The sequence below is a fragment of the Pygocentrus nattereri genome, chromosome 27, assembly GCF_015220715.1.
Source record: "Pygocentrus nattereri isolate fPygNat1 chromosome 27, fPygNat1.pri, whole genome shotgun sequence".
Lineage (NCBI taxonomy): Eukaryota > Metazoa > Chordata > Actinopteri > Characiformes > Serrasalmidae > Pygocentrus > Pygocentrus nattereri.
This window is the reverse complement of record NC_051237.1, coordinates 5,780,054-5,847,500: the sequence shown is the minus strand read 5'-3', so window position 1 is coordinate 5,847,500 and position 67,447 is coordinate 5,780,054. Positions and strand designations below refer to the sequence as shown.

Below are 67,447 nucleotides of genomic sequence, written 5' to 3'. Positions count from 1 at the left end.
GGATGGGTTTTCCATGTACTCCACAGCAGAGCTGAGCAGCACCCCTCGCAGTGAAGTCAGGACCCTCTGGCAAGCAATACTGAAGGCACGTCCCTAGAAGAGATATACTGCAGCTGACAGGGAAACACACACACACATTTGATATCAGTTCCTTGCAACAAAAAAACAAGTGAAAATCATTTAAGCACAGTATGTTTAATGAACTGTATTTAAAATAAAATTGACACAAAAAAGTGAATAAAGTTCACTTTATTCATTAATGAAGTCTTTTTAATTCCCTAGAATGGACATTTAACCAGTTTAAATGACTTTGTTTACTTACTGACTCTTGATGATTTAATCATGCACAAATTTAAACAGAAACTCTTTCAGACTTATTATCCACTATCTACTCTACATTATTTAGTAACTACTACAAAGCTACTAAACACTACTTTTGCTGATTATTTTGACTTAAAAGTTTCTTTATTCTGGTGCCCTGTGGTGACAGAGAACCAGAGAGAGAAAGAGATAGAGAGGATACTTGCTTGCATAATGACATAATTGAGTGTCACAAATCTAGTACATGTACCTCATGAACATGTAAGCAGTTTACTTCATAGGCCATTTTAGTCTGCTACATAAACATTCTGTCGGCTTATAGCTGTGCATCTTCGTCTTTAACTGTTACCACACACAGTTGTCCCAAGCTTTGTTTATTGTAAATCATTCTTTTAAAGACTAAAATGAAAATGAAGCTTTCATTGAACTTAACATCAATTAGATACGATAGATACTTTGAAAGCACAATGACTCAAAGGGCTTTAGTGATATCTGCACATTGAAGATCAGTCCCATGTCTGGTCATGTGAAACAAATGAAGCTAGTAGACGTGACCAAAAGATGTTGAAATGTTTATTTACTGAGACTTGAATCAGCCCTTATTTTTAAATCAACCTATCCCAGCTGTCATTGGGCGAAAGGCAGGATAACATTATGTATTAATATCTGAAATTATTAGTGCACACTTAATCAATTTTTTGATGACTTATGTGCTACAGTTGCTCACTAGGCTATTTGGGATTTGTTAAAAGTGATTAATAATTATCTAATTGATACAAGTGGATTAATAAATGCTGTATTAGAATTCTTAAAGATCCACTTCATGGCATACAATTATATATGAATCAGAAAAATAAAATACCTTTGGTCATTAATAATATTTTGCTAAACTTCACTGCAAACTTGCTGCTAAAAAGTATTTGCCCCCATTCAATTTCTTCCAGTTTTGCTAATTTGTCACATTCAGAGGTGGACGAAATACACAAATCATATACTTGAGTTAAAGTAGAGATACTCAAGGTAAAATATTACTCCAGTAAAAGTAGAAGCTCCTCCCTTTAGACCTCAACTTGAGTAAAAGTACAAAAGTATTTACCTTTAAATAAACTTAAGTATCGAAAGTAAAAGTACTAAAAGAGTAATTCTGGCTCTGATGTCCTGTTATCATTTTTATAACCAGACTGTCTTCATGAACTCATTTCAGGTGAAAGTCCTCCATCGTCTCTCTTGGTAAACCAGTCTTTTAATAGAACGTCATTAATTAGTGACGCTGACGTCTATGAAAATGATCATAAGCACAAAACACTGAAGGTAAACAGTTTCCATCAGGGAGAACCGAGTGGCTCTGAAATCACTTTTACAAACAAGCAACATTTCAGTTTAAGATTACTTTGTAACTTAGTTACAAGTTTAATAAAAACTGTCTTTAAACTCAGGATCACAAATACATTCTCCTTTACTGTATTGATCTGTAGGTCTCTGTTCATAAACATAAACTAACCGAAACTAATTTACTATAAAATATGTGTTTGTATGAGCCCTGCGATGGACTGGCGGCCTGTCCAGGGTGTATCCTGCCTTCCACCCGATGACAGCTGAGATAGGTTCCAGCACCCCTCCCCACCCCGTGACTCTGAAGGAGAAGCGGCTTAGGAAATATGTGTGTGTGTGTGTGTGTGTGTGTGTGTGTGTGTGTGTGTGTGTGTGTGTGTGTGTCACGACTGCATATGTGTACATATTTCTATATTATGGTCTATTTAAACAAAGTTAGGTTAGTTCATCATTTAGGGACGTATGTGCTCCCAAATTTTTACGCTGCTGCACTGATGTTGAACCGTGTGCTGCACTGGGTCGGTAAAAAAAGCTCAGAACAAAGTGACCCTGATTGGTGTTCTTGCTTTGTGCTTCTTTTGTTTTGACATGTTACGTTTTTATATAAACAAAAACCAAAAGGAACGACAGATTTCTCAAAATGTAGTGGAGTAAAAAGTCAGATATTTGACTTTGAAATGTAGTGGAGTGAAAGTAAAAAGTCGCCCAAAATGGAAAAACTTAAATAAAGTACAGATACACAAAAAAACTATTTAAGTACAGAAACTAATTACATTTACTCAGTTACTGTCCACCACTGGTCACATTTATCATCCAACTAATATTAATATAAAGACTGCACGAGGAAACACACAATGCAACTTTTAATGAGCATTGTTTTTAATTAACATGTGAATAAATTTAATTTTAATTAACATCTGAATAAAACATCTAAACATCTAACATCTAAATTTTAATTAACATCTGAATAAATCATCCATGTGAAAAAATAATTGCCCCCCTAAACCTAAAAATAAGTTGTGCCACCCTTGGCAGTAACAGCTACAATCAAACGTTTGTAATAGATTGTGATGTGGTTGTGATGAGTCCACATCGCTGAGGAGGAATTTTGGCAGAATTGTTATTTGCAGAATTGTTTTAATTCTGCTACATTGGAGGGTTTTTGAGCACAAACTGCCTGTTTAAGGTCTTGCCATAGCATATCAATGGGATTCAAGTCAGAACTTTGACAATGAATTTTGACCATGAGCAAAATTCATGGTTCCATCAATTGTGACAAGTCGTCCAGGTCCTGCAGAAGCAAAGCAGCCTCAGACCATCACACTACCTCCACCATGTTTATATGATGTTCCTTTGGTGAAATGCGGTGTTAGCTTTAAGCCAGATGTAACTGACCATGTCTTCCAAAAAGTTCCACCATTGACTCATCAGTCCACAGAATATTATCCCAAAAGTCTTGGAAGTCATCTAGATGTTTTTGGCAAACAAGCCTTTGTGCTCTTTTTGATCAGCACTGGTTTGTGCCTTACAACTCTCCCATGGAGGCAATTTTGCCCAGTGTACTTGTTATTGTGGAAATAATATAACTGATAATCGTGTAAACTGACTATAACTGAGGCAAGTGAGGCCTGCAGTTGGTCTGGGTTCTTCTGTGACGTCTTTTGTGATTTTCTCTAAAATATCAATAATAGACATTGTCAAGGTTATATGTAAAAAATATGGTAGTTATATCTGTTTTATGATATGTATTAATCACAATATATTATTGATTTTTCTTGAATGTGTAGAGCCTCTCCACAATATTCCACTTCTTTGCTTTAAAAAAGTCTCGGCTTGCTTTCTCAGGATGCGTTGATTCATTGTGAAGCATTTTTCAATGAGTTTTGAAGCATTTGGCTGAATCTGGGCAGATAATATAGACCCAACCACTTCACAATTCATCTTTCTGCTTCTGTCAGCAGTCACGTCATCAAATAAATACTATGGAACCAGTTCCACTGGCAGTCATTCTTGCCCATACCATAACGCTACCTCCACCATGCTTGACAGACTAGGTGTTCTGCTTTAGAATGCTTTGGATTAGGGTGGTTCCTTCCCTTCTCCAACTCCTCTCTTCCCATCAGTGTGGTACAAGTTGTTCATTGTCTCATCTGTTTATAACATAATGAGCTTTTTAGATGTTGTTTTGGCTACCTCTAGTCTGCTTGTCCTGTTTTTTGCTTACCAATGCTTACCAATATGCTATGGCAAACAGAGTCAATTAATTAATATTCAAACATTTACAGACTTGGAAAAAATTCTTGATGGTGGTCTGTAACGTGTCATCGAACAAAACCTTTCAACGATTGTTCTTAACACTTAATGCCTTTCTACAGAGTGACTGTAACATAACTGTCAAAGAGTAAACTTGTACAGCAAGTACCCACACCCCTTATTCACCAATCTTTTACGCCCCCCTCTCAATACAATGAGCTTTATTGAGATGCAATTTGTTCCTTTTTCTGCTATTGTTGTCAGGGACAGCAAAAAAATTGAACAAAACAAATAAAGTATGATTCGGTTCATAGACATGCGTGTCACTTACTGAGCTTGACTGAATTTGATTCAATGTTTCTCTGTTCAGGTCACGTCCCACACAAACAAAAGTCTTCATAGAATCATACTGAAGTATGTATGGCAGGCAGTTATGATGCTTATCGTCTGCCTGAAAGGCTTCTTTATCACTGCCATCATCACTTTTCATGCATTTCATGCATCAGGTCACATTGTTTCAGAGAATGTCACAAGGTGTGGGACAACCTTTTCCAGTGCACAGACAGAAATGTTTTAGGTAATTCTGAAAAACATCAGTAAGACAGTCAGTCTTCACCATGAAACATTTACTCAGCAGACAAATTATCATCACAAAGTACCACTCAAAGGGGTTTGTTTAGGCAAGGATTTACTGATCTCCAAACATCACCAAAACAGGAGATAGAAGACAGAAAATAGATGGCATGTAAACACTCTAATATAATTATGTAATGTAAACTTGGCAGTAAACTCAGTCAAATTCAGTTTTATACTGCAGAACTTGTTTCAGGTGATTAAAGAGCCCATATCATAGATGTTTTCCTTGTTTCTTAAATGATTGAGCTGATGAACATAAAGTTTCAAAACATACCATTCACTTTTCAGTATATACAGGCCAATCAGAACACAGCTCATTTACATATTGCAGGCTTAAAGACAGAGTAACAAAAATGATGCATAAACCTAGAGAACTTAATAACCTCAATAGCTGAAAAAATATAAAACTACAATACTGCAGGTCATGAACCCTTGAATTTTAATATGAATACGTGCTAAATGAGTATTTTTCTGACACCTTATGGATTTATTTCATTAGATGCTTGTTAATGTATGTGCGATATTGATGTAAGGCCTGGACTATTTTCCTGAAAGAAAATGTTTAAAGGGGAATTCTGATGATTTTTAATGCTTAGTATAAGTCAGTCATTGAGGTGTACACAATATCATTTTAAGAGGTTTCATGTGAAACTATGTTGTAAAATTGGAAAACCAAGTCTTCTATTCTGCATTACAATGCCCTGCAATTATCTCTTTGCATTTAATAAAAACACATGATGTAGTTTTTTAGAGAGGCATTAAAGCATTAAATGCTTCAGACGTCTGGTTCCTATCACTACCACTGTTCCAACTTCCAAAGTTTCTCTAGAATGGCACATTTCACATCACACCACTCAGAGTCTGTTTACCTCTTAGCCATTGTATTATGCAGGAATTTTGCAAAATTGATGGATTTTTCCTTTAAACAAAGCAAGATCAAAACACTGCGTTCCCTAAATCTTTACCACATTACATTCAGTGCATTTGCGAAGCATAAGCTTCTCCCATACTATGCAAGAAAGTGCTTGTGGGCCACTCCGGCCTTCTGTGCTTGTACCTTGGTAACCTGTATGTTATCATGCTTTATGTGCTCATTATGTGCACTTCAGGACTTCGCTTTATATTCTCATGGGAGAAAGTAGGAGAGAATGTGTTATTACAAAAATCAAAGCATTCATTTTAACAAAAGATAATCTTGCTATGATCTGCTGTGATGAATGTGACGTTCTCATTATGAAACACATGGCTTGGATCACTGACAGTGCTGAGCTCATACTGCACTTCAAAGACGCAGGTGGCAACTTTCTCTTCACAATGCTGGAAATGTAACTTCAGACACAAATCAACTGTTGCAAGAAGAGTACATGCGGTTCTGTACATAAACTTTACAGAGTGAATTCTGCTATGATGAGCTACATCTTTCAACGGCTTAGCCACAGTGGATATTACTGTGTTAAATCAGCTACAGTGTCACTCAGCGCAGGCATATTATTATACAGTTGCAGTGGCTCTGCATTCCACAGGGCTTTTCATTACTGTGTCTGTCTCAGGGAGGGAGCAGACTCACACAGACTGATCTTAATGTAAAGAGAGAAAAACACAAAAGCTACACAGCTCCTGCTCTCATACATCTCTGCATCTGTGAATGTACTGGGTAGGAGTGAGGCAGTGAGGAGGGTCCGAGACCACCAAGAAATCTGCTATGCAAAGGAGGGGGCACGCTTTTTCAAACAAGGCTACATTCTTACTGAGAATGGAACCGTCCTTATGTCTGAATCTCCATGGAGACGGAAGGCAGAGAGGGGAGGACTGAGATTTGTGTAGTGACTTTTGGGTGGAATGTGCATAGGATACATAGAGTGATAAAGCTGTGGTGGATAAATCCAGAGAGATGTGATAGAATCAGAATATAGTTAGATATTATTATTATTATTATCACTGATATCTGTATATTAGTATTATATGCATTTATTTGTTTTTAATTATGTATTTTATTTTTTTATTATTGTATTTGCATTTTACATCATTATCAGTTGCTTTCATTACTATTATATTATATTTATTTTTTTCTCACAATTTTTCTTCTTTCTTCTTCTGATTACTATTGTTATTAATAATTTCATCATAACAGTACTGAATTAATTTTTATACTTTATTTATTTGTTTTTAAATTATTTATTTTGTCTTTTATTACTATTGTACTTGCATTTTATTTTATGAATATTTGCTTACATTATATTATTATTATTATTAGTAGTAGTGGTAGTAGCAGTAGTAGTAGCAGTAGTAGTAGTAGTAGCAGTAGCAGTAGTAGTAGTAGCAGTAGTAGTAGCAGTAGTAGCAGCAGTAGTAGTAGTAGTAGTAGCAGTAGTAGTTGTAGTAGTAGCAGTAGTAGTAGTAGCAGAAGTAGTAGTAGTAGTAGCAGTAGTGGTAGCAGTAGTAGCAGCAGTAGTAGTAGTAGCATCAGTAGTAGCAGCAGTAGTAGCAGCAGCAGTAGTAGTAGCAGCAGCAGTAGTAGTAGTAGTAGCAGTAGTAGTTATAGCAGTAGTAGCAGCAGTAGTAGTAGCAGCAGTAGTAGTAGTAGCATCAGTAGTAGCAGCAGTAGTAGCAGCAGCAGTAGTAGTAGTAGCAGCAGTAGTAGTAGTTGTAGCAGCAGTAGTAGTAGTAGCAGCAGTAGTAGTTGTAGCAGTAGTAGCAGCAGTAGTAGTAGCAGCAGTAGTAGTAGTAGCATCAGTAGTAGCAGCAGTAGTAGCAGCAACAGTAGTAGTAGCAGCAGCAGTAGTAGTAGTAGTAGCAGTAGTAGTTGTAGCAGTAGTAGCAGCAGTAGTAGTAGCAGCAGTAGTAGTAGTAGCATCAGTAGTAGCAGCAGCAGTAGTAGTTGTAGCAGCAGTAGTAGTAGTAGCAGCAGTAGTAGTTGTAGCAGTAGTAGCAGCAGTAGTAGCAGCAGCAGTAGTAGTAGTAGCAGTAGTAGTAGTAGTAGTAGTAGTAGCAGTATCAGATTTGCATATTCATAGTTTTCTGAGGCCGTGCTCAGAAAATAGAAGCTAAGCAGAACCCCCTAGTGGTCATAATGCAGAAGCACAGCTTGGAAACAAAGGAGTAAAATGAGGTTACAGGAAAGCCCCTGGAAGTGAGTGCAGTCTTTTCCATTTGCTCATGTACACCTGTTCACTGCTCTCAGGGCAGCTTTTTGCAAAGCCACAGTTGATTTGAAGTGTTTTTAAATTTGATGGAAGTGAGTTTTTTATTAAAGATTGTATCGTTTCATTCAAAGCATTTATCTGAGTTTAATAAAACCACATCGCTTCTTACTACAAGAAGTACTTTTTAAAGTATGAAGGAACTGACAAACTATTTTATGGTGCAGTTCCTAGTTGGAGTTTGGCCTCTGAGAGACTGCATCAGTATGGTTTTACTATACATGCATGTAAAGGTAACTGGGGCTGCGTTTTGATCTTAAGAATACAGTCATATGCTATAAACCATTAGAAGCAGATTTACTGCGACCTGTACTGAAAGGCTCCTGCACAAAATTGTTTCCTGATGGGATCAGAAACACACTCAAGATGTTCTACCTCTGGTCTCCTCATGTAGTACTCATGCTGCATCAATCTCCACAAGATGACAATGAGAGCTCCCTCTAGTACATCACTATGCCGTGCTGGTGTTCACGCAGTGTGATTCATTTCTCTGCTCAGCTTTGATGACGAGCAGACCAAGGAGAGTCTTTATACAATGACAAGCAGATCCTTTCCTACATAAATACTGGTGTAACCGATTTAACTGACATAACCGGCTTAACTGCCTTGGAAGTAAACTTCACTGACCAAAAAATAAAACTAATTCTGATACTGCAGTTTAATCTGGATAGCATGTCTCTTTGTGTAGTTACGCATTCAGAGCTGGCCAGAAGCTTTCTTCTTTCATATTGAATGTGCTGTTAATGTGCTCACATACTGAGCATCAGTTTGTATTGGCTGGATGCAATCTATCACGTATAAGGTAGGCCCTATCCCATTTGTTTACTGGCTGCGCCAGTAAACAAAGAAACACACAAATGTAAGTATTTCCTCAGTTAAAAATCACATTAATCATTGTATTCTCTTATTTTAATGTTTCAATGTGTTATGGTGCTTTTCTTCTTAACAAGAATAAAAAAGTGCCAGCAGCACGCTGATGCCTCGGTAGCTAGCTGGCTATATTTCCCGTTCCACCTTAAATGGTGCAGGGGTTACATTCTGGCGCCTCAGACGTCAGACCTGCTGCTCCATTTAAAGTGGAAAGGGGGAAAATAGAACAAGAAGCTGGCGAATAGCTGACTTCAGCTTCATTTTACCAAAGAATTAGGGTGGGTGATAATAAATAATTGTCGTACCCCCTCTTTGAAACATAGGGTGCCCTAAATTTAACAAAAGACCAGCAACGAGATTGCTGAACTTTACTCTGCCATCACTGCAGTCTGGCAGGGTTGCCTACAGAGCACCGCCAGTAGCCTTTTTTATTTGAGGGTTGTCCCATTTTGAAGAGGAAGATTTCAACCATTACCCTTTGTTACTCAGTTCCAAGTGACAAGATGACACTCAAAAACAAGGAGTAGGGGTAAAATAAGAAATGGGATTGGGCCATAATCAGAGAACTACAGAGCCACAACCTTCTGATCCTCAAAGTCTTTCTACAGGCCATCTAAAGTTCAATGCCTATTTACAGCATGTGTGGAAGTGAGTGTGGAGGGAATTCAACACCGCTGCTCCCGCTACAAAACATGCACTGTATGACGTTCTACTTTGTCTTCATGGCTCCTCAGGCCTTTGATTAGCTCTTTGCCTTCATTAGATTTCAGTCTCCCTTACACTTGATGATGCCCAGGCTTTCAGGCCATGGCAGAATATAGGTCAGTGTTGTTTGGAATAGTTCAGAAATGAAGTCAAAGTTGTCCAGCTTCTCTCCCTCCTTGGCTCCCATTGGCCAGAATGCAATGTCACTCTCTTTTCACTGTCCTCACTTGAATCCTATTTGGTAGTTCTGCATAGTCATGCACGTCAGACCCCTACAGTGTGCTCCCCCATTGGATATTGATCATGCTAATTTGCATAAAATATTCATTCAGGGGCCTCATTGGTCAGGTTATCACCCAGTGGGTGTCTCTGTACATGATTAGCTTAAGTTAGGGTCTATGTTTAACTGGCTCATATTTCCTCCCTCCTACTGTTTATTAATAAAGGTAAACAGATTCTGAGTTGCCCTGGTGACTCAGTGCAGTCTGCCGGAGCTGGAAGACAGAAACCAGACAGGCTCCGTCTCTCCCTCTCTTCTCACACTGCTTGGATATTGTTGTGAAATTTGAAAAGGGAAGAAACACAATGAGTTCCGTGAGTATCTGGGTTTTTTGTTTAACTTTAGTACAAAGGTATTCTAGTATGAATGCATATCACTACAGTATATAAGTATGTACAACATGTGTAGCACTGTAATACTGTGATGGTGGTTTTTCATGGTTGTTTTAAGAATCTCTGAAAAGAAAGTTCAAGCAGAAGCAAGTACGACACATTTTCTTCATACTAAAGCACCTTTTATTCAGATGCTGACGTGGTGTAGGCAAAGAGAGGAAAGACAATGGAAGTGTACATTTCAGATGCCCTGTAAAGTACAGTGTAAGCACGAGCAGCTGTTCGTGATGTGAGAGTATGCCAGTGTTGGAATGTACCCTGCCTGTGCCCATGGCTAGCAGCTGCTCTCTCTGTGGTCCCCCTGAGCCTGTTGTTATAACTACTGACCCTATTTATCAGGGACATGGAGCCTCAGACCATCTAGGGTATCAGAGCCAGTAATATCACATTTTCCCTCAAGGGTTCAAACGAAAAGAGCGCTGCACTGCTGATCTGTGTCCTGTAGCTGGGAATCAGGTTTGTCCCAATGTGCTGTGAGTGGTCATGGGGTATTGGTCCCACAGCAGGAATAATGGTAAGGGCTTTTTGTAGGCTCTTGTTGTTGTGGTAAGTAGCAGTATGCCAGCTATCCACTGCTCTTACTTTGGTCTAGCAGTACTCAAAAGTATTACATGGGCAGAATGGACCTACTAACCCCATTTTACCCCTTCTATGCCCTTCTTAGTTCAATTAGTTCATTCAGCTATTTTAAGGTACATGTGTTACTGATACAGGTGTTACAATCCGAAATGCAGACATAGAATCTACATAGAAAAGCACTGCCGGTATTGTGAGGCGCTCCAGAAGTCACCATGCCCACTGCCAAGCATCAACTACTGGGGTGTAAAGCTCCCTGGCATTGGACTCTGGAGCAGTGGAATTACATTCTGTGGAGTAATGAAGCACCAGTTTAAACCATTGGGATGGTATGAGTGCCGTTTGTAAGCCAGATCTAATCAACTAACATCGGTGCCTCACCTCAGTAATGCTCTTGTGGCTGAATTCAGTCAAATCCTCCAACATCTTGAGTGGCCTACTGAAAAGTTACATTCACCATTAGTGAAAATGCTTATACTTTGCATTCCTTTTTCATTTAATACAGTAGAATTCTTTTGACAATTTATATTATCAGCATAACAATTTAAGTGAAAAGTGGAATCTTTGAATATTTGCATGAATGGTATACCTGAGCTGTACATGGAATCCACAAGTTTTTTGTAAAAGCTTCTGATGAGTAGATCAAGTCCACCTGAGAATCATCTGAATGTGTGCTTTAGTGAGAGGGACGAGACAAAAAATCTTAACATGGTCAGTGTCAATGTGTTTGCTTAGAAATAGTGTTGAATAACAAATGTTTCTTCTTCATTTTACTGGTTCTAACATTTTTTTTGTTTAAAATTTTTCAAAATTCTAAAGCATTCTGTTGTTTATTTCTAGCATAAAATAAAAAAAATGTGTACACTATATTTAACTTATTAAAATCTTTGAAGTTGTATTTTTGAAGCATTTTAGTAACACAAAATACTGTAATGTTATGCATTTTTAAAAAGTCAATTTGAAATGTATCTCCCTTCTTAATATGTATATTTTGGTCTTTTTGACGCTTGGCCTCTACAAACATGGCACTTGCCCCTACAACAAAACCTCAGGCACCCCAGATCTAATGTAAATCATTCGCTGAAGACTGCAGGCTGATACTATAGCAAAGGGGGGCATAATTCGTATTAATATCCTTGGTTTGGGAAGAAATTGGACAGTACAACTAGAAATTCTTTTCATTTTAAAAACAAAACTTAGTAAACTCAGTGAGGTACTGTGGTTTATTCAGTATATTAGCAGTCCATCAGTCAGCTGGTCATTAGGCTTGAACAGCTGCTGCTCAATGACTTGCATGCCCCTGAGACTCTCTTGAGAGTCCCTTTACCTTCTTCATGTATTACGCACTGCCCAAGAATCTGTGTGTATGCACACACAGACAAACAGTGAGGCTGTTCAACAGGGCCTCTATCATCACTGAAGCACCAAGCAAATAGTTCAATGGCACAAAGTACCTCACTAAGTTCACTAACGTTAACTAATGATATAGAATAGAAAATTATATTCTACCCTTTTTGCAATTGATATTCACAGTACGTTGACTAACAGAAGATGGAAAACGAAGATACCAAGTTTGACCAAGCCTACGGGCCTGTCTCAGAGCCTAAGGGAAAGCTTGAACCCTTATTCATTGAGGGCGAAGATGAAGAATACTTTGAAGATTGCTTGGAGGAGCTTGAGGCTGCCTTTGCTCTTCCCGAGGAATCTTTATCCTATTCACAAAAATGTCGAGAAGCACTGCAAGTTGAATTTAATGGACTTATGAGGCAGATGTTGGCACAGCTAGATGACTTTGATGCCACCCATGAGACGAAGTCTACTCCATCAGCTTTCTTTGCAGGAAGAGAGCATATGTTAATACAAAATGGCTTTGAAGACACCAGCAAGTATGAAGACTTTGTTTCAGAGACAGAACTATCCATGGCAATAGATGAGCCTGAATACTGCAATATTGAAGCAGCTCCAAAGGTGTCTGCTTCTACCATGAATATAAAGGACCTTGGGACAACGTTTGAAAGTTGCATTGAGGAGGTCAGTCAGCTTGAGCGCAGGAAGGAAGAGCTGGTGCAGGAACTTCTGGAGCTGGAGAAGCCCATGGCGCAGGAAGTGGAAGCTTTGAGGGCTGAGCTGAGGGATGCCAAAAGCCTCCTCTCCAAGGCCAGAATGGAAAGGCAGGGTTTGCAGGAGGAGATACGGGTGGTGAAGAGGCGCTTGTTTTTTGCTGCAAGAGACTGTGCACAGAGTCAGGTGGCCTTGGCAACACAGCAGAAAGAAGTGGAGCAGTTCAACCAAGCACAGGTATTGTGAAGTATATTACCTACACTGTTCAAATAAAGGTGCAAGAGTGTTTCTTTTATTAAAAGAACCTACACATAATGTAATGGTTCTATATGAATTAAAGGATTTTCTATGAACCATATGTCCAAGCCAGGAACCACTAAGGAACCTTTTGTTGTGTAGAACAATTCCATCATTAGTGTTATTATCTACTGCCTTGCTATTAAAACATTTGTGGCACTATAGTTTTTTCAGAAATGTCTTCTTTAATGATTCTTCAACCTAGGAAGAGATGAAGGCCCATGTTGAGAAGCTGACTGAAGAGATTGCCCAGCTTCATTCTACACATCAGGACCAGCTACAAGCCCTGCAAAATCAGAAGGACAACATTACCCAGGAGTCCAGCAAAGACAAGACACGCTCATACATTTCCCAAGGCCGACGGGCTTCTGTCGACCTGCAGCAGTACCTCCAAGACGGAATCAAAGTGCTGGAAGAGTGGTATGAGCCCCGGCTTGTGGCCTTATTGAAGAGACGAGAAAGTAGTGCTGATGCTTTAAGTAAATCCAAGGAGCAGAGCCAGGAGCTAAAGGGCCAGCTTGGGCCCCTGAAAGATGACGTGCAGAGGCTGGGGCTCGAGAGGGCCCGACTGGAGGAGCGGATTCGTTTGATGGAGAGGCAGAGGAAAGAAAATGTGGAGCAATACCGGGTATGTATTTTGAAAAGTGCTTATTGGTAGGTAATGACTCAAATACAGTTGACTGCATTCGGAATAGCTTTGCATAGTAACTGTAAACTAATGCATTTGCTTCCAGGAGACCATAGATCTCCTAGAGGAGAACAGCCGAGAACTAAAGACTGAGCTGCTGATTCAGATAAACAAGCTCAAAGAGATGGAGAAATTAAAGAACAGCCTGGTCAAGCAGCTATACTTCTATAGGCAAGTGTTACTAACCTTATAAAATACATTTATATTTAAGGCATTGCATTTTTTGCATTTGTAAAATTTCATGTCATACTGGCAATTATTTCTACATTTGTTTTATAGAGAAAGGACAGAGGAACATCACCTACCAGAGATCATAATGATGGAAGAGAAACCCTGATCAGTGAATCGGAATTTGGCAGCATTTTGCACTGTTTAGTGATATAGTCACTTTATTTGAATGTCATTTTTGTAGTATATAGTATAATCACAACTGTTTCATTCTTCAATGTAAATAGTCATTAAGTGATCACAAAAAAAGCCAGCCATGCATGTGGGTGCACTCTACACACAAATATTCAAAATGAGGCAGTAGGCAGCATGAAATAAACCAGCACTCAACCTCTCCAAATATCACATCACCAAGGTATGTGTGACAGAGACTGCCCAGATTTTTATCTGCCCACTTATACCGCTCATAACGTTCTAGCTGTACCTGCAGTGCTCACAGGCAAGTGAGTCAGAGTGGATAAAATCAAGCTTTTATATACACAATAGTCTTGAGTGCTAGCGATTTGTCTTTAGACCTGAGAGGTAACATGAGAAGAGAGAAAACAAGGACATATTAGGGCATCTCTCAGAACATGTTGACAGGCTGCTGGGATGGTTTAGATAAGCAGCTATTGTAAGATGGATGAAGCACTTTCTTATAATCATGTTGAACACAAGAATTAAATCGAATATGTTTGAGAAAGTACAATCATAATGGTTGAGCCAGTTCAGTGAAAAACAGTTTATTCTGAATGTTCTGTACAATAACATGGACATAAAGGAGAGACACTGAAAAGCCACAGAAGGATATTACAATATTAAAGACGTAAAACAGATGACATCACCATTACTGAGGGGGAAAAGTACAAAATAAAGAGGACACAAGTTACCCTGTGGACCCCTAACATGTGAATGATGCATTTTGCAGACGTAAAAATAAATTTCTCCATATTCTCCACTGACAGCCACCATTATTTGACCATGGCAAGCAAGTACTCACAGTAAGCTGCTGTTGATATATTAAAATGAAAACGTACTTTTAGAAAACGCATAGAATATGGAGGGCTCTAGGGAAAAGCATTTATAGGAGGGATGGATTATAATTCTCAAATTTCAATCAAAACCATATGAACAACCAACCAATTTCTCTTAGAAAAATAAACCTTTCAGAAACTTAAAACAAAGAAATATTGTCAATTATTCCTCCTTTTCTTGGGAAAGAACGTCCTTTTGTTCTTAACTTTGAGAATGTGTAGGTGGCCGCTGATGTGACTGATGCAGTTCACAGTTTCAGATATGGAAAAGAACATGGTCATACGGAGAAAGTAAAGTGGTAGAGACAGGAAGTTCAATTGTTCTTCACCCTTGAACCTCTGTGTCTGCAGCTCCTTCAGGGTCCTCATCATTGTAAATGTTCTCTGCCTGGAAAAAAAAAGTTGTTACATTAGCTTATAGAAAATTAAGAATGATTTTCTGTTAAAATGACTACTGAAAATAAGAGGTTATGGTCCAACAATGACAGCGAGTTGTGAATATGAACACTCATCTTTACTAAACATAGACAAAACACCATCTTGAGCTTTATGGTGCATAATCCCTCATAGACTGTATAACATTCAGTTTTGTTGTCAAATTGACAATGCTTGTATTTTGATACTGAATAACCATAAGGCTTGTCACATGTGCAAAACATATTTACTCACCATCTGCCAGACTTGCATTATGTTGTCCTCAGACACAGAGCAGATCACCCATGGCTCATTGGGGTTCCAGGAGAAGTCAGAGATCTTTGCTGTGTGACCACCATGTATGAACTAACATCAAAAGAAAAACAAAAACAACAAAAAAAATGGTTTGAGAAAGTACATGTATTAACTTTCTGAATTTAAGGAGTCTCTAAAGCTGGACTTGCACTACCCAATGTTAACTATATTTTAACCCCAATTTGCCCCATGACAAATTTTCACAAGCCATTTTCCAGGCTGGGAACTTGATCGGAAGCTATTGACAGCTCGTATGATCTGGTAGCGAGACAGAGCGAACGAGTCAATTTTTAGACCTCCAATCAACCACTGAAGTGATCAGAGATCCTTCTATATTTTCAAATATGGTTGATTTTTATTACTCAAAATACTCTGAGTCTGAGTCGGTCAGTGATGTACTCAAACAGCCAATAAGAGCTAGCAGTCAAAAAACACAAGACATATGCATGTTCTATGCACAGCAAACTGCGGAGACATAGGAGCTGCTTGTTGAACACAAGCAAATAAGAGCCTTCATCATGTTTATAATACGTTTGTAGTGAAATATTGTCCAAATCTCACTGTGCACTAGCATTCCTCAACCACATACTCATCCTTCATATTATTATTCGCTAAGCATCAAAGCACAAACAGGTCCAGTTGTTTAATTTTGTCACAAAGATGAGGAAGCTGCTCCCTGTGGAAATTTGAGTTATTCATAGTCAAAAATTTTTATACCCTATTTGCCTTATTGTTCAGCACCCAAGCAAAATTCTGTGAAAGATGACCAAGTTTGTGATGCCCTCTATTTTAGAAATCTGTTGCGATTTTATAAGTTATGTAATGCATGCCCAGCTCAAATGTCCAGCAGAATTTTCAACTTCTCACCAGTAATTCAGGAGGCCCATCTTCTGCATCTTCTGGTGACTGTTCCTCACCAATTTTACTGCAAAAAAAGTAAAAGTCAAGATTAACAAATACCCTCAACAATCGTTATATATATATATATATATATATATATATATATATATATATATATATATATATAACAAACAAAGAAAATCTGGCAAATAACATATCTCCATTCCTCAGCAATGTAAGCAGTTAGAAGAAAACGAGTTTATTCACCTGAGATCCCAGACATTGAGCCGTCTGTCTGTTCCACTTGAGGCCAGGATAGTCTCATTATGAGGTGACCACTGAACCTAAAAGCACAGTGCAAACATCAAAGAGGTAAGACACTTGATCTCTGTTTAGTAATTCTAAACACTTGAATAAGTATTTGTAATGTAAAGGGAGCCATTCCCATACCTGGAAGATTTCATCTTTGTGTGACTCAAAAGAGTGAAGCTTCAACTTGAGGTTCCTCAGATCCCACAATGCTACAGTCTGAGAGTGAAAGAGACAAGTACACAATGAAAACAAGGATAAAAACTGCTACATAAAAATTATCACCCTGGAACGAAAGCTTGCTTTAACTGAAGACAACAGCAAACCTCTCTAACTGTTTCTCACCTTGTCGGCAGAGCCAGTAGCCAGGATGAACTCGCTGTAAGGATTAAATGAAAGGCAATTGACCTCTGCAGTGTGAGCATCAACTGCATGACTGGGCTTGGATGTGTTGTTGGAGCGTGTATCCCAGCTAAAACAGGACAAAGACACAGTTATTTTGGGGCTTGGATGTGTTGTTACAGCATATATCCCAGATAAAACAGGACAAATATATTCAGGTATTCCTTTACCACTCTTACTTTACTAATTCTTTTATTTACTGAACAACATCTCCATTACACTTTATATTTAAATCAGCAGATATTAAATACTTGTACAAACAAATCAACAGGGAGTAAATAAAAACAAACCAATCAAAACACCAACACACATGTAGACTTACATCATAAGTTTCTGGTCATCGGCCACTGATCCAAAGAGGGACTCGTGGAGTAGATGCCACGAAACATCCTCTACCACAGCAGTATGACCAGTGAAAATGGTCTTGGCATCAACTATCTTTCCCTCCTTTGGCACTGTGCTAATGTCCCAGAGACAGATCGTCTGAAGAAATGAAGAACTCATAAGGCCACCAGTACACTACAAAATACAGTTGTTTTGTACAGAACATTCTCAATTGCCAATGATGGAAATCAGCAAAGCTGCAACAACATAGTGAAATTCCTAGAGATATGTTTTCTTGAAAATGGAGACCCCCATATCCAGGAAATGACAAACAAATGTTGGGATGTGCCTTACATGGTCATCAGACGCACTTAGTAGGCAGCCACTCAGGTTGGGGTTCCAAGACAGTCCATATCCCTCTTTCTGATGCCCCCTTAGTCTCAAATCAGGAGTGCACTCACCAGAGGGGTCTACAGGGAAACACACAGCACAGTACAAAGGCAATAATTATTAGCATCTATTACAAAAACTGAGATAAAACCTCTTGTGTAGGCTTCAGGAATAAGAAACCGTAACCGAGCACTGAAACTTTTGTTAACAATTTGCTGCAGGGGGCACACAAACACAGAACAGAATTTTGAAAAGTTTCATACCTGGTTTGGATGGGTGCTTGGTGTAATCAAAGACTAGCACATCACTGGTGGGTGTCTTGGTAGCAATGATGCAGGGGTTTTGCGGCATGTAGCGGGCCCTGTTCACCTCTCCTTCATGGTTAATCTTAATCTCGATCTCAATCTTACCACTCACTGAACCAAAACCTCCAAACTCTGAAGAAAAAAAAAAACTTAAATAAACACTGGGATACTCATAAGCAAAGTTGTTTAGACAGTAATTAAAGCTTGACTCAGCAATTCCATTGAACTTCTGGAAGCTCAGACTCTTGGTAACATCTTTACCTCCTTTCTCACTATCATAATGTGAGGCATCAAATTGGGCGTCATCATTCGGGAGCTGAACACTGGCGATGACCAGGTGGTTTTGCTCATCAGAGGTGTGGGTGCCGAGGACCAGCCTGTGGACGCTGTAATCCTTACCTTCAGGCCTGCATGAGAGAAAGTGGTATCAGCTGTTACTTTCACAGGAGCAAAATGTTCATACTGCACAGTGGACGTAGTGGACACAAAACATTCTTGAGAAATTTAACCCTTGAAACACTTTTTCAAGAATGTGAAGCTCTTTGTATCAGCCTGTAGCAAGAGTTCTAACTGTAAATCAGGTTATGCTCATAAGCAGGAAAAAAAGATGCAAGTATTTCAGAGTACCTGGTGACATCTGGTAACCACTGAGCAGTGAGGCTTGGCCACTCAAGTGCATGGGTCATCACTAGGTCGTAAAGAAACGGGGTGTTTTTCTTCCATATCTTATACTCTTCGTTAATCACCCTCTCTTCAACAGCATCATCAAAAGCAGCTGCAACACAGCGGTAAAGGAAAACTCAAAATCAACTCTGAAGCAAGTAAACAAGATGAGAACTGTCAAAACTTTCAGGCGAACTCAGGAATAACGTTACCGGTTACCTCACAAGCAGTGTTACTGCTCTACATCTACAAAAACATTTCCGCCAAAACCTAACCTAGTTAACTAGCGTTAAGTGTTAGCTACAGTACCGGCAAAACAGCCTCCGGATTAGATCTCTAGCTTAATACATTAGCCGGACTCGTAAATACAAAACAGTCTTCAGTTAGGAAGACGTTTAGTGAGCGCATCCACAATTTAACGCTAGCTAAGTTAGTTGCATTTCGTTTATAGCAACAAAAAAACCCTAGCCTGATTATCCGCATGCTAACTAGCTAACATTAATTCATTCAACCGGCTAACGCCAACTAATGCTAACACTAGCTAGCCACATTAGCAAGCCTGTAACTTTTCTGTCTTATTAGCTAACGTTATCTATTCGTTTAAAAGTTGACTGCAGTTCAACAAACGTATCGCAAGCACATTTTCTGTGTAGCTAACGGACAGATTAAACGCCCCAACACGAACCTGGAACTCTGAGGCCGTGTTTATAGTGTTGATAGTAATATGGCGGGACCCGGCCTGCGCCGATTTGTCAATGGCTGCTAAAAAGCTAACCTACCGTATTAGCAACGCTAGCCAAGCACCCAAATAACAGACCGCTCTGGACACAACGCGGGGAAAACAAACACGGCAGCGTTTTCCAACTACACAGAAGCAGCTGCTTACCGTCTTTATCAGCCATGGTGAGTCGTTAACCGCCGCAAACCAGCCAACTTTCAGGAGCGCAGGCGATAACGCGGCTCTTCTTTGTCTCGCGCACAGACGTGCACGTTCGCGCCAAACTCTACAGCAGAAACTAGCGCGGCCGCGCGCGGCGCCAATGGAAAGCGCAAGACAGCCGAGATGGGAGGGACGGTTTGTTTTCCTACCCGTATTCTGACAAGCCCCGCCCCGTGCGCGAGCCCTGGCGGGTACTTCACTCGCCGAGTCTCAGATGGTTCCCTGTACACTGTTTAGTGCAGTATGTCAGAGGGACAATGTGGATTTCTTCAACCAACTAGTGCACTTCCAGAAGGGAATAGTGCGCACGTGGCTGAATCCCTGATGGCTGTTTGTTAGACACATCATGCGCTGTTTGTGTCTAAGAATCATTCTTTAAAGACCTCTGCGGTCCACCAGCTACGTGAGAAGCAGGAAGCCAATCAAGACTCAGCTCCTTATATATTAAAGACACTACTAGCCAATCACAGGACAGGAGACGGGACACTGCTAGCAAATGTAATCGACGGCGGCGACATGTTGCCCATCAATCGCAGGGAAAGAGGCGGGGTTTGTCGGAATACAGGTGGGGAACAAAAATGCAAAGTTACCATCAGGAACTGCAAGGAGGGCGCCGTTTCCCCGGCCACTGATTGGGCGACTATTGTGTCACGTGATTGACAATATCGGAAGTAGAAAGTGTCCCGTCTATTTTTATGCGAATAACCGTTTATACAAGAACAGAGTAACGGTAGAAGAGAGTAACGGTAGAACAGAGTACAAGTAGAAGAGAGTAACGGTAGAAGAGAGTACAAGTAGAAGAGAGTAACGGTAGGACAGAGTAACGGTAGAAGAGAGTAACGGTAGGACAGAGTAACGGTAGAAGAGAGTAACGGTAGGACAGAGTACAAGTAGAGCAGAGTAACGGTAGAAGAGAGTAACAGTAGAACAGAGTAACAGTAGGCTACATAAAATCTCAACATTCACATAACAAAGTGAATTTCTTTTGCAACATCTACAGACGAAAAACGAAAAGATTAAAAAACACTGGGATTCAGATAAAAGTGATTTAATTTTTTGCTTTGCTGCAGATACAAATTCACTAACATAGATATGTAATCACATAGATCTGTGCGCACAAAGGTCATATGTAAGGATACTCTTCTTGCAAATTTCATCTTACCTATATAAAATGTAGCTATTATTGTAAGCGTTATTATTGTTCCCTGCGATGGGCTGGTGGCCTGTCCGGGCTGTTTCTTGCCTTTTGCCCAATGTTCGCTGGGATAGGCTCCAGCACATCCTGCGATCTGGGAGGATAATGTGTGTATGTGTATGATTAGGTTTAGTATAAAGTGCTCCATGGGTTAAATAAAGGGTCATCAAAAAGTAAAACATAGTAGCTTTTAAGGAGAATTTCTTTACTAATCTTTCTTTTCAGGTCTAAAAGAGATCAGCCCTATTGGCCGACTTCTCCAGCACTGGCTGGCTGCTAACTCACTTACCTTAGCGACGCTTATGCTAGCTTCAATGGCAAAAAAGGCAGTCTTCTACACATTAATGGAGATCTTACACATCTGCTTTTTTGACTTTGGTTTGAGGAATAAGTAACAATTTCCACCAGTCTTTCTGGAAATTGGGCCAATTTTCAGATTTACAAGTATCCAATGGCATTTTGTGATTTTTTGAAGAAGTATTCGTGGTAACATGGTCACAGTTGCTAGGCCATGAAAGACCAACTGGTGAAATAGCTAATATGGGTTACGGTACAGCTTTTAAAATGTTGTTACTGTATTTTATCCTCCATCAATAAAGTCAGACATTTTTATATAATAATGTTAATGAAGGGACAGATGCTTAAATGAGAGTACATATAAAAACACTTTTATTAATAAAAAGCAATAGCATACATACACACGTGAATTTGATAAAATGAAAATCTACTGCAGAAGCGGATGAATTTCACACAGTACCTGAACAGCATTGGTAGAATGTGTATCTGTGTGTTGTGTGTTACTAAAAGGCTGTCTATGTGACGTCTCCTGTACTCTTGACGTAGAGCCCAGAGGTCCATGGCTTTTCCCTGGGTTGTGCTTGAGTGTCTTAGGACTCCTCTCACTAGGCAATACGCAATGACACGGAGACTACAGTGCACTAACAGGCTGGCCACAAAGAGTAGACTGCAGACAGCAGATCTTCAGGACTCCGACTGCTAATCCTCCTCTCTCTCAGACTCAGACTCTGACAGAGAAAATGCCACAGTGACTGACCGTTTACCCACTAGAAAATGGTGCATGTACAATCAAGCAACGCAAACCATGGAGTGGGTTTTTTTGTATCCCACTTCTAGATGTTTGTCATTGAAATATTTTAGCTTTGTAAGACTGCCATGTAAAATCCCATACCTTCCTCCGCATTCTGAAGCCACTCCACAAACTTCTTCATCTGCTCCAGAAAGACACTTTTCCCTTTGGCAGCATGAGCATCTTTATACCATTTCAAAATGGCTTCCTCACTAAGGACATCGGCTTAGAAACAGAAAAGAGAGAAGGTAATATAGTACACTGTCGATGCTAGTACTAATGAATACTATTACATACTAATTAATACTATCACAACTATATATTATGAATACTGCCACTACTAGAGATCTTGAACTTGTGATTGAGCTTGCGTCAAGTGCTGGTGTTAATGGGTCATTCTATCACTGGAAGCAATGAAAAGAAACTTAAAATAAGAAACTACAGAAAGTTGATGTCTGTTTACTCTTTGCTCTATTCCTAAATTAGCCAAACACCTATGATAATAATAATAATAAATGTGAAACAACAAATGTAATATTTTTTAGTTACATTGAAAAATGCATTGTCATATTGTACGTTTTTGTACATTAAGTATATAAAGGCAATTTAAGATTATGTTAGAGAAATCTAAAATTTAAAAAAAGCAAAAACCAAACACAAAAAAGGAAAGTCAAGGATTACTTCTTATACATATACCTCAAAGAAAGCTAAACCCTGAGAAGTCCACAGTTTGTAAAATCTTGTTTAATATTTCTGATGTATTTGGCTAAACTCCTGTCAGCTGTATGTGCTACAAAATGATACTGTCAGAGGTGTCACTCATGAAACTGAAAGAAAATGAATGCAATATATGTCATTTTCTACATACAATGTGACTTTGAAACTAAAGTGGCAGTGAACTATATTAAAAAAAAAAAAGCTCAGATTTTAGTGGTACTGTTTTCACTTAAACTGCATTCTTAAACATTCATACTCTGTTTGCAATCGCAAAGGTAGACCCTAATATGTACTGTACCTTTGTAGAACAGCACCACTATCTTGGAGAATGATTTCATGAAGTGGATGTTGTCATAGCAGTACTCCTGAATCTTCATGAGCAAGATCAGTTCCGATTGGCCCTGAGTACTAAACATGGCCAGCAGAGGAGCGTAGTGCTACAGAGAAGACAGCAACCATCAGACTGTGGCTAACTGTATGAGGAAATCACGATAATGAAAACACTTAGAATACATCTAGAATACACCATTATTAAATATCACCTTTTAATTACAGAAGATATTAGTGTTGTTTATGTTGAAATGGCATTTTGGGTGTGAGGCCCCAATTAATATTAATATAGAATCATGATATGAGTGTCAAGATAGAATTTCAAAAGGTTTTTATTATCAATTTCATAACATAGAGAACATAGAGAATACACAACATAGAGAACTGTCATACCTCCTAAAACATTAGAGAAGTACAGTTTTTCATCTATGTAACATTAAAAACTGCCATAGTTACTGAAATAGTATAACATTCTTAGTGATTCTTAAAGAAGTTTAATGAAAATATTTTTGTGAAACAAATGTAAAGTTCACCAAGACTGTGGCAATACCTTTAGGTGTTTGAGGGCCTGCTCAGTGACCAGCTCTTCCTTCTTATTCCACTCCACAGCATTCATAAGGCAGGCCCAGAGTAAGCCAATCACAGCCTGCTCCTGCAGATCATTCTTCTTCATCTCCTCCTTCACATACACCACAATCTGATAAACAGTGTTGATATCTGGTTAATGCCTATTTATAACGTATAGGTATCTTGTTTTTCTTTCCTTGCACTTAGGATAGAAAAGTATGACAGTACTGCTCAAAGACAGACACCAATTACGAAATCCAATAAAAATGAAATCTGGAATCCATCTTTGTGATTTGTGAAATCAGATATAATCAAGGAATAAGATGTCAACATTTAATTAACAAGTGAATGAATATGGAGGAATGTTCACTTCTCTGATGGGACACTCCTGAGACAGACGCTCTTGAAGATCTTTCTGCAGCTCCTTACGGGTGCCCAAAGATTGCTGCACACGCAGGAAGTCTGACAGCTCTTTCAGGCCAGCCTCATTAAAGTACTTAGAAAAGTGCTCCACATTCTGCTTGTTGGCAGGGAAAAGTTCCTAAGCAGATTACAATACCGGATTCATTAGAAGCAGAAAACCATGGAACATTTAGCTTGTTTTAAAGAGGTTTAGAAATAGAAATAAAATTGGATTTTAATTATAATAACCAGAAGTATTGATGCAAACATATTTTTAATATTACATATTTACAAGTCATCTTTTGTTCATAGTGCACACTATAACAAGAGTGATACTTTTATATATATTTTATTTTTTACTATCAAACTCTCAGAGGAACTAATATTTAGAAGTTATCACTCAGAAAATAAGAGACTTTTCATAAGCAATAACACAAAATAAAATGAACATAAACATCATAAGATTGAGTCAGATGAAGAGTCAGTGATCTACAGTACATGAAAGTTTTACTTTGTGTTCTAGAACAAAATTGTTCATTTCTAGACAGAAAATCTGGCAGTACAACATACTTCAAGGTCATGAATGTTTATAGGTGCTAAAGCGTGAGAGGCATGTGATTAAGGTTTCCATGGAAACATCACCACATTCTGCTCATAGTCTCACAAATTCCACACATTTCCAATATCAAATATCATGCATCCTCCACAGAAACAGCAGGCAATCACACACATGTACACAGCATACCAGGAGTTTCTTATCCAGGCTGGCCTTTCTCAGGGCTGAAGTCACTGCATTGGCATCTTTCTCAGCTATCCATGCTTTGAACAGCTTCACCGCAAATGAGGCGGCGATGCCTGCATAACAAGATAAGAATAAAGATGAGTGAGAAAATGCACTGAAACATATTAGACCAACACACATAGACATACACAGATATCTTCACTACACAGAGCAAGTAAAACTGAGCATGCAGCAGCTGCCTTGAATGTCAATTCACTTCCAAGTGCTCAGATGGTTTGCTCAGTCTAGCCAAATGTTTGAAGGGGTACTGAGGCAAACCTTACAGGGAGCTCTATTCTGTTATGCAATGTGAAATTTTGAATTATTAAAGCTACACTTTGTAAGTAATTTTCTGTAAAAAGTGAAAGAACAAGCATTACTGAGACCGAAAAAAAGAAACTATAAAATAGTGTCTATGTGCTGCTACGAATCACCCCGCCCATACTCCCAGATTTTGAGGTTTTTTCAATTTGTCATATGCCACATGCACAGGCTCAACAAGAAGATCTGGCTCAATATTTAGGTCTCACATGGAAAACAAATAATTTACTGATGAAAATACTGCATGATGACAATAGTAGATAATTCACCTACATTCTCAGAGGACATGTAATTTACCAAGTTCTCTTTTAATACTCTTTCAATGCACTCACAATCATTTCATCTAGTTGAGGATGCACAAGAGACATTGAGTGCAATTACACATTTCCAACAGAGTGGTCTCCAAATTTGCAAAGCTTACATAGTGTAGCTTTGAAAAAAAACGGCCTTGCTAGTCAAAACTGCATAAACCCCAAACATATAATAAAAGCAATATTGGCAGTAACTGAAAATAAGTAAAAAAAAAAAAAAAGGTTTATCTAGCAACTTTAGATGTGTATCTAGCTAACAATACCAATGACAGTTTCTAAGATCAGTGGGTCTTAAATTGGTCCTCAGGGCCCACATTTTAGCTCAAGCCTAATACCTAATACATAGAGACAGAGCAAATATGTGGGCCTTTCTGGGGTCCCAAGGACAAGTTTGACATCCACTGTCTTAGACTGTAGGAAAGCAGCCTATGACTATCTTTCAAGTCTTGGGAGTCAGCATTGGATCAGTAGAGGAAGTAGTCTGATGTTTAGTCTGATGTTTCAGATTTTAAAGGGAAAGCAAAACCTAATTTACATAGTCTCAAATACTTCAAGAATGAATGTAAACCATCTGTGCTCTACAAACCTTCCTTTACTATATTATCACTGAAGAGGCTGGTAAGGATTTGAGGTGGCAGTATACTGTTTGCCAACAGGATGCCCGTCAGCATGGCCAGTTTGGTCTGCTCAGACTCAGTGAAAGCCTTCAGGAAAAGGAGCAACTGTGCAAGACAAATTATACAGAATGCATAAGAAAATGTGCCTGATAAGCAGGTTATAAAATATACAAATAAGTGATTTGGGCCCTTCAAATGGTCTTTTACTATTAAAGGCAAAAACAGAAATTTCTACCCTCAAAAAGTTCACTCCTCAATCATACAGCAACCAGCATCATGAAGACAACTACCTGCTGACTTGCACATCAACAGTCCACAATTATGTGGTTTGGTCATAAAACACCTAATTCTAAAAGCAAAGCTTACACACTGGAATTGCCAAGCACCACTATCGTACACCAATCTGAATCGTGAGGGTTAACTTTTTCATACAAAACCACACACACACACACACACACACACACACACACACACACACACACACACACACACACACACACATATATAGAGAGAGAGAGAGAGAGAGAGAGACACAGAGAGAGAGAGAGAGAGAGAGAGAGAGAGAGAGACACACACACACACACACACACACAGACAGTATAATTACTAAGGCTAGCTCGAAAGCCTGGCTGTTCTACTGATCTGTTGATATACTCATTAGCAAGACAGTTGTGGGCAAAATTAAATTTTGCTTCAGATGTGGCCAATTTCAGAAATACAGCTTCTCATCATAGAGGGCAAGACCAATATAATTAAAATGACGAGTACACAGACAACAGAGTGAGTCATCATGAAGAATGTGTCTGGTTCTGTTATAGTACATAAGATGGTGTATCATGAGTAATGAAAGATGCAGACGGAACATATTTTTTTTTCACAATACAACTCCATCTGCTACAAACACAAGCATAGCAGCATATCACAACATGCAAATGAAGAAAGTACCTTTTTAATTTCCTCCTCAAAAGCCTTCTCCAGATATTTGTATCTCCTGATAAGTTTATTGAAAACCTGCAGATAAATTATCATCACCAGCTATTAAAAGTGAAAGCATTTATCATAAAGAAACATATCATTTCCTTCTGACTTTAACCATCAAAGCATTACAGCTCTACAAATGGCAGATGTACCAGCACTGCAAACCTGGAGTCATGCATATACAAAGAATACATGGTAATGAAGCATCACCCTGGAGCTCATTTTAAAATGACAGCATGGTTGGCATTCTGGCTCTACCAAAGGATTTTGAGGATAAGCAAACCTAATTCCATCAGCAACAAGACAAGGTGGTAGCAGTGGGGGGAGGTCTTTACCTGAGCATAGCTGCGAATAGCAGTTTGATTTTCCTCTGCAGTGAACACACAGTGCTCTGTCACCTTGGTCTTATCCCCGTCATCGATGCGCGTTCCCCCAGGAGCTGGGACAGGAAAAGAGGGGTTAAAGTAGGCCGCAATCATAAATTTTAGCTGTCTAAGATCTGTCATAAATAATTGCACTCAACAGTTTATTTGTCCTTTTTTGTTCATTGTATCATTGTCAACTATGCAAGTTGTAGCTTAAGTGGACGAACTGACTGATGAACTATCTTGTTTCCTAGCTGTCAATACAAAGGTCCTGTTTCAAGAAGTCTTTTAAACATACCCTCACCCACTTTGAATTCACAACTTGGGTGTGTGTCTGACCTACACTACACAAGTGGTCACTCACAGCTGAAGAGGAGGAGGGGACAGTGAGAAGCAGATTATTCAAACAGAACACACTCAGCAAGCTAATCAGTAAGCTATGCAAATCATTGCAATAAAAAACATTTTTTAAAAGAAGAGTAAGCAAACCATACATGAAATTATGTGCAACGTGAGAGCATTGTGACTGTTTTTGTTTATTTTTTTGTTGTGAGCTATGTAGCCTTTGCCATGTTAACTAACAAACTATCTGAGTAAAGTGATGAGGTTGCATCAGCTGTCATGTATAAGACATGGAGTAGTTTGCATCCTAAGGCCAAGCAAATCAACACTGGATTTCATATCTAATCTACAATTAATGAACATGCTTAACTAGCTGACTCTTGCAATTACATGTCTGTTAAACACTGTAAAGCAGAATGTATGGGACCATATGTACTTTAGGCTTGCAGTAAATCATACTACTGTTTCACAAGTTGGGTCCATCAGGGAGGTTAAGCATTTGTAATTGCTCATGGTTCAATAGCCTGTCAGTGCCTGCTGGACAATCGTTAGCTTGTAACAGGATTATACAACATTACCACATCCCCTGTGTCCTACACCCAGACCAGAGAGATCAGCCAGCCAGGCAAAACTGACACAATCAGTTCTCGTCAATCACCTATGATAATGCCAGGACTGAACCCACAGGTGCATTGGCATTACTGTAAAGCTTCATAGAGCACTGACACTACTGCTGATACTGATGTAAGAGACTGCTGACTGTGTAGAGATAGGATGGTATTAAAATGTCCATGGTAACATGATAATTTTGGTTACTGATTTCTGGGATTATAACAGCTAATATAAAAATGTACTTAACACGTTAAAAGCCACTAAGCATTAAATTCATGTTCACACAGGTATTACACTGATAGTTTTTCACTAAAATTCTCATTTCTCTTTGCACCAAAAAAGTCAACAGTCTTCATAACTATTATAGGGTCCATATGACAGAAACCCCCTCACGTTTTTAAAATAAAAGATTCTGATATGGTATATAAACCTAGTTAAAATTTCAAAACATCATTTACCCCCCAGTCCAAACAGTCCATATATGGAAACTAAGCTGCAAAAACAGCCTGTCTTGAATTCACTGTTTTTGTGATGTTGCACAAAGCATAATAGTTATGTAGATGCATATATTCAACCTATAGCAGTTTGGCTCTGCACCAGTTTAGACAGCCAATCAGAACAGACCTAATATACATATATATCTTAGAAAACCATTAAAAAAACATATCATAAAGAGAAAATGAAATATGGCTATAATATGGACAAAATAATTATGGCACACGAAACCAAACAAGTGGACCTCAAAGGAAAAACATTTAAAAAGTGTAGGGTATGAGCCCTTGAAATTATCACCAGCACTCATACTGTTTACTATTCAGATCATAACTATGTAAAAAAGCATTGTCCTGTGACATGTATGTACCTGGTTATCAAAATTACTAAACAAGATTATGATTTAATTTTATACCACAGTATATCACTAAACTGAGTAACCATCCAATCCATATTCAGACAATGCAAGTTAAACTTTTGATTGAGAAACATTTCAGGTGAAGAAAGATGTGGTTTGAGTGGAAAGTCTCGTCCGCAAATACCATTTTCCAGGATCGCTTCGCAGTGTGTAATTATACTGTATTTTTGTAAGGGTGTATTAAGATAAAGAATGTACTTTTAAAGAATAAGAAAATTTATACTTCCATCAGACATCCTGTTCACCCTGGTACTTTAGGGAGTGTTGTGATTGCTGATTGGTGACTTGGCTGAGCTGCTCTCTCTGTGTCTCTGATTAGTGAGGCGCTCCAGAGGCTTTATATAGACCCACAGTAAACCGTTTAGCTGCAATTGGGTTGACAGAGACAGCCTGGGCAGTGCCTGAATGTGAATTTAGAGACTCCAGAGAGATTAAAGAGGAGTTTGCAGTGAGTGCACGCATGCGTGTAATATGTGTACGGCAGATCAGCTCAACAACAACAGAGACAACGTTCATCTAATGGATAAGGATAATCTTGCATCTAATGAGTAAAGGTCATTAGAGGTCAGTCATGCAATAATCTGTCCACCTCTAGAAACACAGGCACATTAACAAGGTTTCTAGTTATATTATGCCATGTAGGTGATACTTTTGCCCAAAGCAATTTACACAGGCCATCCGCTAGTAGAGTGGTTGGTATAGTGTAGTGGGTAACACCTCTGCCTTCTATGCTATAGACTGGGGTTTAATCCCCCATCTGGGCAGCACCCTATACTAATAAGAGTCCCTGGGCAAGACTTCTAACTCTACCTTCACCTATCTGTGTAAAATGACCAAATGCCATAAATGTAAATGTAGTATAGTTTAAATGCACAAGAGTGAACCATGTGAGAAGCTGAATTGAATCTATGAATAAATGTTGCACACATTCATGTACACCACAAAGCATATACACAATTCTATGCAAAAGTTTGAACATCTGTGTTCTGTAAATTTTATACTGATCTTTTTCATTTCTAGTTGAAATAAGTGAACGCATTCTCTAAAGGAAACAAATTCATTTTTCTACAGATTTTAGTGCACAACCGAGTTTAACATATTGGGAAAAAAATTAAACATAAAATATAACATGTTTTTCTCCATATACATTAAATTCAGTAAACAAACAGTAATGGTGCATTAAAATCAACAGAACATGTAATTTGACCAGGGGTGCCCAAACATTTGTATACAAGTGTATACTCAGTAAGACTAAAGCACTGCCAAAGACTGCACTCACTACCAAAGACACCTCAGGATGAGATCTATTAACCTACACATTTTGCTAGGACAGAGCACATCCTTCAGAAGAACTTAACAGTGCATCAAAGGCTTTCTTATCAGACATGCTGACAGTAGCAAATGACAAAACAAAGTGTTTCTCCATCTCCAGTGAAGAAAAAGAAATATCTTTACATACAGATATGAGGAAAAATGGCCATCAAGGTTCTGAATGAGCCTTCTTACCAAGCATACTCCCAGCAATAAGGATGTCAAACAGGGTGTCAGCATAGCGACGGTAGTCCAGTCTAGACCCGGTGACATCCAAAAATTTGGCTACAGCATCGAGATCACCCCCCGCTTCGTTGAGGCCCTGAATAATTGTGTCTCGGAAAACTGTGGGCTCAAACTTCTCCTTTTCATCTGTAGAAAAGCATCAAAAACAATACTGATATCAAAGCCAATACAATTGTCCAACTGGTTTAAACTAGAAATGACTTTACAGATAATGGCACACAACAAGGATTTACAGCTCTATGCAAAAATTTGAACACCTCCAGTTAAATTACATGTTTAGTTGACCTAAGTGAAAATAGTACATCCTTTCTGCAAATATTAATGCACAACTTCAATTTATTTGCTGAGTTTAACATATTGGAAAACATAAAATATAAACTGTGTAATAAATTTTGCACAGGACACATTTTTTTCCAATATGCTAAATTCAGCAAATAATCAGTAACTGTTCTCTTAGATGATGTGTTAACTTATTATATATAAAAAATCAGCAAAGCAAGTACTTTTATGAGGTGCTCCCAAACTTTTGCATATATCCATACAGGTCCAGTACAATTCAAATGATGTCTTATATTGATACCAACCCCCAGTCTACTGTGTTATAAATAAAAAGCTACCTTATCTTAAAACCATACTGTAACGTGGAGTGAGGAGGCGGACGCACGTGACAAGTGAGATTTATTAAGGGCAAATCCAAAATCAGGGTTGAGACAGTCCAGGGACATAGAGCCAACACGGATAGATCGGGGGGGCAGACATGACATAAACCAGAATACAACAGAACAAGCAGAACAGAACAAACACCACAGCAGATAACACCAACAACAACAAAGATCAGCACAAAGACCAGCCAAGACAAGGGGCAAACACAGGGCTTATAAAACAGGGATAACGAGGGACAGGTGAAAACAATCAGAGTCATCAAACAAGGGGGCTGAACCACAACAAATGCACATGGAAGATCCAAAACACAAAGCACATGGACAGGACAGGATTAAAAATGGTTAAGAGTCAGAATTATGATAGTACAGACCAGTGCAAATCAGGACCTGGGATAGTATATTATAGTTGGGAAACAAGTATAGATTTGTAATGTTCATATGTAACTTTGCTCAGTGTGCCTTCTTTGTGAGGAGCACAATTTTCAGTCATACTTAGCAGCTGATGGAGTATTACTGTACATGTGTCTGCAAAAATGTCACACCAAAATAAAAAAAAAAGCACACTAACCATCTTGCTGTGACACCCCACATTTGAACTGTCAATCACACCTACAGAGTAAACCCTTGAAGTGTGACGCAAATGTCCTGTTATGAAAAACACCTTCACATTTGACAGTCGCAGGCTACTGAAGAACATTTTGCTGGCAAAACTGCTCTGAGTGAACACATTTCCTTCACTGCACCATAATCTTGGGTAGCACTAATGTATTTAAATCATATGGAATACTCTGAGCGTCATATCTCTGAAACAGCGTGGGCAGTTTCTTTGCTGCTGCTGTGGCTACTCTGCATGCAGGGAAGGCAAATGGCAGTGATAGTGAGGTGGTAGGGGGCCTGCACAGGGCCTAGAGTTGTGTAAGAGTCAGTATACACTGCTGGACACAAGCAAGCTATTAATGGAAAGTAGAGAGCTGCCACAGGGACCTTTGCCATTGCGATGGTGAGTGAGAGACTGCAGCACATGTGTGTTGGTGCATGCCTAAGGGGTTTGTGTGCGCATGCGTGTGCCTGTGTGGATAAGCTCTCAGATGAACTTGAACAAAAGTCAACTTGTTGAAAAATGTCTGAAATACATTGATGGAAAAACAAGCCTTAGAATTGTTTTACAGGGTGGACAGTGGGGGTGTTATGATAAACAAAATCTTAATTTTTTTCAATAAGGTGGGTTACAAAACAATACCATTAGTTTTTTTATACTATTAATAATATTTGTGATATCAGACATAATGGTATGATTTTTACTATTCATGTACATGACATTCCTAAAAGAGACAACTACAAAAGTACAAAAAACGTTGGCTTTGTTTTAGCAACTGAACTTCAATCAATAGTGCGGAAATATTAATCAATTTTATGTCAGAACTGTAATTTAAAACAGTGCTATTTTTAAATTGCAAGAGCTGCAATTTTTATTATAATATACATTATCACATTAAATGTGGAAATTTTACCTATTAACAAAGAGCTTGTGAACTGCTTGTAGAAGAGTTAGGCCAATCTAAAGCAACTAAACACCTGTGTGCCATGATATCACACCACAACTAAGTGGCAGTCATTCAGTGTTCAAGTCTTAGGACAGAAAAAGTGGAATACACTGGTCTTCTTGACCCAAAATAAAAAGCCTGGACCTCAATAAATAAATAAAAAAAAAATAAGAATTTAAATCACAACCACAATATCGGTTACAAAAATCACAGTTAGATATTTTGCCTAAATTGTTCAGCGCAATTAAAGCCAAATGAATGTTGTTTATGTTACCTGTATCAAACTGTGATATTTCTTATTCACTTCTGTACTTAAAACGTAATAAACTGTGTAACAAAATGTGCATATATATTATATTTAAAATGTATATATCATATTAAAATCTGAGTACTGTTAAATCTTTAGTGGATAGGGTTTCTGTTAAAAAAGAAAGTAAACTCACCCCTTTTCCTGGTCTTAAACCGTTGGCCTGTGAGCACTGGCTTCTGCTGCTTACCGGTATTCATAAAAGTCCTAAAAAGACAGTAAACAAATAAAGAGAGATCAATAAATACAAGACATGCAAACCTCATAATCAGACAGAGGTAAAGCTTCAAAACAACCCAAAATAGATAAAATTACATTTAAATGTCATGTCATAATTCATCCAAATCTCAGAGTCAGACATGGGTAAATTTTATAACAACCCAAAATACAAACAATAACATCTCATTTCACGACATAGTCCGTCATTAAGAGAGTGGGAAAGAGCAGCAGCAGTAGATGAATAACCCTGACTCAGTAAGATAGGTGTTTCCCATGCATTATCACCACAACACTTCCCTGAACACACAGCTTATCTGAACTAAAATAGTACAGAGAGAACCAAAACTTGCTGTTTGAAAAACTTACCAGCTGTGAGGTCCACTATGCTATAGAGTTTGTGTGAGCTCTGTGTGTCTTGGTGAGTGTTCCAGCAGAAAGTGACTGCTCTGGTCAGGCACACACTGCACTGCGCTAAATATAGAGGGGCTCATCCCCAACAGTGTAAACTTCAGTCACCCAGGCCTGGGACACGTGTCGTGTTACAGCATGTCTGATCACTCACATAGACACACATTGTAACAGATGGCTCAGACAACTAACATGAAGTTCAGGTGCAATCACAGCAATAATGCACTGTCCATCAGAGTCTTAACCTAGCCTCAATAATGTCTTGATCAGACACAACTAACAAAGATTCTCACATTTTCTGCCAAATCATCCATTACTACTGTCACATTTATGAAACATATCTAGCATTCAACTCAATTTCTTTCAGTGTACTGTGGTTCAAACTGTGGTTTACTGTGAGTCAAAATACAGCCTAGATGTTATGTCTATGTCTATAGCACAGTGAAGAAGGCACAACTGAACGTTCTATACTTTGGCTGTGCTATGCCAAACTACAAGAGAGTATCCTGAATGTTGACTGTGAGTGCAAACCATAGTATGTTGATTTAACAGATTTACATCCTTTTTGTGGAAGATGTACTTTTGATTCTGTTTTTTGGCTTATCACTGCACCTTGGCTTCACATCCAAAGTCTCCACCCTGTGAATCAATCCTTCATTGCACCATATGAAATGACTACTTCCCCCACAGCACTGAACTACTCTAAAATTTGTGGGGGAACAAAGACAGGTATAATGATAACCAAGCTTTACAACTGATTCTGTAGTGGCTGCCACATCAGTTAAGGAACAATCCTATCTGAAAAGAGCCATTTTGAGAAATACTACACTGCGTTCATTGGTTCAGTATCACTGAAGTCTAATGCAATAATTTTCACTTGGAAAAGCACAATATACTTCTGTATGCATGCACCCAGGAGATAGTTCCAGTGAGCGGTAAATGATATCAGTCAGTTCTACACTAACAGCCTTGCCCTGTAATGCAGCACAAGATGCATAAGCTCCACAAGGGATCGTTAACCTCATTTCATCTCTTATTGATAAAAGTTTATCCCCTTAAATGGCCGTAAGCCACCAATGTGCCTGGCATCTATTCCTCTCTCCTATAACTTATGAATAACCCACTATATTTCTATATAGTTACTCAGGAAAAAGACATAAAATATAACAAGCCTATGAATTTAAGGGGTTAAACAGAACTTTGTCAGGTATGCACAAAAGACATCCTACACAAGACAGTATCCACAAAGGGGGTATTACCTTTTCTGGAAGATGCCGTGACTAGTGTTAGCTGCAGTATCTCTATGGGGTGATTTACACAGTGAGAATTAGCTGTGAAGCTGAATCACCCAGAGAGAGAGAGAGAGAGAGAGAGAGAGAGAGAGAGAGAGAGAGAGAGAGATATTACACCTCTTGAAAGAAAGAGGAGTCAGAGTCGTGCCTCACACTCAAATTACACCAGATAGGAGTCCCTAAGCAACACAGAGAGGGACTCACAGTCCTTCACAGGTCACAGTATCTCTTGTATTATTACATAGTGCACATCCCTGCTACTTCACTACAGCTTTAACTCTTTTTTAATGCCACCAGCCTTTTTATCTTAACTGTGGCAGAATATAGACCTCTGAAGACATGCATGATTTTGCAGCCTGCGTCACGTCTATATTAGGAATTCTGGATAGAAGCTGTTTTTTCCTATGGGAAAAATGAAATGGAAAATTTTTCAGAAAAGCATTGCCATCACACCTCACAATAAACTAAAATATTGCACAGCTGATATGTTTTGTCCTGTGTACATTTTCCCTCTGTCACTGGATCCTCTGATTTATGACATTGTTTAGCTGTCTACTTGAATAATGGCACACACATGCTAACACTCCTACATGCTGAAATGACCACATGAAAGTAAGTTTACTATTAAAATGTAACACTATTATGTACAAATACTAGCTATTTATACTTCTGAATGACCCCATAATTCAAAAGATCCTGTGACATTTTGGGGACATTTTCGTATACAGCAAATGTGTCAAAATTTGTACATTTTTATTTACCACATCACCACATATTTTGTTTACCAAAGGGTTTATCACCCCAAAAATTTCCATTTAAAATTATGACATACAATTTAATCATGTTACAGAAGCGGCCAAATGTAGTGTTAGGAGTCTTACCCAGACTGCTCTGCCTGATACACGTTTACATTAAAATTTGCCTTTGTAATTAAATCATATTACTGAGGCAGGCAAATGTAGTCTTAAGAGCCTTGAACACAGACTCTCATTGGTATAACACAGGATTTTGCCAAGTTGGGGAATTGAACCCCAGGACAAAGTGAGTAGATTCCCACTACACTACTCTATAGCAACTGCTAAGAGCCAGGTCATTTAACAAACAGCACTTCAAGTCTATTTCTGCTCTTCATTGGTATAACTTACCCCTGCCAGGTGGTAGTATGACTGCTTGATTAAGGCAAAAATCGTAATCACAATGATTTTGGTTAATAATGAGATCATGATTATTCAATACGATTGCTCACTGACTTTGGAAACATTATGCATTTTTATAGAACTTTAAAAAAAAAAATTAACAGGATTTCCTTAAACTTTAAATATCAACTGAGAATATGAGTGAATATAAAAATAATAACAAAAATGATAAATAAATAAAATACACACACATTCTCTAAACCGCTTATCCTTCTGGGTTGCGGGGGGTACTGGAGCCTAGCCCAGCAGTCATTGGATGGAAGGCAGGATACACCCTGAACATGTCAGGCCAGTCCATCGCAAGGTAGAATAAATAAAATAAATAATATATAACATATATAAATATATACTTTCATATAAATAATATAAAAACAATTAAAAAGAAAAAAATGACAACTATGCTGTAACATACTTCTGCAACCTACTGAAAACTACGACATATATATAAAAATACTAAATAAAAATAAACTGGTCCAAAAATAAATGAGTCAGCATGAGTCGGGGCTTTTAGGGAGGGACAAAAGCACTACTGGGAAGAAAAGGGGTGGTGCACTGGATTTGTAACACAAAACGAGAGCGTCATTGTGAAACAGAATGCGGCGCAATCGTTTTACCTCAGTTATCTTGTTCTCATAATTATTGGAAGCCAAATCATAATTTAAAATAAAATTTGATTAATTGCCCTGCCTTGAGTTATAGCAATATTTAGTCAGTTCTACGTACTTATATTTATGATTCAGTTCTGTTTCAGTCCCTGACATTTAGTGTCCAATTCATCTTTGGGGGGGTTTGATTTCATTCTGTTGTATTGGTTCAGCACTTAACCTCTACATTGTATTTTACATCAGGATCCCAAAAAAAGACAGCTAGAGCATTTAACCAACTTCCTGTGCTCTAGTTCCTATGCTAAATGATGTTGGACCGGTTCCACTGCAGTTCTACAGGGAGCTCTGTGTTTGAGAAGCTTTTGGCCAGATACTGTTTTACTCCTACTCAAGTAGTTTTATAGTAGCTACTTTTACTTCTACCCACCTCTGGCAGCCACAAAGCAGAACTCCACTCTCCTCACACATAATCATGTATCCTTTATCCCAATTTACAACAGCATAAGAGAGAGCCAAAAGATATGAGATGGTGGGACATTATAAAGGAATAACTAGGGGGAAACGAAGAACAAAGAAATGCTACATTCTTATGTACTTGTGAACCCGTTCGTGACTGCAGTCCCACTACAGTTAGACACTGACTGAATTACTTCCAACTTCTTGAGTGCACGACTGGAGTAAACACTTGGTTGCACCAGATCAAGCCAGCTTTGCGTGAGAAGATAAGCACACCTACCGGACAAATGCACAGCGAATAACTGTGTCAGCAGCTCGGTGGAGCACACATCCAGTCATGTTCCTCTCACTGCATTACAGCTTGTTAAAGTTAATATCAGTGAGTAAAGGCACTCAGTGTAAACTGAATCACTGTTCTTCAGTCCATCAGTGCCTTTAGCCTACACACTACATGCATCCTTGAATAACAATAATCTATTATAATCTATTATAACTGCCTATACAAGATTTAAACTGATGAGTTTAGGGCAGGATTTGCCTCATAACTGCTAAATGACAACGTTGAGAAGTGGCTCAATAGATTCATACCTGTAATACAACATTTTAACTGTAATTTAACATGTCATGCCCTATATAATGACTCATATAACAGCTTTCAGTAATTAAAGTGTAAAACGACCAGACTTCCTTGTCTGGTAATCTTTTAATCTGCTGTTTCATTGTGGTCAGTCTATACAGCTACAGCCTAAGTTACTTCATGTTTAAGAGCCTTAAACATCCAGTCTGCTACACTCACTTCAAACAACAAGCTCTATAGCCTAAATAAGGTGACAAAAAAACGAGACAGCGAGAACAAATCGTACACTTGAGTTTATGAACATCTGCATATTCATAAACTCACTCGTTTACGCGGTTAAATTACCTGGCAGTGGCTTTGCCTCGTGAAGAGTTCTCAGCTCTGGTGGCGACCGCAGACTCACTCGGTTCAACTTGAGGAGGCAAGTGACATGCAGCAGCCGGCGTGGTCCAAATTTGACAGCAGTAGTTTAGAGAACATTTGTTTTTACCAAAAAAACGCTGCGATGTTTCAAGAAAGACACACATATACACAGAGAAAGCGCAATTGTATGACAAGAACGAATGATGATTTAGTAAAGAAAAAAATAATGTTCTAATGTTTACATATTTCAGCGCATTTTTAACCCTCTCCCCTTTTGTGTGCTATAATGGTACGATCCAATGACTGGCTTTTCAACCATGGCTACTGCGATATAAACTCAGAAGCGCTGTTTTGTTTTTTTCCTTTCTAATTGGCTTGGCCTGCGAAATGAATCAACGTGCTTGAAAGGAGGAGAGGGAAAAGGCAAAATACTCTTATTTGCAATTCAAAAAGCAGCTAATCCAAAGAGGTGGATCCAACAGCTGTTGAAAGAGAGAGACTAGACTGATCAGGTATTGCACTGGTGGAAAAGGCAGCAATGTCATTATATATCTAAAAGGAAAAAAATGGTTTTTTTTTTTTTCATTTTTCATTGTTTTGCATGTGAAATGTTTTATAATTAAAATGCCATATTCTAAAATGTGCCATAGTGTGCCAATGTGATTTGCTCATTGCCTTCTCAGTAATGTAGAATTAAGTCCAGTGAAGGAAGGAGATCACAATGAGTGTAACAAACATGTACATGAACATTATCTTACATTTCTCAATTAAATCTGTGACTTCTTATCTATGGTATACGATTCATTTAATTTAGAGGCCATAGGTCATTTGTCAATTATGTAATTACTGAATGAGCAGCCAAGTCAATCACTATCAGATGGACTGAGGCAGCAGCATATGTTCTCTATTGTTAGGCAGGCATATGGTGGAGACTCCTGAGAGACAAACGTGCAGCTCAAAAGAGATCTGATAATGCAGAAGCACCACTAAATGTAGCCTACAGTACAAGCTTCTTCAGACTCCTTTGTCAGAAGGCAGAATAGTTAAAAACAGCAAATCACATGAGCCCCCCCGCCTGTCAAAATCAGATGTGCTGCTTGCACTCTGTGCCACCAACGCAGTTGTTCAGCTCTGGCCAAGAAGCAGTACAGATTATGAGTCACACAGCTGACGTTGTATGAATGCATTACAGCTTGTTATAGGGAAATGCCCTATCTTCAGACAGATTTTAAATCTGAACTGGTTGTTATATTGAATAATCAAACAATAAACTACCAAAGGGTGTCGTTTCAAGTAAACCCTCACTTTGGTGTACTTGAATGCTGTAGTGCATGAAATTTTAATGTTGATCTCCATCGAGAACTGCAAGGTTCCTCTCATGCATGCTGTACATATCTAGCAGCCAAGTGCTGATTCTAACTGTAAAAGTGCCCCTCATTTACATTCATTTATTTATAAGACACTCTTAACCAAAGTCACTTAATAGGTAACGTTAGAGGGCTTGTGCATGGACTCTTATAGCATAGGGTATAGCAGTGTCTGGATGGGGAATCTTTGATGTCACAGGGCGATAGTGTTACCCACTGTGCTATCCAACCACTCAGGTGACAACAAAAAACAACCATATTTCTGGCCTAACATTAGCATTCTTTTCATAATAGGCATGAAATGACACACCAATTCCATAATACAATACATATTGCTGTTTTTGCATCACAGTATAATACATACAGAATTAGGAAATAAATGGTCATATTTATTTATTTATTTAGCTTTTCCAAAAGTATTTTTTCCTTGAATAGACAAGACAACAGTGTTTTTTGCAAGTGATAACTAGCACCAGAAATTTCCTTACAAGACATAAATCATATAAACAAACATGCAAGATGTACATGCTGCACTTGTGTGTGTTTGACACACTAATTAAACGAAACACTAATTCAGTCTCATAATAATAAAAAGTAAACAAACGTGTGGACAATAAGGCTACATCTCAAAATGATGAAAGTTCATTTACAGTCAGATCTTGAGCTCGTTCACAGTCAGATGTGTCAGTATGACTTTTTTTGACTGAAATGAGTGAGAGTGGAATTTCTAACATGGCTCAGTCACTCCCAGCAAACTGCAGAATCCAGGACTCTCACAGCTGAGCAGCTATCAGAACCAATAAACCTCTCTTTCAGGGTTATTTCCTTTGCCCATTCAGAATCGGCAATTGGCAGCTGCTTGAATCCTCTGGGCAGTAGCTGCTCACTTTTTCTCCTCGCTCCAGTAGCTGAGACATTTGGGCGATGTCTTCACAGATGAATTAGCATAGTTGAAGTATTAGCACCAGTACTTCCTCAATGTCGGCACGTTGTCACCGTTCAGTCTGCCACTGTTTGCCTGTCATTATTGTACTCAAATGCAAAACCGAACTGCTTACAACACTCTCTGCTCACCATTTCAAACAGCTTGGCTAATCATTCATTCAAAATAGACATTCAAATTCTCCTCAGGCTCCAGTGTAACTATGGCACATTTTAAGGTGAAACAGAAAATCTAATTTTACAAAATGTGTTGTATGCTCATGGTTAAAAATGATCAGCCTCAGACACTCCGCCCACACATACCTGGAGCATCTGATATCTGTTGCTTGTTCAGCCCAATAGGAAACACATTTTTTTCTGCTCTGTGTCCTGTGAGCCTTTCTCAACAAAATAGTTTCTGGATTGAAAAAAAATCTTCTTAGAAATGCATCTAAAAAGCATTTACTAGTTTTCACTTGTGGCTATGCTTGTCGATGCATGTCACAGCTTTAAAAATTGCCTGACACACGTCATGCAAAAACAGAAGTCTGTGTTTGTCAGTCAAGCGGCCTTCTTGTCAAAGTAGACTGTTCTTAGCCACGTTTAGCGACAGAATGCACCAGACTCTCTGATAATCTGCCTTACGAGAGACTGTGATTAGGCATTGTTGAGATTACATGGATGATGCTGGGGCAGAGACAGAGCTAGACAACTCAATTGGATGGACTCAAAATATCTATTCACACACATACACACTCACTCATACACCCACATACATTCACATGCTGCTCTGAAAATCTTAAAATACAAGCAAACCAGTAAGCAGATTTTTTTTGTTGCAAGACCAATATGACAGTTTGCTATCAATAACTTCTTCTTTCACATAGGATCATTAGAGCACTACACTGCCTGTGGGGCCTTTTCATAAAATCATTGTGAATGCCAGTCTCAGCTCTGTTAAGTTAGAGACTGCAGGACTGCACTGTTTCTGTAATGTACATCCTTTGCAGAGACCCCTTATATGCGGATTGCACTGACCCAACTATAACTTCAGGACAAATATAAAACATCTATAGACTCTTTTCGCATATTATACACACTTCAAATGATGGCTCATCGAGGTTTCTTTAGTAAAGAAAATTGTTCTACATAGATCCATGAACTCTGAAAGATCCCTTTGCATGATTAAAGAGTTCTTTGCATCATGAAAGGGTCCTTCAGATTGATGGAGGATGTGCTGTAGATGGCCCTTTTTGAAAAGGCTTCTATATTGCACCAAAATGGTTCTTATATTTTTATGATGTCAGGCTTGTTACAACAGAAGAAGCCTTTTTGGTGATAGCCTTTTAGGGTATTGTTGGGTGTACATCTGGCCAGTGATCTGTCTGAGCTATAATAACACTGATCCCTGATAAGTGACGAGCACATCGGGGCATCGGTTTGCAGCAGCCAACACCCATACTGTATTTATGTTTGACTAAATATATATTGTAGGACAGAGCTGTCGTGTATTCTCTGCCTCTACCAGGGCAGAACACGTATAAAGCAGAACAGAATGTACAGGATTTGTCACTCTTAACTCCAGTCATTTCACCATTCAGTTCAGCTCAGCTTTATTTTTACAATGCCTTTTAAAGAATCCCAAGGTAACTTTACAAAATATAAAACAGTAAACAATGTAAACTTAAATGACAAAAGAATATGATTATAAGAAGAGGTAGTAAAAGAACATAAAACCTTGCAATAATAATGCTAACATCTAAATGTAAGTTGTGTAAGAGATGTAATAAAATATATTTTTGATTTCAGATGTTTTTATAATAGTAAAACAGAAATATGGTTGATCAGGAAACACATAAGTTGTATGAACCTGCATATTAATTAAAAGCCAGATTAAAATGGCTACCATATCAAGCATCCATCCCCCAAATTTGTCATACAACCAATGGAAATTCCTCTCCATGGCAGTAAAGAAATCCTGACTTCTTCAGTAGCCACTGATGTAGAGACAATTTAATACAGATATTTGGCTTCCTAACAGAAACAGTATCGTTCAACCTTCTACATTACCCAGCAGAAAACAATAACCCCCTGTCATCAAAGCAGTTATAGTTTTTCAGAAGTTCCTTCTACCTTCAAAATACAGGCACATACAAAAGTTTGGGTGGTTCTGGTTACTTTACATGTTTTGTTGATTTTCTAAGTGAATCCAGAGAACACACTTCCACAATTACTGTTCATTTACTAAATTTACTAAAAAAGTTATAGCATATTTTATATTTCATAAAAAAAATTTCCTGTTATATTAAAAGCAAATAAATAGAAACTGTGCACCACAATTTACTGAAAAATGGCATCAGTTTGTTCCCTGCAATGTTTTTGTGATGCCAGGGAGCGATGATGAGGTGGATGCACGTGCTCAGAGAAGCGAGATTTATTAGGGGCAAATCCATAATCAGGGTCAAAATGGTCCAGGGTCAGAGAGCCAACACAGATAGATCGGGAAACAGACATGACAAAAAGGAAAACAGGCTAAACTCAAAAACAGAGACTAGGAAAAATAACAGAGGCCAGAAGAACAAACACCAACCAATACCATACAAGACAATACACTACACAGAATACACTGCAAAGACCAGCAAACAACTAGGGAAAAACACAGGGCTTAAATACAGAGACAACAAGGGTTAATAAGACACAGGTGATAAGCACAGGTAGTACAATTAAGGGCAGGGTCAGGAAGCAAGGGGGCAGGACCGGGGAAAAAACAAGGAAGCAAAACAAAAGCACATGGAGGACTGGGAGAGACCAATCGTGACAGTTTTAACTTATTTTTACTTAGAAAATTGAGAAAATATGTCATTTGATCAGAAGAACTTAAGCATACAATTGTATTTAGAAGGGAATTTTCTTAGCCTGCTATACACTGAGATACTACAGGACTACTGTGGCACTGTTGTAGAGTACAAGAAAGCATATTTACAACAGAAGCACTGGTTACATTTTTATTTTTAGTCAGTGTCCCCAATAATAATAATAATAATAATAATAATAATAATAATAATGCATCCAGTTATAAAGTGCTTACAAAGAAAAGTAAGTGTTAAAAATAAAACCTTTAAAAAAATAAAATTCTTACAAAGCAAGTGTTTACGGAAGCACAGTGTCATTTGATCTGTCGTACAGCTTTGGCTGCCACAGATTCTGCCTCATGGAAGTTGGAACATGGCATGTGAACTCTCAGATGTCTCACTCACTGCTTTCTGATGGCTTCTCACAGTGACTGTCGACTCTTCTATGGCTGAGTCAAAGGAATATGAAATGTGATATGTGGCCAGTTCTTGGAAACTTGCTAGATGGGTCAAGACGGTTCTGTCCTCCTTCTCTGAACTAGTTCACTGTGATGGACTTTTTTTCCTTGTCACTTCTCTGCCTCTTTACTTCTGTCTTCTTCCCTCTTTTACTGTTCTCTCACCAGCCCTGCTATCATACGGTCTTAAAAATAAAGGTACCAGGAAGAGCTCTTTGGAACGACGTCTTTCAAGAATCACTTTTGGTTCTGTAAAGAATGTTTCAATGAATTGTTCTTATAAGACACATTTTTGAAAATGAGAGTGTAAAGAACGTTTTTACATTTTAAAGAACTACAGGAGTGGGGTGACCAATTAAATCATCAAGTGCCAAGGAGTTTTTCAACACCATGGAGTGATGTAAATGGCAACCTTTAACTACAAATGCCTCTGCAGCAGCTCTTACAGTTCTGATCTGTAAACATCTGAAGCATTCTGACATCGTCTAGCACTGTCTGGTGTGACAGCACTGACCCTTACACTCTACTACTCTTGAGCAAACCCTCAAACATCATCAGATGTGATTTCCAATGAGTGCCATCCCCTATACTTTACTTTGTTTGTTTCACAGGGACAATATCCACAAACCATCATTGTTTTATGATGTAAATGTGCCAAATTACTATAATCTTTCCTGTACCAATATGTCCATACTCAGATAAAACAAAAAGCCACAGCATAAAAAGATCTACTCACAGAATGCATAAAATGAGCAAATAAATCATCAAAGTGTAAGGGTCCAGCCTGCTCCACCGGCCATCAGCTGAGGGCGACGGCGCCAAAGTGCCATAACTTCAGGGAACTGCAATTTCCAGAAGCCCTTGGGCTGATCAGGCACTACTTGACACACCTGTGCATTCCTCTACTTAAGACTGTGGCAAACAGCAGCCCTTGGTCACACAAAAAGAAAAGAAAAACAAAAAGAAAAAAAAGAGAGTTAATTGCCCCCCAAAAAAATTGCTTTTACTTAAAAGAAAAGACACAAGAAAACTTGGGCTACAAATGGCTCCAAGCCATACAAAAGGTGTTTGCTCTAAGAGCAAACAAGTGAAACAAAGTCTGCCTTCACTGCAAAATTACAGTTTTCTGTATCTTTTATTTCACGTTTCTAGTTCTAGCTGCTGTCAGCGTTTCCTTAGTTTATTGCTGTTTTTTCCTGCTTTTTTCAGGTTCCCGTTCCATTTTACCCATTGTCTCCTGTGTTTCCCAGTGGCGCAGCTGTAACTCTAATCAATACAGCGGTTCGAGCCTGGGTCTAGGTCACCTCAATCCCAAAGTGCCAAATTCACATCCTATTACCTCAATAAATTTATTTAACACCCTTTCTCACAGGTTTTCATCTTTGCACTTGAGTCTGCCTCCCTGCCATCCCGTAACACAAAATAAGCATACACAAGCCTCTTAAAACAGTCTCATCATACATTTTGAAATAAAATGATGATTATGAGTTTTTCTAAATTTCAGTATAAATCAATTGTTCAGATGTAAACAAGTCATTCAGTGTTTTTTGATGTGTTGCTTCTAGAGAGGCTTATCAACTCTGATATCTTTACAGTGGGGTGATATGAACCTTTGTTTATTTACTCTTCAAAAAACTAGTGATGTGCACGTCTTCTGTGTTTTTATATACGTAAGGTTGATCAGAGTAAAATAGTGGTATATATGGAGGAAAACTGTTCTTTTGTGGGACTACTTTGCTTTATAACACCCATGCATATGTCTCCTCACAATTAATGTATTTTAACCTGTACATTACATAGAAATCACATTTGAAATTACACCTCAAAACTATCTTAAAAATGTCTCAAATATCTGGTATTCCTAAGCATTTTGTGTAATAACTTTTTTGTGAGGAAGCTTTTAGACTCATTAAATGCTTCAGAATTCTAGTTCCTATCAGCACCACTATGAATAATCCCAGAACAGAGCATTTCACATCAAACCAATACAGTGATTTTGTTTAATTACCAATTAAATTAGGCAGAAAATTTGGAAAATCGGTGAAACACCTCTTTTAGCAGTCATTTGTGTTTCTAATTGTGATTCTCCACCATAGTTTTAGGTTTTTACAGCAAGCATGCCAAATAAAGAGCCCACTTCCCTCAGCCCACAGAGAAATTTAAGTGATACTTTGGCCCAATCCCATTTACATTTAGGGCATCACACGCCTTCAGAGAGGGGGGCAGTTATTTATTATCACCACCAAGGATTCTTCGGTGATATGAAGCTGGACTTAGCTTTCTAATCGCCAGCTTCATGATCGATTTCCCGTTCCACCTTAAATGGTGCAGCAACCTCACGTACCAGAATGTAACTGCTGCACCATTTAAGGTGGAACGGGAAAATTCTTTAGCGACTGAGACATCAGCGTATTACTGGCGAGTTTTGTGCGTGTTATGAAGGAAATGACCATAAAACGCTATTACGATGGTTCTCTTACAATATACAGCGGCTTTTAACAGAGAAAATACTTACATTAATGCGTCTCTTTGGCCTCTTGTGAAGCCATAATGAGATGAATCCTACAGCATTCTGTGAATTTTCTCATAACCCTCCGTTTGTAGTGCGCCCCCGAAAAATCTCCAACACTTCACCCTACCCCTCCATCTCAACAACTATCGGGACAACCGTGAACGCGCAAAACGGAGGGGTAGGGCTAAGTGTTAGGGGCAGGGGGTGAAATGGGATTGGGCCATAGAGTGACTGTCGCACTGGCTACTTTTAATGTGTACTATTGAAATGCACATAATATACTGAATTTTGCTGTATTTACTTAACACAGCTCATTGCAACTTGGTGAAACTCCTCAATACTAGTTTACAGTCACTCAAAGTAGAGTAGGCTGAAATAAAAATAAAATGTCTTTCCAAAAAAAATGTATTAGAAGTACAAAAGTACAATTCATAAAGCTAATTAAGTACTAACTTAGAGATCTGCTGCCAGACAGTGCGTCCAGCACCTATCCGCTTAGGAAGTTTGTTAGACTCTATTCTTCTTTTTGATGGATTAAAAGGAATAATAGATTTCTGAAGTCAGTGGTCAGAGGATTTATTATTTACATTGGAATTATATTTATAATGGAATACTTGTAAATAGTTATTACTCACCTCGTCTTCTGTGTTGTACTGTGCTGTAATGTTTCTAATGTCTTCCGGATTTGCACCTACATTGGTTTACTTATTGTTCAGACTTGCAGATGTACCAAATCCAAATACCCTACCATCAATGCCTGGCAATAATGATTTGTTATGGTTGTTAAAAGGATAAAATGAAGACGGCATTAATTTTTGCATTAATTAGATAAATGTATTCAGAACTGTATCCAGATGCTCCTTTTTTGTAAGGCCACATTGCTGCAACAGCTCGTCCAGAACACTGTTCCTATAATTAAACTTTAGAACTACTTCCTGACATATCATCATCTCCACTCTACTTTTTTGGGAGATTGTGACAGATTTCAGAATCTCTCTATTTTTTGTGGCAGCAAAGTGATTTGAATGCTTTAATCTAACAAAGCCAACTGTACATGTTTCTAGGGGAACGACCTGACAATCTTCTCAGCTCTGACCCAGGCAATAACAGGGCAGATGGCTCTTTAATGAATGCCAAGTCTTGTGCTAAATGTGGAGAGACTGGAGCTAACAAGGGGTGTTCCTTCTGTGAAATGGTACTGGTACTTCCTGTCATGTAATCATAAGTCTGAGGATTTTTTTTTCACTGATACAAAATATTTTCAGGATTCATTGAGCAGATAAGCACATATATAAAGTTAAATAGTTCAGTTCAGTCTCTGCAATCAAATGTACTTATGACTACATTTGAAACAACAGAACAGTGGTTTATATCATGAACTGTGGATGTGGATGGGAGAACTTCTCAAAGATACCATCTAGCTCTTGCCTGTCACCTTGATGGTCTTTGTTCAGGTCATGTTCTGTGGTCAGGCATGTCACAGCCTATACCTTTCCACCCTTAAGAAAGTGTGCAAGGCCTGGCAGGAGCAGAGAAAATGCCAGAGTATAAACTCCCACTCTGAAAATCTCTGACAAATAATAAGGCACTGACATTGTCTTCATGCTGTAAATGTGTCTCAGACAATTAGAAGAGTTCAACTTAGGTTAACAGTTGGGTTCCCATTTTGAGCTGGCCTGCTGATCATAATCTGTATGAAATGATAGAACTAATGGGTTAAATAGTTTTTCTCTAATAATCTGAAATTCACAGTGACATTTCTGATGAATTAGTAAATGACCTTTTGTAAAATATAAGTCCAGTGTGAGAACTAATGTAGTTAGTCTATAGGCAAAGCCTTCAAGTATATGGACAGTGGGGAAAAAATGCTGTAAATTCCACTTTTTAAATTCGAAATGAAACAGTGACAAGGTTAAGCTGAAGAAAATCAGCTTTAATTTAAGGACATTGAAAGTGAGTTTAAAAATGGCCATTTATACTGGATGAAGCTCATAGAAAACCTAGTCATGATATACATTCCACATAATTTGGGGAATCATAAGTAATTGCTTAGTTCATCCTTAGCCAACTTATTGACTCATGCACAGTATACAAGAAAAGGCCTAGAGTTGATTCTTAATGTGATGTTTGAATCCTGGAGTGGTACTACTGCTGTCTAACAACATGAAGACCAGACACTTATCAACAATAGTAAAGCTGGTCATCATGAGAATGAGAAATCAGAATAAATGAATCATTAATACGACCAAAATCTTTTAGGCTGGCCTTACACATTGAAACTTTTTTGCCTCTTTAGTTTCTTGAAACTTACTTTAACGATATTGCTGTTGAGTTGCATAAATAAACCACCCTGCAACTCTTGAAATGATCTAATCAGTTATCAAATCTAATCAAATGTGTTGCATGCAATTGCATATATCAAGCTGTACAGAAATTGTTGCGTGCAACTCAAACATGCAACTTGTGTGTAAATTTCACTGATCAAGTCTTGGCCATGTTGTTAAGCATGAACATACTGGTAGCAATGGTCAACCTGACAGAAATGAATACTTATCATTGGATACTTTTTAATCACAATTAAACAAACGAAGCGCACTATCTAAGATGTAGGTTAGATTAACAATGATCTCATGAACAGAAAAACCACATTACAGATTACTGAAAACTATATAAAAGGCCTTTAGAGTTCTGAAACAAGTGGATGGTGCTTTACTTTACGGCAGAATGAAACATCCTAATAAAGCAGCTGTTTTTTCAGGATGACTGAATAATAGAAACAGAAAGTTGACCATATGGTGCTGCTCAGGTATGCACAGCAGTCATAAATGTATCTGATAGGAGTCTGATTTCAGCCTCTGTGCTATGACGTCAGGGAATAGTTTAGGTTATGTTTAGGTTAGTGCTCCCTCTGGTGTCCGCTTTGTGCCTCTTTACAAGATGATAATACAGCTGTAGAAGATATCAGCTACTTTCTGCAGCATCTCTGCTTGGTTCTTGTAGTGCTCTGACCTTCACAGGTTTCCTCTGAAGAGCACCTTGGTCTTGTTACGAGGAGTAGTTAGACAGACACAGACAGCTGTGTGACTGTGTGGGCTCCACTTAGTTGTCAAAAGTTTTAGCCAGGTTGAATTGCTCTCCTAAGTCCACAGGATGTTTTCCTGAAGTAGGCCCCTCAAAAAACTGGATACTTTGTAGTGTAGGAAACTGAGTGTCAGCGTGGACAGATCATGAACATTATGACAAGAGCAAGACAGACATACAGAGGGAAAGAAAATGTATACACACTAGTAACACATTCTAAATTCTAAATCCTGGAATTCAGAGATGACTAGTCTGACTAAAGGTGGAGGACTGAGGGGCTTGTCCAACCTGATAGTGATATTGAACCCTTTAGTATCAGCACCAACTGAGGTACTTCAGTTAACATCTAAGAGTAAGCTGCCATTTTAAAGCACTCAAACACTCCCTCACAAGATGAAATACACAAGCAACAAAATGACGTGAAATCGGTAATGCAACGATTTAAGGGACATTTAAGATTCTATTTCCTTTACAGAAAAATTAGCAGATGGCTGATTTTTAGTAGCCTATGTCAAGGCACAACAAGGCAATTTCATTTATATAGCTCATTTCATACACAGCTGTCATTCAGTGCTTTACAAATGAGAAAATACAGAATCATTTAAAAAGTAAAGAGAATAGAAATTCAAAACATGATTAAAACATGATTAAATCTACAGAATGTACAGAGAAAATAAGCACATTAAAATCAATTTTTAAATTAAATAGGGATAAATAAAAATTGAGCTAGGATCAAAAAAGTGCTGTTACAGTGATGAAATTATAGAACTATGATTTATTAACAAGAAGCAGTATTTTGAAGTCTATTCTGAAACTGACCAGGAGCCAGTGTAATGTTCTGAGTGCTGGAGTGATTTGCTCGTATCACTTTGTCTTTGTTAGTACTCTGACAGCAGATTTATAACTACTTTGTGACATCTCACTGATTTTACAGTACTCTAACCTGCTGGAAATATATGCGTTGATGTATTTTTCTAAATCTTTTATATTTTGTTGTATTTCTTAGAGTATAAAACGCTCACTTTGTGATGGATTTTATATGGCCATTGAAGATTAGTTCTGAGTATGTTTGGGTTAGTTAACTCGATTCATTCTTTTTTTTCCTCCGATATCCAATGCAGCATTTTCTGATGCAATTGGGCCAACAGCAATACTTGGTATTTGATCAGTGCCACCTCTAGATAATCATCTAAAACATTATCATTTAAAACATTTTTTATTTATTGTTTTTTTTTCTGTGAATAAACATTTAATCAATATTTTATTCCTTTTTCTAATCGTCAATGCATGATAGGGGATCATTATAGTATTAAAAAAAAGTTGTTTGACTTGTAACAATTGCAGAACACTTTCAGTGCAATAGAACCATTTTAAAAGGCTCTTTAAAGAATCATATACAACAGGCTTTTCATAATAGAAATGGACCATGTAACTACGCAAGGGCCAAATGATTCTATGAGTTGTCACAGGTCTATCAGTCACCTTTTGAAAAACCATGTAATTTTGAATGCTTTAGTTTCTTGCAAGTTTATTACTTCATAACGTATAATCCTAACCCTGACCATGCAACGTGCTGAGACACTGTAAAGGTTCTGAGGTTTATACAGTAGTTTAATGTTTGTGACAGTAGAGGGCATCTCTTCTCCACATATGTGTCATTATGAATGTAATCTCAGTGCAGTACAGATATTTCTATGCTGATATTTACAAAGACTGGAATTGCTTTTTTTTTTGAACATGTACTACTTTGGTGTGGATTTTAGGAACTGTTGTAGGGTTTTCAGTGCAAATGCAATTTAAATACAAAGACTAAATGCAATCATTGTGCACTGTCAGTGTCAACATTATCAATATAATTATCACCATCCTCACTACTGTAGTTACTTAAATATTAGTTCATTTAAATAGTTTATTTGTGTATATGTACAGATGTAGGCAAAAGTATGGGTGACCCAGGTCAAATGATGTTTTGTTGATGTTTTTTTTTTCTACAGAGGACAGACACTTTTATATATTTTAATGTTCAATAACTGTGTTTTTGCTGAATTTTCTGGAAAAAAATGACTGAAATAAAAAAGTAAATCATGAAAAGGCCTGTGTGAAATTTGTGGTCTATTTTATATTTTAAGTTTTATGTTTTTCCATTATGTTAACGTGAAAAAATGGTCATAATTAAGTGTTTTCTTTGTGGAAGATATTCACTTATTTTCACTTAGAAAATCAGCAAAACATGTCATTTGACCAGGGGTGTTTAAAGCTTTTGCATACGACCATACATTGCTAATAAGTGATTCTGATTTGAACTCTGGAATTCCTCAAAGTAAATGAGAAACTAAAAGTAATTGAATAACCTCAGCAGTAAGCTGCAGCCAAGTACTGATGCACAGTAGAATATAACAGAAGGGATCTCCTCTGTGGACTTTCCCACACTTGGCCCTGTTGAATACATCCTCAGGCTCTTTACCAGAATTCTATAGAGCTCTGTAGCTGTTCGTGAGCGCTTTGTTCCCCGTGTCCCTAGCCCCTTGTCTCAGGGGAGCATCTCACCCTGTAGGCCAGTGAGGGTCTGTTTAGTGTTCTCTCTTGTCATGTCGCATGTCAATATGCTCATAATTCAGTGCTGTAACCCCTCAGTGTCCCCTGAGAGGTATCCCCCTCCTCTGTCTCCATCTATGACTTTGTCACAGTCATTACAGGAGCATAAAGGGACTATCTCAAATATCCGGTTTTCAGATATGAAGAAATTAGCGAATGCCACCTCATATCATATGGCTTTGATATTACGCTTTCAAGCCCTGAGGTTGAACATTTGGAGTTCCCTAATAACTCAAAAACTCCAAATCCTCTGACCCCAAACAATATCACTAATAGAGCTTTCCAAGTAACAAGAGATCATTCGGACAACTAGCTTTCAGAAAAAAACCCACAGAAAAAAAGGTATTTGACAATACAGCAAGATCTGCAAAATATTAATGCCGCTCCCTAACCTAAATTAAAGAAGCCTACCAGTGGAGTAGTAAAATGAATTGATAGTAAAAGCCTGAGGAAAGGGTGAAATTAGAGCCTTGGTTCATTTAGAGAGTTACATAGTTTCGGTAGAATAAAGAGAGCATGGCTCTTTGTGTTACCTCCACACCATTTGTGTCACACATTCATTTCATGAGCTCATCGGAGACACCTGTTTGGATAATTTTGGGGTAAAATAATCCTGCCATATCCTATTTCGTGGGTTTGTTGTGCATATTTCAGTTTTACAGCAGGAGTAGAATGCACCAGATTCCATTCTGCCAGAGTCCAGAAACAGATTATTCATGCTTAAATTAATATTTGTTCTGGTTGAACAAGAGCAAAGTTTATTAGAACTTATGAAATGGACATAATACAGTGTCATAAACATTAAACAAGTATTATACGGATAGAAATATTGGTGACACTGTACTAAAGGGGGACGTTCATGAGGCTTCACAAGATGTACATAAGCTTGAAATACTGAAAGGCTCAAATAAATGCATCTGTCTGTCTGTCTGTCTGTCTGTCTATGAAATGACATCAAACTGGACAAAAGCAGCCTTTACAATAGCTTGTAATAAGCATTTATAAGAAGTGTTTCACTTGTCATTAAGGGCTTGTGTAGATTATCCACCCAAATCAGGCCCATATATGCAAGATATTACATTGACAAAGTCAGTTGTCATGCTTTAAAATGTCTTGTTTTTGAGACATGCCAATACAATAGCACTTAAAACTGTACATTCAAAATGAAATGTCATATAATCACTAATGCCTGTCTGTGATGGCTGCAGGAATGGTTACAAATACAAGAACATGACTTCTTTCTCAAATGTTAAACAAATCCTGTGGGAATAAAAAATGTATTTGTCTAACAATACTCTAAGATTCCAAGAAAAGTGACGACTGAGTAGTCTACTGTAAAGTTCATGTGTTTACTGTTTCAGGAAATAGCATTTCAAAGGAAATGTCTACTCTGTTATCCCTTTCAAATGTTTTCACATACTGACTGATCTTTGTCCAAAAGACATAACTTAAATTTTAACTAATTACTACACTGAATGGGGTTTAAAATAGTGCTCAAGACAGAGCAGCCAGAAAACTGTGTTTGATATAAAAACCAGACAGTGGTGCTTGTACAGGATTTCCAGGGAGCAGTTAAAGAGAATTTTACACTTTGTGCATAAATCAATGGTTAAGATTAAGTGACGCTTATTAGTCCCACAACGGGGAAATTTCGCCTCCGCATTTAACCCATCCATGAAGTGAAACACCACATACACTCTAGTGAGCACACACACACTAAGGGGCAGTGAGGACACTTGCCCAGAGCGGTGGGCAGCCCAATCCGCAGTGCCCGGGGAGCAGTTGGGGGTTAGGTGTCTTGCTCAAGGACACCTCAGTCATGTGCTTTCGGCTCTTAGGGGATCGAACTGCCGACCTTTCGGTCACGAGGCTGGTTCCCTAACCTCCAGCCCACGACTGCCCCCAGATGTAAATGGAGTAATTCAGGGTGCAACACAACTGACAGTAATAAATGTATTTCTGCATGTTGTGTGCAAAAACACATTTTCCACCAGAGAGCTTTCAATCTTCAAATCTTACATAGTGCAGCACTAATGAACAAAATGTATTTGCACTGTAGACATCACCACCCCTGGTTCCTATCACCACCATTGTAAAGAAATCAGAGTTGGTGAGTTTCTCTGATGCACCATTTCACATGAAACCACTCTATACGTCTTTCTCAGCAACTGAATTAAGTATAACATTTGGAAATTCCCCTTTAACAACTTATCTCTTTTTACTGAGCAAATGTTCTTGAACTGCACCTCCATCTGTGCATGACAATAATGCCTTTGACCTATGGACCAAAATATGTGTTTACACAATAGGAACTAACCATGTGATTAATCTGATACTTTACTGATTCAAAAAGAGTGGCATTAAACTAGTTTTAAGCAGGTCAAATTGCAGGATTCTCTAATTATGGGTCGTATTGATCAGAACAAAACATGGACTTGAAAACATATTGCATTTCTGCACCTATTCATTTACGCCCAAACTCAGGAAAGAGATTCCTCAGATGTGCATGCTGTAGGCTTTCCAGATTAAACATCCAACATCCAGTAGGCTACCAGCCACAACTGTGCACATGTTTTGATATGGATATGGGGAGGCGTGCTGAAATGTGAGTACACTCCCTTTTCTTGCACACTTCAGCATCCAAACACTGACTGTAAACCTAAGGAGGGGTGAAGGAGGGAGGGTTGTATATATAAACACATGAGCACCAGGTAGTATCACGTCACTCCTGAAGCCTTCAATGACTCACTGAACCCAAAGTCTCCAAAAATCCCTTCTTATGAGTGGATCAGAATGGCTGTGGACACAGGAGGTTGCCAGCTGCTGCTTTTCCTTTGTGTTGTGCTGAAGACCTGTGGGAGTCTCCACAACGATGCTACTGAGCTGCTCAGTGCCCATGTGGCCTCCACACTTCAGGAAACTCCGAGCAACATGTCTTTAAATGGAGCACGCGATGGTGGAAGGAGCACGGACGATCAAGTGGAAATTGGTGCGTAGTTAATTTATCTGAACACATCGGCTGTGTCCAGAACTGCATACTACTGTTATAAAGAGTATAGCTACATGAATGTGTTTATGAGGACATCCTCGTAAGCTTCAACCTAGTAAACCTTCTAAACGTTTTAGGGGTCACCCAATGTAACAATGACTCTAGTACAGTCCAGTGAAACCTCAACTAAAGTTCTAACTGGCATGCTGTAATTGCATAGGTCATTTTTTTACCATCTTTGCTGACCTTTGATAATGTTTCTCCCTTTATTATTTGACTCACAATTTCGAAATTCAACCTGCCACACAAGGACCAAAATTTTTATTCTCCAAATGACTCCAAAATTTGGTATGAATTTTCCAATTTATCATTAAAAGTTAAGTTAAATTCTATGTTTTTTTTATATTGTTAACACACAGCTTCTAGATCAGTGGTCATCAACTCTTGTCCTGGAAATTCTGCAAAGTTTAGTTCCAGCTTGCTTCTAACATGCTGCCAAACTCCCTTACCTAACACTAATGCATCTGATCAGCCAATCAGGAACTTCAGAAGTTGTTAATTAGCTGAAGGAGGTGTGGCAGATTGTGGTTGAAACTACACTCTGTAAGAAGGCAGATATCCAGGAAAAGGGCTTCTGTCCACTGTTCTAAGTCATTTTACTCAAAGTTGGATGTGCAGTTTATGTGCAACATTGCTCATTTTCCATAACAACTTTTCAGGAACTTTGTGAAGCAACAGCATCACAGATTATGAAAAAAAAATGCATCCGAAGACAATGTTTCAGAGGGAAACTACAGTTTTGTCATTGAGTCAGGAATTAAGAGTAGAGGTGATAAATGAACTATGTGACACGGCAATATAATTTGAAATGTCTAGCTAGTTAGCCAGTGAAGTCGGATAATTGTCCTCTGTTACACCTAAAATGTGCATGCATCGTGATTTTAGCACAAAAAGTACTTTTATGACCAAAACAGATCACTGACGACATACAGTTGACATGGACCCATGTTCTCAACTAAGACCCCCAACATCTCTAATTGATCTCTTCAAACAGGCAAAACTTTGGGGTGTTTTTATCAACTGTCTTAGCCCATAGCCCAGTGTTTACCAATCTTACCCATAAAGGGTCAGTGTGACTTTAGGTTTTCATACTAAATGAGCAGATTTACAAACCTGATTCCACTTGTTTATTAATGCTGCTTTGACCTGCAGCCAACACTGCAATACTGCAGATAAGACTGGAGAACCCTGCCTTAGTCCTTTTCTAAGCATTGCTTCACACTTCATTTTTTAGCCTTTCTAACACACTACTTGCACTAAAGTTTGCTAGTAAACTATGGAAGAACTTGATTTAAGACAGTTAGTGTTTTTTCGTAGTCCTTCTGGTCTAAAATGAAATGATACATGAAATGACTCCTACCAAAATGACAAAAAGTAAGTGACTAAAATGATAGTGAGTAAAAAGCCAAATTTTTTCCTTAGAAAAGTATCCTGCACACTTGCACCCAACTTTTATGTATGTGACACAGAAGAAACATAAACACTTTACAGAAAAGTCACATATATTTCACATGTGAAGGTTTTTGTGAACAAACATGCAATCACCTGTGATTTCTGTCTACAAACCACAGGATAACAAATAAACATGTGACATAATGTGAATGATGTGCAATCACATGACATATCAGTCCCAAATGGCACGTGGTCACTTTTTTTTGCACATGAGCACTTTTTTCTCTTGTGATCACCTGGAATTTAATGTGATTACATTTGTCACATATGATCACATGGTTTTCTGATTACACACATTTCACTCATGATCATGTTTGTTCAAGTCATCACACATCGTTCAAAAATATAAGGTGTATTTAAAAATCACGTGATTTTTCCTGTAATGGATATAACAATGTTATTTTCTAACAACAATAATGATAACAATACTATGTGACACAATCGTTACTACTGTCTCTCTCTCTCGCTCTCTCTGTGTGTGTGTGTGTGTGTGTGTGTGTGTGTGTGTGTGTGTTTTGGCAGATCGGTCTCAGCTGGGCTGCAGGGAGCTCAGGTCCACTAAGTACATCTCAGACGGGCAGTGCACGAGCGTGCAGGCCGTGAAGGAGCTCGTGTGCGCCGGTGAGTGTCTCCCCGCCCACCTGCTGCCCAACTGGATCGGGGGCAGTTACTGGGCGCGGCGGGATGCGCGCTCGTGGCGCTGCGTGAATGATGCCACTCGGATGAAGCGCGTGAAACTGCGGTGCCGCGATGGCAGCACGCGCTCCTACCGCATCGCTGCAGTGACGTCATGCACGTGCAAGCGGTTAGCACGCCGCCACAACGAGTCCGGGCCTCTACAGGACAGCAAAGGAGAAAAAAATGAAGGCAAAAGTTAAAGGGGCACAGATTATTCAGCTCTACTGCAGGGGCAGTGGCCCCTGACAGACCAGTGAGGTCAGACAACGCCGAGGTGTGATAGCCTAAGTGCAGCGTATTGGATTGATGTGGTATACAGTACTGTGTGTGTGTGTGTGTGTGTGTGTGTGTGTGTACACTTGGTGTACAGTACTGTGTGTGTGTTTGTGTGTGTGTGTGTGTGTGTGTGTGTATACACTTGGTGTACAGTACTGTGTGTGTGTGTGTGTGTGTGTGTGTGTGTGTGTGTGTGTGTACACTTGGTGTACAGTACTGCTGGGCAAAAATCAGAGACCACCCTTTATTTATTTTAGTTCTAGTCTGTTTAAAACTAGTCAAGTCAAAATAGCCATTAAATAACAGTTAGATTTTAGCATCAGGACAGAAGTAGAACAAATTCACAAGAACATTACACAGGAGTCTCAACAGCTAAATATATCAAATGTTTACTATTTACTTTACCTCTATTACGCCTTCCATTCTTACAGGAGAGCTATTAGAAATCTGCAGGGATAGTTTTCTCTACCTGCAAAGTTCAGTCTTAGAAGTTGGTTGCATCTTCATCTTCTCACAATCCAACTAATCACAAACACACTCTGTGATTTTAAGGTCTGGACTCTGCGGTGGTCAGTACTGATGTTCTGACAAGACCAGCAGCTTCTTTGTTTGATTTACATATTTTCTTATTTTTTGTGTTTCCTTCTCTCAATTATGCCTTCTTGACAGCTACACATCCTTACAGACCCTTAGTGTTGAGTTGTTTTCTTTGAGTGCTGTTTATCTGAGGTTGACAAATTTGGTGGTTTACAAGGTCTTGCATGGTTGTTAAGTGTCCCAATTTCTCTGTAGCTTTAAATAATTTTATAAATGACAGTTTTGGGAACTGCTGTTATTTTAAAGTTTTTTTTTCCTTTGACTGTCCTTTTACTGGAAATTGAATAACTGAAGATCGGTCTCTGATGTCTGTACAGCCCTGTATACATTGACTGGTTGAAGAGTCTAAAAGCAAAAGTGTTTGTTCAAGTTTGCTCAACATTTTCAATGTCGATGTAAAATATAATGTATAATATTTGTATGTTGTATTCAATATTTTATATAACAGGAATATGTATTATGGTTGCTTATTATCTTCACATAAATGCTGTTGTTTTTGCATAAACTCTATTTAAACTCAAAACTTTACATAAACTCTTTGCTCATTTAACAAACGTTTATGATTTAGATTCAGTAATTGTGTGAAATAAACGAGGTAGCTTTATTTCTCTTGTTGTGGTGTGTGTTGTTCATTCTGCAGACAGTTGCTTCTACTGTGATGTTCTAATGAATTTGAACTCTACAAAAGTGAGGAATTAGTTAGAGAGGAATGACGTATCTCCGAAATCTAATGCTGCACTGCGGTGAGGGAGACCCCTAGCTCCAGGAATATCAGCCTCACCTTGTGGTAATGTGTTACTGGAAAAGCCACTTTATTGTATCATATGTACTTTCATTTGATATAAAACTAATGTTTTGCAGTTGTGCAGGAACTTTCCTCAATCAGGTAGCAGATGTGCCTGGTGATTATGAGGGGAGATTATTATGATTAAAAAAGCTTGCAGGAAAGCAGAAATACTAGTTACATGCATAAATACTATTATGACCATTTAAAGGAACCATATTCCACATTGTCCAGGTTTTTATTTTTTTGACCTGAGATCCACTTATGATATGCCTCTCTTTGTCTCTTAGAAATATAAGCAAGCTGTTTGTGTCATTTTGGCTTTAAGACTAATGTATGTAAATGAAATCAGTTCTGAAGGGCTACCCCGTATTGTGCCTCATTAAAAGCAGTCAGAGTTAAAAGTCCTTTTAAGAGTGAAAGAGTGGGCTTAGTTTCCTATGCACTGGAGAGTGAATGGTACATTTTTAAACTTCAGCATTGTTTACACAGTTCAACCCCCACCAAACACATAAAAGAAGAAAATGCAGTTTTCCATAGTACGGGCCCTTAAACACTAATATTTAGACACTGGCATTAACTGAGTGCAGTAAATCAAATATCTTGTTTTAATTTTATTCATTCTGCAGGCATTCTGCTTTGTCTCTCTAGGCAACTTCATTGGGGTTCCTAAAATTACCCACTATAAGCCAGATAACATGGCAGTCAGATGGGGTGAGTTAGAGGAAGCAAATCTACAGAGGATATACCGTATATATGGTGTGTTGACAGCCTAGTTACAGATGAGGGCTTTCATCACAGTTTCAGTGAGTATAGTCTGATTCTCTAGACCTGTAATTATCCCTGACAAATTCCCCTGCTGAGAACATGGGATATAAGGACCACCTGCTGTTACTTATGACCTCTATTACTGACTTCACTCCCAAAGGTTTTATTTCATTAGAGGAGGCTGCTCTTCTCAATATTAAAAGTCTTCTTATCTTTTATACCTTACATTGTACTGAGTTCAAGCCAGTATGATACATTTTTGTGTTTTACAGTTTTTAACAGTGTCCTGTGTTGAGTTCATTTACAGTACAGTTAGCTTATATTGTATCAAATACCCATCAGTGTGTACAGGCAAGATCATCTAATGGGTTTTATGGCCACGTACCCAGGGGCCCCAGCCACTATGGGGCCCCCCACAAGCACTTATGAGAAAATCTGAAGAGCTGTTATGCGGCGGTAACTTTATTAGGTACAGTGGTAAAAATGGACTAATGTACTCTTTGCACTTATACTTCTGCTTTCATCATAGTGCTACTCTTGTGTTTCCAGTTTTTCTAAGCATATAACTCATTTCAGCTTCATATAACTGCTGTAGAAGCAGTATTAAAATGTTTTTGCAGTGTACTATAACTCACTGAGCTGTAACATCTGCATTTTAGTTTCTGTGCCCTGGCGCAACAAATGGTGAGAATAAGAAGTGGGGGGAAGCACTGATTCAACTTTAAACACAGTTAAAATGCTCTATTGGTGTTGTAGCCCCTATGATCACTGTTGCATCTGCTCGCATGAAGCAGTCTGTCTTTGTGAAACATGTCAGTGATTTTTCAAACATCTGTTATAAAATGAAAGCAGAACTATAAAATCTAGTGTAAATTTGATCGACTTTGTTTAAGCTCTTTTGTAGATAATGGTAGGGCTACAGGTGCTAGTTAACTAGCCTACTGTTAGCAGTTTAAAAAAACCAACTTCATATGAGTAGCAAACATTAGCAAACATTAGCTAGCTGGTAATGCTGTGTATTAGCCACACAGCATCATTCTTCATTCTTTTAGTTTTATTACAATTTCAGATGCTGTAGTTTGGATAATATCTCTCTTTCACTGCTCACTCAAAAACACGACTCCTGGCTTCTTAGTGTTAAGTTGGGACATTTTGATTTCTCTTTTACTCAATTGTTTGTGATGAGAGAGAGCCATGCCATGTCAGCTAACATTATCTGTTCATACTAAGGATGCAGGAGAAAATACATCATTGATGATGCATTGCATGCAGCATTAGCTTTTTAAAGACATGAGTGTGAAAAAAGTGCTGGCACAGTAGTCGGATTCTATAATAACATCTGTAGGTGGAGCATTGGGATGTAGTGGTAGAGACAAAGCTAGTGGCTTTGAAAACGCTGTGCAGTGAGAAACACAGCAGTCTAGACTATTTCTTCAGTTGTTATCTTATGTGAAAGCCTGTGTTCCTGTGAATGTGCCTTGAAAATGAAACTCCAGTTTTCAAAAGATGTGCTGAAGCATCTGTCAACGACAAACTTCAACAGAGGAGAAGATTCCTGTTTCCAAATCCAAACATAAAATATCAACCATTTACATTAAAAGGTTGATTGGTCATTGTTGGCAGTGATCTGCATCATCATATGTAAGATATAAATGGGAAGAAACCCTAAACATTTCCAAGCCCTCCACAGCAACATACTTTAGCTAGGCATTTTGGTTTTTTTCCATCCTCGTACACATTTCAGCTGCAGATTGTAATTTGTATCGTCTTCATTGGGGTTAATGTTTTGCTTGTCAAGAACAGATGCATGCTTTACAGAGAACCGCAATGTTTGCTTAATTTTGCTACTAATTTCTTTGCTACTGAAAGAAATTGGAAGAAAAATGTCACATAGTGGTGATATGTGAACACTGCATCTGATTACCACTGCAACGATAATACTGCTCTCAGCTAACTGTTGGATTCATTCTTTGAGATTTGCAGTGTTTGCAAAACATGAATGTAACATTTTTACTTTGTATATTGCAATTTTAAATTGATCCCTTTTGTAAATACTTCACGTTAAAGTCTAATACAGGAGTCTGTTAGCCTCTTAGCGTTTAAAAGAATTTTTGAAAAACTAAAATGAAAACTTTATTGTTTTGTTAAGCTTTTTGATTCTTTAAACTCCCAGATAATTTTGGACCATGTCTATTAATCCATCTATCATAAAAACCCACACAAAGTGTAGCTGGGGTTTTGAAATTATATAAAAAAAAAAAGAAAAAAAATTAAAAATGGACATTTTTAAAAATGGACAAATGTAAACATTTTGCTCCAATAGCAATGATTAAAATAAGGATAATGTTGATTATAGTATCAAACTGCTGTCAAAGTGTAGTTTTGTAAAAATTGTTTTGGTCTCCATTTAAAAATACAGGACAACATGTAAATACTGTTAAAAACAATATGAGTTCTGTAAATATTAATGATTAAATACTGAATTATAAATATGAATTACAGTAACTACCTGGCAAATCTGCTGCAAGTCATTTTTAAACTAATCGTTACCACATTAAGTGATAACCTGTTAGTCACGCAAGTGCAGTAAGAAAGGCTTTGTTTTGCCCCAATTTGCTCCTTCAGCTCATTTGTATCATTTTCCATTCCAATGCCTCATTTCCCCACAGCGGTCAGTTATCACTTAAAGCTCAGCATCGGAGCCACACATTACACAGCCCTGGGCAGGCCTCAACTCTAATTCCTGCAGCGTGCAGTTAGTTATGCATCCTGTCACCACGCACAGGCTGCCAGTAGGTCAACCTGCACCCACACTCTCCTTCTCCATCTTTCCATTTGGCTTCAGTACAGAATCCTTGGACAGCACTTCGGCTGCATACAAGCAAGCAGCAGTCTCATGACACAGAGTAGGAGTCATACGCGCTTGGCACTTTCTGAGCAGATGAAAAGCACTTGATGGATGGATATACTTTTGCACACTCAAATATGCTCCAAAGCACACTCCTAATGCAACACACCACATTTTTATCCAAATGGATCTCCATCAAGCCTCATGATTACCTGTCATCACCTTGAAAAATCTCAAATCTCCAAAAAGTAGAGGAGAAGTAAGCAAGTTAGTTTCCCATTAGTTATGATATTTACTACTACTTTTTATTACAATTTGTTCACTAATTGTTTAAAAGAACATTTTGTGAGGCATAAAGAATGACAAGACAAGATTACAATTTCCCTCATCTAGACCTGCATGGCATGCTAGTGCAATCTGTCACTGAATGGAGAAATCCTCACTTTGTGCAGGTGTGGGTTTGAGAATGATCTAGCAGTGTGCATATGGTAACAATTCCCACAGTAATGATACTCAATTAATCACGACATAATCCCCAGCTATTACCAGGCATTAGGCCAGACCAAGATTTCAGGGAGACAAGCACAGCCACACTGCTAATCTTTCCTTTCTCAAGCCTACATATCCCTCAGTAACTACTGGGCAAAACTATGTATGATACCAAAGTGAAATTAAATTATTTTGGAGACTAATAAATAGATGTAGTAATAGTTGGTTTTTGCTACTATACTGGTTCCAAAGTGCTTTAAATTACTTGTTTGTATTCTACAATCAGACATGGAAAAAAACTCATGAACAGTGGAAAAGGTGATAAGTTCAGGAACTGATCCTTGCCGGGGTCCGGAAGCATCATTCCTAGGAAAAAGGGATTTTTTTGAAAATTTGGAGCCCGCTCACTGAATTTGACAACTATGCAAATACAAGTCATGTCCCAATATTACACTATTTTCTAGGTATTAAAAAAAAGAAAAAAACAGCCATACGCATTGCTAACAGCTGGATAAAATTAAGCACATAACTTTGAAATCTCAATAGTCAAACACTGGCTGTAGAATGTGTTGCATTGTTGAGCTCAGTGACTTTAAACATGACACTGTCATAGGATCCCACCTCTGCCACAAGTCAGTTTGTGAAGTTTCTGCACTGCTAGATCTGCCCCTGTCAACTGTAAGTGCTATTATTGTAAAATGGAAGCATCTAGGACCAACAACTTAACCATGAAGCATTGGACTATGCATGCTAACAGAGTGGGGCCGCCGACTGCTGAAGCATACATTCTCTGTTGAATGTCACTAAAGAATTCCAAATTGCCTCAGGTCAGCAAAATAACTGCACCTTAGGAGCTTTACGAATGGGTTTCCATGGCCAAGCAGCTACGCTCAAGCCTAATATCAAAATGCACGAGCGAGGGAGGGAGTGGTGTAAAGCATGCCACCACTGGATTCTAGAACAGTGGAAAAATATTCTGTGTTCTGAGGAATCTGTCTGATGGACGAGTCTAGGTTTGACGAATGCCAGGAGAACATTATCTGCCTGACTGCATTGTGCCAGGTGTAAAGTTTGGTGGAGGAGGCATAATGCTTTGGGATTGTTTTTTGGGTTTGGCCTAGGCCTCTTAGTTCCAGTGAAGGGAAATCCCAGCGTACCACGAACCCAGCATAACATGACATTTTGGACATCTGTATGCTTCCAACTTTGTTGGAACAGTTTGAGGAAGGCCTCAATGTGAGCCCCAGTACACAAAGCAAGGTCCATAAAGTCATGGCAGGGTGAGTTTGGTGTGGAAGGACTTAACTGGTCCGCACAGCACCCTGACCTCAACACCTTTGATAAAGACATACAAGATTATTTGGTTGGCCAAATAATGACTAATGGATGAATATGGCGTGTTCATCATTCAAAACAATGAACTTGGCCAAAAGGCAACAAGTGTGCATGTTTGTGAAAGACCATTGCAGACAACCAGTCCTAGTTCTACCTAATAAGCAACATATGCAGGTACTTGGGGCCCCATGATTGTCTAAGATGCTTGAGTGAGAGGGAAAAAGCAACTGATAATCATGCCTTAAAATAGAACATTGCCACTTGTTTTGGTGTTTATTTGGACAACAAGAAGTCTAAGTTAGACAGTCTAAGTTACACTATGTTTCATCTTCACAAAACCTAACAAACACAGACTTAACTGATTTTTTTACAACAGTGGTTAACAACTTTCTCTGTTAATGCAGGTTTAGGTGCTCAGACTATGATTAATACTTATGTGCATGTACATGAAAGTGTGATGTTTATGAGGGACAGCCAATTACAGGAAGCATGACGAGGAGTCACCAAGAAGGAAAATTAAATCATTAATTTGTAAATGTTTACATAGTAAAACATTTCTAATGATTAAAAAGCAATGCTGTCACCACTGCCACCAGAGTTAGATCAAACTAAGCTTCTTTCTCTGGAAAAAGTTAATGCAGTTCTAATGCAGTCTGTTAAATTTCTGTTCTATTCTATTCTATTGTAGTAAATTATTAAGATAAATGAAGCTATTCACACATTTGTGAGATATATATGGTCTGAAGGTGTCTGCACAATGTAACATGTTCATAAAAATGAGAATAATGTGGCTGAATTCTAACACAGATGTTTCACATTCATCAAGGATGCTCCAGAGAGGTGCCTTCATCTCTCAGCTAAACCACATCACTCACAAAACAAAGAACCTTAGTGTTTCAGGGCTACAGCTCCCTGCTCACCCCCTCATCTTTAACATATCCAATTACGATAACGCTTACCGTAATTTCATGTTAGTTGTTGCAGAAACAAAGTGGTGCAATCCAAAATGACTGCAGAAACAAAATGATCAGACTTGTTTAGAGAATCAAACCAAGTTAAATTGGGTGGTACACATGTTAAGTTTTTGTTTACACTAAGCCCTGAACCCCCAACCCCCCACTCCCCATTCCACATTCAATTAAAATAAATGAAAATTAAATTAAGACCTTCCTAAAAGCTTGAGGGAGAAACCAATAGAGGAACCAAGACTCAAAGGAGGAACTCCTTCTCTCTTGTTCTCCTCTGGATGGCACTGGATAGAGCTGTTATACAAATCAAACAGCAGAAAGATGTATTAAATAAGACAAATGGCTAATTAGAAGTCTAACAGCAAACTGTCAGCAAATATGTTTTAGCCTACTGGCTGTGTTAGACATAAATAGGATACTGTATATGAGCAGGATTTGAGAACATGGTTCATACAGGGATGGGCAGTCAAAAAATGTAAAATCACTGCTTAGACTAAGTTCATCATTCTGAAGGGAAAAACAAAGAAATCAAAACAAAAAAGAAAGAATGAATAATAATCTAAACAATGTTGTATTTTTGGTTCAGCATATGATGATAACTCCTGTGTACTTTTCATGTCTAGTATTGACAACTGTCTTTGCAAAGTGCACAGAACAGAACAGAAAAACAAAAGATGGTCAAATTCTTTAACATATACACAAAATATATGAAAGATGTTATGAAATGAAGATTGGTGTAGTTGAAGTTTACACACATTATATCTAATAGGAAAGCAGATGAATTTATCATGAAGTAGATTTGTTTGGCTTTTGATGGTATATCTACTGAATTAGTTCAAAGTCAGGTTTCAAAACCATTTTGAAATTTTATTTAACTTAGACCCACATCGTTTAGCTTTAAATGACCCTATACCTTAATTATGCTTATTTTATTAAAAAAAAAATTCCTTTTGTCACTAAAAAACACAGCAGAACTCAGAAATGATAGCCAGTAAATAAATAGCTTTTGGTTGTGCACACATAAAATCATCATATATTTCATTAAAACACAAAACAGTTGACTTAAATGCAGAAGACGTGTCTTGGTAGGGACAATTCTTAATACTGCACACTGATTGTCAGACTATGAGACACATTCATTTCAAATCAGTGAGATTTGATTGCTCACCATGTGGCCATGAGAGGCAGGGATGCAGTCTCACTTCCTGCTCTAAAATGCAGGGGAGTGGTTAAAATAAGGCTAAACCTCTGGACTAGTGACATGAAAACATGGGACTCATGTTTGTCAAACTCATGATTAATCTAAATTGTTTGACTTCAATGTAAGATGTGTCAAAAATATATTTTAAAAAACATTGAAAAAAATGAAGCATTACTTTAACAAGTATTTTCAAAAGTACCATTAAAGGTGCCACAGAATGGAAAGTTGAATAAGGAGCGTTCAATACATGGGATTGACATACCATGAACTTCAAGCACTGTTATCTCCTCCTTCAAAAGAAAATCACACATTTGCAAAAGAGGTCAGTAAAACAGCCCAATTCTAAAATCCTATACTGTTACTCTTGACTCATTAAAGAGTCTTAAAATACTTGAAATTAATATTTACACCCCCAAAATGTACATACACCAGCCCACATAGTAGCCTAGCAGCAAACAATGATAATGGAGCAATAACAAGGAAAATGAAGGCAATGTGCAGAACAACTGAGTGGACGTCTTTTCTAACATCAGCTGACAGTCAAAATGTGGTTGAAGTTTTTTACATGTCTTTTTTTAAGTCAGTGTGAAAGCCTCATAGTGTTTCTTTACCAAGATATTTTGATGTCATGTTGGTCATTTCAACATCGGGTTTCCATGTAAACTGTTTTTTTTTCTGTGTGACCACAATTTGAACTAATTTGCTAGAATGGTCCACAGATGAGGTGTACTGTAGTAAAGA

The 67,447-nt window shown here is 38.3% G+C and overlaps 4 protein-coding genes across 7 annotated transcripts; 2 read left to right on the top strand and 2 right to left on the bottom strand.

Moving 5' to 3' along the window:
- The first annotated feature begins 9,763 nt into the window (after window positions 1-9,763).
- Window positions 9,764-14,925, top strand: sync (syncoilin, intermediate filament protein). The gene is made up of 5 exons (XM_017694024.2): window positions 9,764-9,911; window positions 12,099-12,863; window positions 13,129-13,551; window positions 13,658-13,782; window positions 13,891-14,925. Exons 2-5 carry the CDS (start codon window positions 12,117-12,119, stop codon window positions 13,946-13,948), a joined length of 1,353 nt encoding a protein of 450 aa, XP_017549513.1. The 5' UTR covers window positions 9,764-9,911; window positions 12,099-12,116; the 3' UTR covers window positions 13,949-14,925.
- Window positions 14,546-19,857, bottom strand: rbbp4 (retinoblastoma binding protein 4). The gene is made up of 12 exons (XM_017694035.2): window positions 19,701-19,857; window positions 18,779-18,926; window positions 18,413-18,558; window positions 18,110-18,283; window positions 17,811-17,926; window positions 17,455-17,615; window positions 17,076-17,202; window positions 16,872-16,949; window positions 16,689-16,765; window positions 16,449-16,506; window positions 15,522-15,632; window positions 14,546-15,240 (listed from the first exon to the last, which is right to left on the bottom strand). Exons 1-12 carry the CDS (start codon window positions 19,714-19,716, stop codon window positions 15,178-15,180), a joined length of 1,275 nt encoding a protein of 424 aa, XP_017549524.1. The 5' UTR covers window positions 19,717-19,857; the 3' UTR covers window positions 14,546-15,177.
- A 1,738-nt stretch (window positions 19,858-21,595) lies between these two features.
- bzw2 (basic leucine zipper and W2 domains 2) lies at window positions 21,596-38,587 on the bottom strand. Of its 4 annotated transcripts, none has more exons than XM_017693992.2 (13): window positions 38,458-38,587; window positions 35,246-35,325; window positions 33,496-33,566; window positions 30,796-30,972; window positions 27,396-27,499; window positions 27,028-27,093; window positions 26,052-26,187; window positions 24,798-24,907; window positions 24,021-24,191; window positions 23,634-23,780; window positions 23,052-23,190; window positions 22,139-22,261; window positions 21,596-21,974 (listed from the first exon to the last, which is right to left on the bottom strand). In XM_017693992.2, exons 3-13 carry the CDS (start codon window positions 33,557-33,559, stop codon window positions 21,946-21,948), a joined length of 1,266 nt encoding a protein of 421 aa, XP_017549481.1. In that variant the 5' UTR covers window positions 33,560-33,566; window positions 35,246-35,325; window positions 38,458-38,587; the 3' UTR covers window positions 21,596-21,945. The 4 variants fall into 4 exon arrangements, with proteins under 4 accessions (XP_017549481.1, XP_017549490.1, XP_017549500.1 ...); XM_017694001.2 differs by lacking the exon at window positions 38,458-38,587 and adding an exon at window positions 36,424-36,442; XM_017694011.1 differs by lacking the exon at window positions 35,246-35,325 and having other exon boundaries at window positions 38,458-38,524.
- A 16,415-nt stretch (window positions 38,588-55,002) lies between these two features.
- Window positions 55,003-57,825, top strand: sostdc1b (sclerostin domain containing 1b). Its single transcript, XM_017692682.1, has 2 exons — window positions 55,003-55,250; window positions 57,285-57,825. The coding sequence occupies exons 1-2, from the start codon at window positions 55,055-55,057 to the stop codon at window positions 57,638-57,640; spliced, it is 552 nt and encodes a 183-aa protein (XP_017548171.1). The 5' UTR covers window positions 55,003-55,054; the 3' UTR covers window positions 57,641-57,825.
- The last annotated feature ends 9,622 nt before the right edge of the window (window positions 57,826-67,447 follow it).

Excerpts from the sequence above, each read along its gene's own strand:
- sync (XM_017694024.2), top strand. The coding sequence starts at position 12,117 with ATGGAAAACGAAGATACCAAGTTTGACCAAGCCTACGGGCCTGTCTCA. Across the intron at positions 12,864-13,128 it reads AGCAGTTCAACCAAGCACAG|GAAGAGATGAAGGCCCATGT; the intron begins GTATTGTGAAGT and ends TCTTCAACCTAG. Across the intron at positions 13,552-13,657 it reads AAAATGTGGAGCAATACCGG|GAGACCATAGATCTCCTAGA; the intron begins GTATGTATTTTG and ends ATTTGCTTCCAG.
- bzw2 (XM_017693992.2), bottom strand. The coding sequence starts at position 33,559 with ATGAATACCGGTAAGCAGCAGAAGCCAGTGCTCACAGGCCAACGGTTT. Across the intron at positions 22,262-23,051 it reads AGTGGTGCTGTTCTACAAAG|CCGATGTCCTTAGTGAGGAA; the intron begins GTACAGTACATA and ends TCTGTTTCTAAG. Across the intron at positions 21,975-22,138 it reads GCTTCAGAATGCGGAGGAAG|AGTCTGAGTCTGAGAGAGAG; the intron begins GTATGGGATTTT and ends TTTCTCTGTCAG.
- sostdc1b (XM_017692682.1), top strand. The coding sequence starts at position 55,055 with ATGGCTGTGGACACAGGAGGTTGCCAGCTGCTGCTTTTCCTTTGTGTT. Across the intron at positions 55,251-57,284 it reads GGACGATCAAGTGGAAATTG|ATCGGTCTCAGCTGGGCTGC; the intron begins GTGCGTAGTTAA and ends GTGTTTTGGCAG.
- rbbp4 (XM_017694035.2), bottom strand. Across the intron at positions 18,284-18,412 it reads TTATGATAGTGAGAAAGGAG|AGTTTGGAGGTTTTGGTTCA; the intron begins GTAAAGATGTTA and ends TTTTTTCTTCAG. Across the intron at positions 16,766-16,871 it reads ACAAAGATGAAATCTTCCAG|GTTCAGTGGTCACCTCATAA; the intron begins GTATGGGAATGG and ends CTGTGCTTTTAG.